The sequence below is a fragment of the Sesamum indicum genome, linkage group LG13 (genome assembly GCF_026168435.1).
Source record: "Sesamum indicum cultivar Baizhima isolate 11 linkage group LG13, ASM2616843v1, whole genome shotgun sequence".
In the NCBI taxonomy this organism is placed as follows: Eukaryota; Viridiplantae; Streptophyta; class Magnoliopsida; order Lamiales; family Pedaliaceae; genus Sesamum; species Sesamum indicum.
In genome coordinates this window covers 2,112,528-2,184,616 of record NC_142669.1, presented here as the reverse complement: position 1 = coordinate 2,184,616, position 72,089 = coordinate 2,112,528, and the positions used below count along the sequence as shown (strand labels likewise).

The 72,089-nt window shown below is 37.1% G+C and overlaps 1 protein-coding gene and 1 pseudogene across 1 annotated transcript; one reads left to right on the top strand and one right to left on the bottom strand.

Moving 5' to 3' along the window:
• Positions 1–28,145: 28,145 nt before the first annotated feature.
• On the top strand, positions 28,146–28,838 carry LOC148784362 (secreted RxLR effector protein 161 pseudogene; annotated as a pseudogene).
• A 21,763-nt stretch (positions 28,839–50,601) lies between these two features.
• On the bottom strand, positions 50,602–54,291 carry LOC105162660 (cytochrome b6-f complex iron-sulfur subunit 1, chloroplastic). Its single transcript, XM_011080744.3, has 5 exons — positions 54,125–54,291; positions 53,796–54,022; positions 52,520–52,637; positions 51,904–52,086; positions 50,602–51,033 (listed from the first exon to the last, which is right to left on the bottom strand). The coding sequence occupies exons 1-5, from the start codon at positions 54,167–54,169 to the stop codon at positions 50,932–50,934; spliced, it is 675 nt and encodes a 224-aa protein (XP_011079046.1). The 5' UTR covers positions 54,170–54,291; the 3' UTR covers positions 50,602–50,931.
• Between the last annotated feature and the right edge of the window lie 17,798 nt (positions 54,292–72,089).

Sequence of the window (72,089 nt, the reverse complement as noted above, 5' to 3'; positions counted from 1 at the left end):
ACTCTAGTGCGTACACGTTTCCTCCTCCTTATGAGCAGTGGGAGTTTGCTCCTCCTGCGAAGGGAGTGCGGTGACAATCTCAAAATACCCCTGCACCCTCTATCGCCATGAGAAGTCCAATTATGATACTCCGATATAAAACATTTCATATACAAATTAAAATTTAGTTTTGAAAACTTGGTTTTTGCACTTCTGACAAGGACACTTAATTTTTTCGCCATCCATATATGTAAGTTGAGACTTGACCCATTCTATAAATGCAGTAACACCATCCTCAAACTCTGGAGTAAGACCCGCTCTCCTTAGTAGGTTCTTCTCATACATCCATCTCCTTAACTGTTTTAACATGATGAGTCATACACACACATACAGATATATATATATATATATATTATTATTATAACATTAAATTTATCCCCAAGAGTACAACAAATATAATCAATTGACAAAAATAAAGGGTTAGAGTTGTTATCTATTAAAATAACTTCAAACATCAATCAAAAATTGAGAGCGATTAACGAACGAGAGTATAAAAATATTAATGAGATAGTGAGAGATCAAAAAAATTTTAGAAGGATTGAGGAAATAGAGAGAATATAAGAAGAATGGAAGAAAATAGTGAGATTAAATGGAAAGAGATGAATATATATATAGAATAATTTAGAAGGGTCGTTGAAACGGTCCTTGGAACACATAAATAGCCATTATTTTACAATGGTCTTTCGGTCTCTGTAATGTAGGACCACATATAGGAACTATTTTATACCCGTTAAATTACAACCATTGTACTGTCTTTGGAATGGATTTAGTAAGACAATATTAATAATACATTAAAATTGTTCCAACTTGTAGTTTATTTAGTCACGGTCATTGTAACAGATCCCATTTTAAGTGAAACTCATACTTAGGAATGATTTTGGTAATAGTTGACCAGTTGTGTGCCTAAACCATTACAAATTGTACATCATTTTGAAATATTTATCAACTATCATTTTTTGGACTCTAATTTTCTCATATATAGGAATGGTCAACTCAAGACCGTTCCTAATTTTAATAATATGTCCAAAAAGAGTTTCAATTATTTATTGTTACAAGTTTGGACCGTTTTAGGAACAGAGAACACCTTTGGTAACGGTTTTACCGTTCCAAAACCACAACACATAAAAAATGAGGATTAGGACGTCATCAACCACTTAAAAAATGCCAATAATCGTTCCAAAAATGAAACAGACTTTGGAACGGCCATCGTGTCTGTGCCAAATCTCTTTTTTTTTTTTGTAGTGGTCCCACGATAGAAGGGGGCGATGCAATGTAGATCCAGAAGTCGTCGCCATCGCCAAGAACCCAGACAAAGAATTGAAATTAATTAAATTTAAGATAATTTATTTATTCATTTTCAAAAGTTTAAAAATAATAGAAAAGTATCAAATTTTTATTTTCAATACTTTAGTAAAACTAACGTTTAATACTTTTTAATTTAATAATAATTTAAAATTAGTTAATAATGTATATTTTATTTGTAAGTAATTAATACTCATATTTGTAAACATATTTAAAATTTGCATTGTGATTTTAATTTTATTTTTTAGTTTAATTATAAAACATTAAAAATTTTATATACTTTTTCATTTTTTTAAATAAATATATTTGAAAGTAATTATTTATTTTTTTAGAGACATGAAAATATTAAAAAAAATAAAAAACTAACAAACTCAAAACAAGCTAAAAGCAAGTAAAAAAAGCCAAGCACTATTATATAGCCATAGTCGGCGCATTCCAATTATAAAGGCCCCAAAAAACCATGCAATGATGCCAAAACACTCCCCAAATCGCACCACTAGAGCGTTTCTTACACCTTTAACTAGTTTGTAAGGAAAAGGGGATTTCACGCTGAGTTTTACAAAAATACGGAGAGTTTTCTGCTTATTTTAAAGATATAAAAAGGTTTTTAATTTTTATAGAGGAATAAATTGAAGTTCAGCCTATATAAAGTGGAGTCTGGAATGTTCGGTCAGTTGTTAATATAATAAAAAGTGTATGGATGGCATTGTTGTAAAGGTGCATGTAGTACCAATTCAGATATTAATTCTGCCAATATCAAGCCCCTATCTAGTTTTCCTATAGAGCCACCCTCGTGTCCATCAGCATGAAATCCTATACTTGGAAAGTAACAGTTAGAATATTCTACTAAATGTGAAATTATTCTAGGATATATATATATACACACACTAGTATTCAATTATAATGAGATAGCATTGGGAATATATACACTTAGCATTATAACATCCGATAGTAGGATTCTATAGAGTCCCTTAATTGAGAGAGGCAACCAAGAAATTAAAGGGTAAATTCGGTTTACATCTATTGGTGTTTAGTTCTAAATAATTAAATACTTCTTTTTTTTTTAGAGGAATACATATCTAAATACTTTTGGATTTTTGTAAAATGATAGTTACATACACCTTTTAAGGTTGTATTTTTAACTATAAGTACTCCTCTTATTCAGTGATAAAAGTTTACACAAACATCGTTTCAGTAATATATTTCCACTACAAAAAAAGCAGGATTTGGTAAGGATCTCCTGACCGTTCCAAAGTCCGTGCCATGTACGAATTATTTTTGGCACTCAAGAAGAACGGTAGGTGGTCAATGACGTTATGATCCTCATTTTTTAAGTGTTATTTTTTTGGAACAAGAAAACCGTTATTAGAAGTGTTCCAAAACAACTATTACAATTTTCGTTCCAAATATCTATCCAAACTTGGAATGGAAAAATATTGAAACTCTATTTCAAACACTTTACTATTTAGTGACCGTCTTGAGATGACCACTCCTATATGTGATACAATGAATGTTAAAAAAATGACAGTTAGTAAATACATGTGGACTAGTATTACAAAAGCCGTTCCTAAGTATGATTTCTATTTAAAAACTATTGTGTTACAACGACAATGACAAAATTAGTTCCAATTGGGAATAGTATTTGTGTAATATTAATAATGTATTACTAGAGCCGTTCCAAATACAGTATGAATGAATATATTTCAACGGATATAAAATAGTTCCAATATGTGATCCTAAGACCGTTACAAAATTTAAATTAATGGCTCTTTTTTAACAGCTATTTATGTGTTCCAGGAACCGTTCTAAAGACAGTTCCAAATTTTTCTTTATATATATATTTCTCTCTTTTCACTTAATCTCACTATCTTATTCCATTCTTCTTATATTCTCTCTATTTTCTCAATCTCTATCGAATTTTCTTAATCTCTCACTATCTTACTAATATTTTTATACTCTCGTACGTTAATCTGTCTCTAATTTTTATTGATATTTGAAGTTATTTCAGTCAGATAACAACTTTAACCCTTTATTTATCAGTTGATTATATTTGTTATACTTTTGTCTATTAAATTTAATGTTATAATATATATATATATATATGTGTGTGTGTGTGTGTGTGTAGGACTCATCGTGTTAAGACAGTTGAGGAGATGGATGTATGAGATGAACCTGCTGAGGAGGGGGTCTTACTCCGGAGTTTGAGAATGGTGTTACTGCATTGTAGAATGGGCCAAGTCTCAACATGCATATACAGACGATAAGAAAATTAAGTGTCCTTGTTTGGAAGTGAAAAAATAAAGTTTTCAAAACCTTGAAAGAGGTAATTTTTAACTTGTATATGAAAGGTTTTATGCCGGAGTGTTATAATTGGACTTCACATTGTGAGGAGAGGGCGCAAGAGTACTTTGAGGCCTTCACTGCGCCCCTTTTCCAGGAGGAACAAACTCCCATTGCTCCTGAGAATGACGGTATCAATACACACTAGGGTGATGCGGCGAAGATGGATTGGGCGCAGAGGATGGTTTTCAATACTGCCCACCAACTTTCTAGTCTTCTAATTATAACCAGAATGATGCGCCTGATGATGGTACAAAGTCCTGTCCTACTGATGCTGGGCCTAGTCCATATTACGACGGGGGCTCCTATGGTTATGTGTTTGCACTGGTAGATTGGTTTCACAATGTAGTGCATGCTTACGAGCAGTCGTTGTGGAATAGTTGCACCCAATCTCAATTGGCATTTGTTGCTGTGTTGATGAATATCAAGGTCAAGGGTCATATTTCTGAGCGATATATGGTCGAATATCCCAGTGGGCTGATCATATATTGCCCCTCGACCACACCCTGCCCCTGGATTACTATAGTACGAAAAAGTTGATAAGAGACTTGTGTTTACCTATTGAGAAGATTGATGCATGTAAGAATGGTTGCATATTGTACTAGAAGGACGACATTGCTCTAGACTACTACAAGTTTTATGGAGAAGCTCGTATAAACCTACAAGGGAGCGAAATCCTAACCACAAGAAGACCTCGTATGTCATTCTTAGGTACCTACCGATTACCCCTTGCCTGCAAAGGTTGTATGCTACAGAAGCGGCTGGCGACCATATGACGTGGCATGCCAACCAACAAACGGAGGAGGGATCCATGTGCCATCCATCTGATATAGAGGGATGGAGGCATTTTGACCGGACATATCCTGATTTTGTAGCAGAGCTTGTAATACTGGACTTGGTTTGTGCACGGATGGGTTCGCACCACACGGGCAGGACGGTCGTATGTATTCATGTTGGCCCGTTATACTTACACCGTACAATCTCCCATGAGGAATGTACATGAGTTTTGAGTATATGTCCTTGATGATGGTGAACCCTGGTCTTTCGAATCCGAAATCTCTCATCAATGTTTAGCTAGAGCCGCTGATCGAGGAGTTGTAGAATTTGTGGCATGTGGGTGTACTGACGCACGACAATTCGAAGAGCAAGACATTCACAACACGCGCTGCTTTGATGTGGACCGTGAACGACCTACCCGCTTATGGGATGGTATATGAATGCAGTATCACTGGTGTTATGGAGTGTCTAGTTTGTCCGAAAGAAACACATACGTTCTATCTGTAGAACGATAGGAAGACATACAACTTTGACTGCCACAAACAGTTCCTTCCCCCAGACCATCCATACCGTAGGAACAAGAAGGCATTCACTAAGAATTGAGAAGAAAGGAAGGTTGCACATCCAAGATTGATAGAAGAATAGATCTGCAATGGGGATGAAAAGTTTAGTCCTGCGGTTGAAGTGTCGTTGTCTTTGCCAAAAGGCTACAATAGCGAGTATAAGTGGACAAAGAAAAGCATCTTCTGCGAGCTCGAGTACTGGTTGACTCATTTAATATGATACAATCTTGATGTGATACACATTGAGAAGAATGTGTTTGACAATATATTCAATACTGTGATGGATATAAAGGAAAAAACAAAGGACAATCTGAATGCATAGAAGGACCTGAAGATCATATGTAATGTACTGGAGCTTGAGGTTAATGAAAGGAGGCCGAACGTCAATGCCCAAATCCGTATATACCCTGACCAACGAGCAAAAGAGGAGAATATGTGAATTGATTAGTCATCTGAATCTTGATGGTTACGCATCTAATTTGGCCTGTTATGTCGATAGAAAAGAGTTGAGGCTTCACGGCATGACGAGTCATGATTATCATGTATTCATACAGAAGTTGATCCCGATTGCCTTCCGTGAAATACTTCATGAGCCGGTGTGAGTGCATTGACTAAGGTTAGCTTTCTATTCCAGATTCTATATTTAGCGACGCTCGATTTGAATAAGGTACAAGAATTGGAGGCTACTGTCGCGACCATCTTGTGCAAACTTGAGAAAGTATTTCCGCCAGCTTTTTTCGACTCAATGGAGGACCTAATTGTTTCTCTGTAATATGAAGCGCGCGTGGGAGGGCTTGTGCAATACAAGTAGATGTACCCATTTGAGAGGTAATTATTGCACGAGTTATTCTATTTTTTTCAAATAGTTCTAGTGTCATTATGTTTCTAATAAATATTCGGTTATTAGATGTCTTCGAAGCTTCAAAATGAAGGTGAAAAATAAAGCGCACATCGAGGTGTCAATTTTAGAGACTTACCTTGTAGAAGAAATCGGTCTATTCACTTCTCTATACTCTAAGCTGTATATTCTTTGCTAACAGAACAGGCCTTGTAGAAATGACAACCTCTGTATAAATGACACTCGTATCCAACGGTCTATTTAAAACTACCCTGGCCGAGTAAGTGGTGCCTCAAAGAAGAGGTGGTTTAGCAGATCAGAGTGTCACATAATTCAGACGTACATCTTGTCTAATTGTGAAGTAGTCATGCCATACTAAGAGTAAGTGTTAAGATACCAACAATTTATTGACGCTCTTATTTTAGACTTTTAACCTATGTGTTGATATGTATCTAATTTTTTTTTGCATAGAGGTCCTTTTTGAATGAACTCTACGAGCACCACCACTCGAAGGACCTCTAATATTGAGGAGCTAGTTGCTACACAATACAAGGATTGGTCAAACATCTTGTAAGTTGTGCCTTCTGAAATGTGCCTTATGAATTGTGCCATAACTGTTAGTCGTTAATATATGGTTTCTCTAATATATGCAATACAGGTCAAATCCGACTTGAATTATATGGATAACAATTTGTTCAAGTTGCATTATTAGGGTACTACTGTTGAGGTCACAACATCCGTGTTACTTTGTGAATGGTTAGAATTTCCACACTGAACGTTACAGAGTAGGCAAATCAACTATGACTATGGGGTGTGTGTCAAAAGCTCATCATATACAGACACGGACATTGTCTTCTATGGGATTCTCGAAGAGATAATTCGTTAGATTACCCACTTATTCCAAACATGCAGATCATATTGTTTAAATGTCGTTGGCTCGATCCCGTGAAAGGTATTAATATACATCCTCGTTATCACCTTGTTGATTTAACTTCAAGAAGGTATACCAAAAGAACGAACCATTCATCCTGGCACGACAAACAGTGCAAGTATACTACATGGAGTACTATAGCATGAAGAGAGACAAGTGGACTAGATGACTGTCTGCAATATAGCCGTCCCCAAATTGGTTGTAAACAGGTGCGGGTTAAAATTTCAAAAATCTAAAAATTTTGGGACAGCTTTTGGGATGATGGTTGGGACAGTTGTTCCATAGTTGTCCCAAATTCCATCCCAAACGTTGCGTCCTTCTCGTCCTTTAATAATAGTCTAATTTTTCAAATATGATATATCGATATTCATAATCTAGATTTGGTTTGCAACTTGATGTAAAGTAACATATGTTAATATGATCATATCTAATGGGATTTAAAATTGAATTGCTCCATCCTACAATTTAATGTAATGATGATTGATTACAACATTAGTCTCATAAGTATAACATTTAATTATCACATTCCTTCTTAGTAAATATATGTTTCTTTAATTCTTAGGCAATTCAATTGGGTTTTTAATTATACCCTTATACAATTAGGTGTCGTAGACATATTTTTTCTAATTTTCTTCAAATTGATAAATAATTGAACTTTTTCTCATTTGACTTTTGATCCCATTCGTTACGAGATTAATACTTTTAGACTTGTAACGTATAAAAATTAACACATTTGATTCTCATTTACTTTATTGTCTGTAAATTTACGGTGTAGAGCACGTGCCTAGCATGTGTGTTAAGTACTTTTTGTTGGAGAAAAAAACAGTTTGCTTTCCAACTTGGGACCATTTTTAGAAAAAAAAATATAACTATGTTTGAGGTGAAAAATAAATAAATTTCAAGAAAATTAAGGCAAAAAACATAACAATCTCTCTTCTCTCACAAAATTGAATCTTATACCCTTCCCATGTTTTTATAAGTTGAAACCAAGTAGAAGTAAGATAAAGAATCATGTCTTTCACACGTGAATCAAGTAGGTTAAATGAAACATTCAAATGCTACTATTGAAAAAAGGGCCAATTTTTCCTCCAAACAAAAATACTTAAGGGCAACTTGTTAGGCACAAGACCTACATCATTCAATAGTAGATAAAAAGTGCATGAGGACCAAAAATGTTAATTTTTATAAGTTATAGGACTAAAAGTGCTGATCCTATAATGAATGGGATCAAAGTGATATTTGCTAACATATAGAACTAAAAATACTATTTTTCTTAATTTTAATAATAGCCTAATTTTGCGACTGGATATCTCGACATTTGTTCCCACCATTATAATTAATTATCACTTTGATCAACTTCCATTTGAAAGAATAAAGATTTAATTGATCAGAAGGATTTGTCCCATCTTTTGTCCTTTTGTTCTCAACCATCAAAACTAATCTAAAACTATGAATAAATTATGGGCATATTTGGTGTTTATAAATATAGTTTTAAGTCTTCCACTTTGAACAATTGTTGGGATCAATTTGACTAAGAAATAAGTCACATATTTTCATAAACAAGAAAATAGTAGTTATAAGAGAAATAATTTTATTCTTTCTATATCTTGCGAGTGACTTACAAGTAAAAATATAGAGCAAGCTTACTAGTGACTTTTAAGTAATTAACTTGTCAATTCTTTCCTATTATTTTTTGCAGTTTCTATTGCTTTTGTTGTTGATGTAATTGTTTGAATATATTTGGTGTATATGCATTACTTGAATATATTTTGCATTAGGCTTTTAGCTTCTAGATGCACGAGGGTTTGCTCCACTGCCCCAGGGATGTGGCAGGGGAGCACGATGTACCCCTGATGTTTTTTATGCTCCAGAAGCATCAACACACCCTATTGTGCCACCTCCAGCCCCTCCTTCAATTCCCACTGCGGCACAGAGCCCGTCAATGGACTCAACATAGTTCACCAAATCCTCAGTAGCAACGCCAGCTACAGCACCTCCAACGGTAGCACCTCCATGTGCTTGTAGGGACATTAGTGGCGATAACGTACTATAAGTGGTTTTCCATTTTGCTGCCTGCTACAAGAAGAAAGTCGATGGAAGCTGGAGTGGGTAGAAGAGGTGACGGTAAGTTACAATTCTTTTTCTCCTTTAAATAAAAAATTTAATTATTTACTTACGTATTATCTTACTTATTTTTACGAGACATCTCAGAAAATGCTCGAGGAGCGTGCCTCGCAGCCAATGCTAATGTAGGAGTGGCTCACCAGCTGCCAGTGTCACACCTTTAGAGGAGGAACAACTTCGGACCAAGGCGGATGAAGAAGCTGCAGACCCTGAGCCAACAGACCAACATTCGCCTCAGCCTTTAGATTAAGATTATCTATATTTTTGTTAAGAATTTGAATCTTGAACAATATATTTTGTTTAATTATTTTGGCTAATTTAAATTTCTTTTGTATGAAAAATATTATTTTTAATTATAAATTTAATACAATAAAATTTCGCCCAACAAAATATATAAAAATCAAAAAAGAAAACTATTTTAAAAAAATAACTAAAAATATGGACGTAATTTGAGACAAAATAAAAAAAAGAAAACATGTCGTAAAGGTTGTCCCAAATGCCGTTCCAAAAATCGTTCGAAAAAATAATACGTCCGATCTAAAAATTATGTTCGAAACCGTTCGTAAGGTTGCCCCAAACTTATATTTTAATTATCCATCCTTTGAATTTGCTTTCGGATGGCTTTGGTGGATTGTCCCAAATACCGTCCCAAATTGTGGGACGACTTCGGCAAACCATCCCAAAACTGTTTGAAATATTTTTGGATAGGGTATTTTAGATGGGCATTGTTTCATCCCAAAGTCATCCCAACAATGAAATGAGACGATGAGTCGTCTCAACATCCGTCCCAATAAGCCCCTTTTTTTATAGTGATATGTTGATGAGCAAACCTAGCTATTCCGATTAGACCAAAATGGCTAGTTGATCTCTAGTGAAGGACCATAAGTCTCGAGAGAGAGAGAAATTTAGGTACCATAATGTAGGGGGTCTTGCAAGTCACATACCATATTTTATCAAAATTCTAAATTTAAAATAATACGAAAGGGTTGATTGCATTATTGATACCTTACTTTACAATATTTGCACGTTAAGTACCTATCTTCACTTTTAGTTCGTTACTGTTAAAATAGTAGTAGTTTTGATATTATTATTTTTTAAACCTAGTAGAAATAATACCATTACTATCGTCATTGATTAGATCCAACATACTTTCAAAATAAATTACACTTCTCTAAATTCATATCTTGTTTTGACATTCTTACCACCATATATTCTAAGCAATCAATTTTACGAACTTTCTTCAACCCAACTACCACAACAGATGATTTTTAGGCACTTAGCTCCTTTAACAACATATAGCTCAATCTTATTTTGTTCCTACCTTGAACCATATGAAGCACTCTAGAGTAAAAGCAAAAATAAATTTTTTTAACAAATAGATTGAACAAATGTCTAAACTTTTATTGAAGAAATATTTAACATATTACATAAATATTCTCTTCGTCTGTCAACCGAGATAACTGTTTACCCTCTCATGGGTATTTGGTTTACACTCTTTGGGTAATCCCCATATATAGAGACAACGTTACACTAAAAAACTTTTAATGACTACTTATTTTTCGAAGAGTTGGAGAAAACTTTTTTATGATCTCCATCTGCTTCCTAACTCCTTATTTATAATAGTTCATAGACTTCAAACTTGGACTTAAAGCTTGTTTTAGATTACGTTATTGTATTTGTCATATACTTTGGCTCCTACTTTCCAACTATGGCTGCTATGACTTGTCAACTATAGCTTTTTCCGTTGTTGCCATCTTACTTTTCAACTACTGCTTTGGACTTTGGTTTTTTCAAAATTATCCAGATCTTTGGTCCAGACAAATGCTTCTCTTGCAACTCAGAATAAGGGAATATACAATTGTACAACATGCATTATATTGTATGTCTTCTTTTTTGTAACCTTTGTTGCAGGTAGCTTATTCTCTCGGACGAAAATCCTCTTTTTCATTTTAGTTTTACAAAAAATTGGTGATTTTCTCTATCATAGAATTTAACAGGAATAACCCATTTGATTTATTCAACATTTCATTTTACCACATAGGCTATTCAACAACATCAAGGGGTATTCATGTCACAGTTATATTTAATTTCTATCACTCCCTCATTTCTACATATTACCGTAAGCAACTAGTAATGTAAACCACATATTGAGAATTTTTATTTGCAGGAACCAACAATACATCACTCAACAAATGTAATATGTCTATGCAGTTCCTCATTTCACTTTCACAACATAATCTTTCAAACTAAACCATCAACCAATCATACAATTCAATATAAATTAGTTCCATCATGAATTACAAACTTACGTAAAAGTCCGTAGTATCGCAAGAAAAAAGAAAAATATATAAATAATATAATTATTTACTTATCTCGATCTTACAATGTTGTATTAACAAATAGAGAGTTGTTCGATCCTCTATTTTATCCCTGTACCCTATGATAAGTTATAATACATATTATCGATATCAAGACTATCATAATTTTAAATAAAATATAAAATATTATTCGTATAATTTTTCAAATAAAATTTTCTAACACTTCTAAATATAATTTTCAAGTATTTCTATAAAAAAAATTTATCAATTTCTCGATACAATAGAATTTGATTAAACATCAGTACGCATAATTAAGCCTTTGGTCACTAAGCCCAATGAAATCGAGTAAATTAATTATAGTAATAATTAAATCTAACAAACCTAGCAATTTAATTAACCATCTATAACATTCTTATGTCAAATGTGATATTTAATTACACATTAATTTAAATAGTCAAATTCATAATATTTTTTGCTTAGACACTACATTGGACTATAGAAATTATATTTCATAAATGGAATAATCAAATAATATAATTCAGAAATTATAGATAATCACACCTTGAGTGTGTCTAAATGTGTGTAAAATGGAGTGAGTTATGTTTGATTTTAGATTGTTAGTTAATAATATATATATGTATGTAAATTATAAGTAATATATCTGTATAAAATGGGCTGCTCACCTATTTCTTTTATTTATTTTTATTTATTTAAAATTTTTAAAAATTCTCATTACATCCCCTAATGTTTTTAATTTATATAATTTGCTCTCAAATATTTTATAAAGCTCCAACTTACTCCGTTTAGGTTTTAATATATTCAAATTTTGATTTGTAATTTATTTGTAATTAAATTTATTTTTTTTAATAATTACTAATTAGTCTCTTAATTATGTATAAAATGATGTGGATGTCAAAATCTCTGTGTCAGTGTTCTCTTTAATGGTCCCATACCAATGTTTTGGACCTCATAACACAATGCGAAGATGCAACCTTTGTTCCGGCCGCCAAAAGCGGAGATCCATAGGTCCTGCTTGGTAATGGTCATCGAGCCTGTTGAAGAAGGTGGAGGATCTTCCTTATGGGCACCAGCTTGGATCTATCGATCCTCCAGTATCTTCTGAAAGATCTCCTGTAAAAAAAAAGTAATTAGTTAATGAAGAGCAATGAATTAAAATCAAAAAGAGTTTTCTATTTACTTACTGCCATCTGCGCTTCCACCTAGTATGGAAGATTTCAAAAGATGCTTTTGCTCGTCTACTTGTGGTCAGTACCGTAGTGTCAATGGTTCTCAATTCCAGTACCAACCGTTGCCAACAAATCACTGATCTCCTCTCTAGTGAGCCTCAGCCGTGCAATCTCCCTTTCCACTCGGGTTTTGGTAAAGGTTTCTTGTTCCTCTGTTGAGGATGGTCAGGGGAGAGAAACTATCTATGATAGTTGATCAGGACAATTATATGATACATTTTGGTGTTGATATCCGTATATCCTTGTGATATGATGATTGTTCTTGAGTTTATTTGTGACATTTTATATGCTTTTATGGAAAAAGAGAAAGTTGCAACAAAACATCTCAAGTGGGAGGAAAGTAAAAAAATGCAGCCAAAAGCGTATCATTAATAACTTGTGACCCATGGGATCATAAATTTAGCAGATAGAATATCAAAGTTAGTTTAACCTGTGACCCATGGGCTATCAGGAATCCACTTAATAGAAAACCAAATCTAATTTTACCCATGACCTATCGATTATCAGACATGCGCTAGGCGGAAATTGAAGTGTCTCCATCATAATTGTTATGTCAAAATATTATGTGGAGCAGCTCATTTTCTTGTAATTATGTTGAGAAGTTTGGTAGGAACAGAATTAAGAAGAAAAGAAGGAGAATTAGACTAAACTAAGGCCTCTCTTCCTCTATTACCACATCTAGGGAACTAATATAAATAAGAAAGAGGAAGAAGGTTGTTGGAGGTTCTTTTTGCTGGAGAATAAAGGGAGAAAATCACTGAGCACGGAGAAGAAAGCAACGAAACAAGTGGAGAAGTTGATCCGGCACTAGAGTAACATACCATTCACACCCGACTTTCAACTCCATGATTTTCTTTATACTTCTCTGTTGTATTTTATTTAGTTAAGATGAATTAATTTACTTTTTGCTAGGCTTTTCAAAAACCTAATTGAGGCTATTTTTAAGTATTTTATTGAATTAATCTAAAGCTTTCTTTCGTATATCCATGCGTTACTCTGTTCGTTTTTATAATTTGATAGCCTGATCAACTCTTAGATCCAATTGATTATGTTGATGAACTAAGAGGGAATTCGACACAGTGGATAGGGTAATCCATGGTGTTAATTGAATGATATGTAGATATACACGTGATTCATCTGGTTACACAAAGTTTTTAACAAATCTTAAAGCATTATTTTCACGAGTTTTAGATTGGAGAAATCCACTATTCCTTTATCATAATAGGTTTGATATAGCTCGAGATAGTATATTAAATTACTTTGAGAAAAACCTCAATATATGAAAGCATTCTCTGCTAGATTAATTTGTGAAATATGCTTTCATTAAATCAATTATGTGGACCAATAGCTTTAGCATCGCTCACACTCCCAAATCTTTTCCAACACATGATTTATTTTCGTTTTTAGTTATTTTTTCATAATAGTACTCTACCACCTATTTTACGATCATCCAGTTAAATATAGATTAGTTATGATTTTGGTATTTTTTTCTTTTAAATCCTCGTGGCAGCGATATTTCTTATGCTACTTGATAGCTATTGTACTTGCTATGACCTATATATATTTTGGCAATAAAGTTTTTGGCACCATTGTCGAGCAGGTCATTTGAGATAATAGCAGAACACTCTAATATTGGTTAATTTGGATTTCTTTTTATTTATTTTTACTTTACATGTTCTCGTCTTTGGTTAACAACCTTATGACATGAAGCTGTGGTGAGAGTTGTCACAATTTGACCCAAAAATTGAGAGGATATTCTACCGATAGAAAAGCACCCTCAAAAGAGGCGAAAATAGTGTAAACTCTGATGTAGAAGAACAACTTGCAATCTTTGAGACAAATTTGAAAAACATGGGAAGCGTAGAAGACCAATGATGGAGTATTCGTTTCCAACAGGTTACAAGACAATCTCCAGCATTGCCAAGCCTACTCTCCAAGCTTATAACTTTGAAATCAAACCGGCCATCATTCAAATTATCCGATCTACTTTGCAGTTCTCTGATTTGCGTGATGAGGATCCTAATAAACATCTTGCTAATTTTCTTGATATTTGTAATTCTTTTAAGTTTAATAGTGTTAGTGATGATGTTGTTAGACTTATAACATTTTCATTCTCATTATGTGATAATGCCAAGGATTGACTTCAGTCCTTACCTATTGGTAGTATCACTACATGGGCTGGGTTAACACAAAAATTCCTAGTGAAATACTCTCCTCCCACTAAAACTGCTAAGATGCTAAATGACATTACTTCCTTTGTGCAGTTAGACAGGGAATCATTGTACAATGTATGGGAACATTTCAACAATATGCTTAGAAATGCCCTCATCATGACCTACCCATGTGACAACAGGTACAACTTTTTACAATGGGTCACTTTAGCTAACCGAACTACCATTGATGCAGCTGCAGATGGCACATCATGAAGAAGTTGTCCTAAGAAGCATTCAACATTATTCATGAAATAGAGATCAATTTGTATTCGTATGGGTAGGAGAGGACCGATAAAAGAGTAGCTTTCGCAACATCAATGCAGTAACCACCTTCTCTATTCAGATGGCTGCACTAACACAAATGAGGAAAGAGAAAAATGGCTTGTGGAAGTTAATAAAAAAAAAAGAGAAAAAGAAAATAGAAAATTCAGAAAACTCCAAAAAAATAAAAAGAAAAGATGGAGAAAAGTTGGTGATGTAAGCAAAAAGAAAAAAAAAAGAAGGTTGAGAAAACAAGAAAAAGAAAGAGTATGTAGTCAATAAAGTATACACTTGAACTAAAAGAATTCATACAGTGGCAGACCATGCAAACAAAGTTACCTAATTCCTATAACCTAAAATAACCGTTCGTGTTCCTATACTTTTTTTCTCTTCCAATCCATACCTAAAGCCCCATTAGGATCGGAAAAGACCATTTGATTTTCGCACCTAATTTACTATTGGACAGTGGAGATGTGTTATAAGAGCAAACATACCGTAAAGTCTTGACATAACATGGCTTGAGAGTTGTTGAATCATCATTAAAAATTTTTGAGCTTATTGAGTGCATCTTAAGCGAGGATGTTAACTTACATTACATTTTGATTCCAAAATGATTGTTGATGCAATTGATTCATTGTGTGGCTTGCGTGAGTTTGTACTATGAAGTCTGTTGTTACTTGTGCCTTGACAGTAAGTTTATTTTGAAATGTTGAAATGAGACGAAATGGGGTAGAATGAATGGGATTGTCTTTGAAAGACGGATGATCGAATAAAATTGTTACATGCTTGAGGACAAGCATGGATTAAGTGTGGGGGAGTTTGATTTGTGAAAATTATATGATACATTTTATTGTTTGATATCCCTATAATCTTATGATATGATGCTTGTTCTTAGGTTTATTTGTGCATTTTAGGTGATTCCATGGAAAAAGAGCAAGTTGCAAGAAAACATCTGAAGTGCGAGAAAAGTCTAAAAAAGTAGAAAGATTATCTAGAATAACCCATGATCCACGGGTTATCAGAAAGTTAGTAAAAAAAAAAATCAAAGTCAGTTTAACCCATGACCTACGGGTTTTTAGGAATTCATGTAACAGAGAACCAAATCTAATTTACCCGGGATCATGGGTTATCAAACATGTGCTAGGTGGAAATTCAAGAGTCCCCAACATAATTGTTGAGTCAAAATATTGTGTGGATTACAGTCAGAGTATGTAGCGAGGACGGTGAGTTCCAAAAAGAGGATCCATCCCCTGTTAGTGTGATAAAGGTATCTCCTATGCACTTGGAGATGCGTTCGCGCTCTATGAATCTGTAGCCACAGACAGTGATCGAATAGGAAAAGAAGCTCCTATGTCAAAAAATTTGGCGTAATCCGATCTCAATTATTAAGCATAGATGCCTAGTTCAAGATGGGAACGGACACCTAATTCCATGTCCCATACTAAGGCTGGGAGATGGTACACGAAAGGACCGTACCCGTATAGACTCGAGAGCCTAAATGTTCTCGCAAAAATTCACCTAGTCTCTAGTGCCATGGACCATTGCAAGACGACCACCCACGGTCATAGGATTTCTTGATTGAGGGTTAATCAAGAATTATTAATTAAATTAGATTTAATTAATTATAGTATTAGATACTAGCCCAAGTCTAGCTGAAAGGTAAACCTAAAGAGTCACAGAAAAATCATCGCAAAGGAACAAGGAATTAATTTGAAATTAATTCAACAAGCAATTGGATTACTTACAAAGAGAGACCCATTGGATCAAAAAGACCCAAGAATAAATTAATGGTATTAATTTATATTGGTCTTGTCCTTATTATTTAATAAGTTGGATCTTATTAATTAATAAAGACAATATGGGCTTATGTATTTAATTATATTCAATACAAGTTGGGCTCAATAAATGGATTAGAGCCATAAAATCCGCTATGGAGTTCAAATTGGGTTTGAACGTCCTAGAAGACAAGAATGTTTGTTTTGACAAGTTCATGAGGTACATGACTCGATCACGAACAAGGTGGAAGGCTAGTGGAAGCTCAATTGTCTTCCTAGTGCTTTAGATGTTAAAAACATCTTTATGAAAAGTTGTTGCCTGACTCTAAAACACGAATATTGTTCATAAAATTATCCATAAAGGAATTGGATTCCTGTCTAGTGATAAGCTATCCATGATTCAGTAGTGGTAGATTGATGAGGAGCTTAGATGTTTGACATCTCCTACGTCTTTATTGTAAGCAGCATGGAATGTTGTTCGATGCACTAAGCCCGGTGTTGCTTTTGCTTTTTAAAGCATAACAATGGATATCGAGTGTGCATTGACAAGGCAACAACATTTGTTGAAGAGCCATCTTTAATATCTGATAAAGATTAAAGAAGAGCTCTTGACGCACATTAATTAGGAGTTGATGTGGGATGGTTATAGTGATAGTAGCTTCCAGCATCATATGGATAATGTTTAATCTCAAAACGAGCTTACATGCAAACTTTAATGATAATGTGGTAATATTGGAAAGGTTCCAAGTGGAATAGGACAAAGAACTTCATCATGAAAATTAAAGATATGGCAACTTTAGAAGTTATATTGAAAAACAATTAGGATTGAAAAACAACACATGATCGTTGGGAGTGCTGCTACCTACCATAGCCGCACCAATAGTCACCTTGAAAGTTGACAACTAGGCTATGGCACAAGGTAAAAAAGCCCGAGATCTCATCACAAGTCCAAGAAAAATCTTCGACACCATCATCTACTTGGAGCGACGAGGAAGATGTAACGTGCGGTTGGACGTAGGACATCGGTAGAAACTACAGTAGACCCATAAGACCTAGCAGGTATTGCAAATTGCTCATGATCAGAATAATTTGAAAACATGAATAATTGGCTTTAAGGTCAAGTGGGAGATTGTTGGAATAGGTGACCAAAAGTTAATTAGATTAGCGATTTTGAAAACCATTCAAGCAATCTTTATTTCAGAAATATTGTCCCGACGAATATAGTAAGTATTCGTCTTTGGCGCATGTGTTTGTTGTGCTTGCCAAATTACGTTAAGAACTTCTTTGACGTGATAACAGATGCCCACAGACCACTTACTAACCCATGTAGTTGAACTGCGGATTAGATGGTGGCTATGAAATTAACTTCTGAGGGTTGGTCTGAAATGTTCCAAGTCAAGGACTTGGAGACTGGGCATCGAGAGTCCTACTAAGATTTGCACTAAGTATTGCATCATTGGATGAGTGCTACATTTCATTGGCAACAGACGTCGGACATCTATGTAATTTCAGTGGGTTAGTTGACAAGGTGGTCAACTAACTGAATTGACTCGTGGGGATCATCATATGGAAGCCACAGAGGTTTGGTCGGTATGACTTGAGTCCCTGACTCTGATAGTATAGGAGTAGTCCTCGGACTCGAGGAATCACGACAATCATGTGGCTGAGAGCCCACCGAGCCCAAGGACAACGAAGCAATTATCAGGGGCGTGCTCTGCTACTGAGCTAATAGCCCATTGTGCAGACACATTTGGTTGTGAATTCCAATGTGGCAGACATATATCCCAAGATCCCAACATCACAATTTCATTTTTCAGGGTTTTGGCTTGTCAGATGGGTTTGAATCTCATATTAGGTGTTACTATCTATTCCGGCTTGCAGCCTCTTATGGATGGGTCCATTTTGCATATGGGGTTAGCGCTATCTTTAAGAAGATGGTGGTATTGTTATTCCCTTGGGTGCTTGGGATGGTAATGCCAATCAATATGGGTTTACTTTTGTTGGTCACCTTCTCATGTCTCGAAATATTAATTTTTGAGGCGTTTTATTTCGAGGCTTTTCACTAACGTTTACAACACTTATTCGGCCTATGCGAGGTATATTGATGAAGAGTATGAGTCAACATCGGTTTTTTTTTTTGTCTTCTCCCATACTGTGCACTTATGACCTACTTTGGAGTAGCTCCTATGGCCTTTTGGTCGAGACTTGCTAATTCTTCTACCCCTGGGTACGGGAGAATCTCCTAAACAACTGGATTGAGACTGGTGCCCGAATGTGCATGATATTCTGTATGGTTTGCGAACTACTCATGTTGCTATCTAGATTGGGTCTAAGATTAATGGAGTGTGAGACGAGCATGCCCTAATGTGGAAACTAATTAGTTAGCATGAGTACTTGTGACTATGTTGTTGAAAATATGTTTGTGCCTACATCGGGAAAATGGGAACATCATCATTGTTCGTTTCACATATGAACGCATTTCATGTTTTTGCTATCTATGTGGCTGCTTCATTCATATAAGTCGTTTTTGTAATCTCCATTTCACAGACGATTTAATTGAAACCAGATTGAAGTCACCTTATGGTCCATGGCTCTAGGCTGCCAATTTTGCTGGCGGCTCTCTACAATCATTAAGAGTAGCACCTACAACTTTAATTCATGCTTCTTGTGGTTCAGTATCGAGCAAGGGAGGCTTGTGGGGCCACAGTGGAACTTTGATTTTTGGAGAGTTTGGTGGCGATTTCGGGGGATGGTAATTAGTTCTCCAGCGAAGGAAGTTAGCCCGAATTTTATGCAATGGTTATGCACATTTTAGTTACATATGAATCTCCTAATTTTGTGTCTAAAATTGTTGTTGATGTGGACACAAAAGCTATTGTATGTGAGGCCCCTTCAATCTATCTACTTAGGAACCTGGCTCATCTGTCGCCTAGCCGAAAATCTTTATTTCCTCTTGAGGGTGTTGGGCCTTCAAGTGTGGATGTTACTAAACCCAATGTTTAGATAGTCCAACCTGCTATCTCTAGTGTCCCGTCTCCTCAAAGCAGTGTCACTTGTTAGCCCATTCTACTGGCCCAGAGTTTCCAATCTTCTACTACTTCGGGCCAACGTACTATTTATTTGAATTTGGGGTCACTTCCTCGTAGAGGGTCTCCCACTGATACCCAAGTGGTTCTGACTATTATATTTCCTTTACCTAAGGAAACAATTAAGGTAAGTGAAGCACATCTTTTAAAGTCAAATGTCCGAAGTTCTTTAGAGGTCTTTACTATTTTCTTGGGGTTTTCTATGGCAGGGAGCCCTCTTCGGGTGGAGTCGAGCTCACAGTCTAATGGAGTTTTATTTGACACACTCCTTGCCTAGTCACTGGTTACTTCTGCTCAGGAGGAACCATCTATTTCTCATCGTCAATGTGGCACTTAAAAGGGGATGATAGCAACATGTAAGTGCATGGGGGCTCCAATTGACAAACAAAAATTACCTAATTCTTTCAATTTGGGGTCTATCAGTTGGATAGAGAAGCATCGTCTTTAGAGCAAATTGTGGATATTCTTCAGAGTTAACACTAGTAGACACTACGACATACTCTCACCGAGCATTTATAAAATTGTTTAGTATGGAACTGCATGGGTTAGAGGGACTCGGGATCGTTTGAAATTTTTGTGAGTGAATCAGAACGCACGACCCTGCTATTGTATTTATCATTGAAACAAAACATTGGAAGGTTAGCGCTGATCGATTGAAATATTGCTTTAATATATTTGGGGCTCAGGTTGATGCTGTGGGTAGAAGTGGAGGTTTCGTCCTGTTAAGGAAGAAAGATGTTGGGGTATTTCTTCTCAATTTTTCAAAGTTTCACATGGATGTATTAGTCAATCAGGGTGAAGTCTATTGGCATGTTACTGGATTCTATGCTGATCTTGTTGCTCCATAAAGAGGGTTTCATCGAATTTATTGCATAGATTCTATCAAACTTCGAAGGAGTCCTGGCTAGTTACGTGGTGATTTCAACACTATCTTGTTCTCACATGAAAAGGACAGCCTTACTCTACTTCCTAATTATCTCATGAGAGATTCTAATCAGAAGATTGATCGGTTAAATTTGCGTGATCTTGGCTTTGAGGGTTCAAAATTTATCTGGTGTATCTATCATGCATGAACACCCCCCATACAGTGAGTTCCCAGCCCAATCATACGTTTGCTGATGCTCAATAGTGATCAATCTTTTCGATGGATCCAGGGGCTTATCTTCAGTCAAATCACTTCCATCATTGCCTTATTTTAATACACACCAAACGTAATGAAAATAAGGACAAAGAAGAGTTAATAGACCATGGCGATTGGAGGCGCTCTAAATAAAGAAGTCAAAATGTGAGGAAATGATCTGAAATTCATGGCAGCGGCACCTTGAATCTAATTTTGGATTTCTTTAGAATCATGTGAATGGGACTGATGAGTTGGAGCAAACAACGCTTTGGTAGGTGACTATGTGTATTAATTCACCGAAGTAGGAATGGTATGATTTAAAAGGGCAAATGTTACCTGGGGTTGTCAAGAGGAAATGTTTTGATCTTCAATTAAGATGCTCTTCTTAGTGATGCAGAAGTTAAATGCAGAGAGAGGTCAAAAGTGGAGTGGCTTCAAGAGGGAGAACGCAAAACTCCGTTCTTCAATGCTCGGGCTAATTATGCAAAAGTGAAATTCGATCCAAAAACTAAAAGATAGCACTGGGTTTGACAGGATACGCAGGGAGATATTGAAGCAATTGTCAGTGATTATTTCCGTGATTTGTTCCTTACTCAGCCACTTTCTAAGATGAACTGGAGGAATTTTTAATGGCTATACAACCACACATTACACGTCAGTTGAACCGAAGTCTATTGATGTCGTTTACTGCAAATGAAGTTCAATCTTCTATTTTTGGTATGAATCCTCTTTCCCCGCCAGGGCCAGACGAATTCCCTCCTATATTCTATGAGAATATTGGAATGTCATAGGCATATATGTTACTAATTGTGTTTTAAATTGTCTGAATCACCACATTCTTTCTTTGACGGTGAATTATCTTCAGACTGAGGTGCTGATATCTCCCACTCTTTAAGGAGATTGAAGGCCACTGCAGCAAAATACTCTCACTGGTCCAGCAGTATCACTCTTGACCTGTCTCCTCCAACTTTGTATGACTCTCTCACTCTGGAAAAGTAGTAGAATCTAAAGTTCCACTAAAATGATCACTTTCCTACAAACTCTCTCTTATAGGGTAATTCCATGAAGTATATATATATATTTGTCTATCAAGACAAACATAATGATGCCCCCTTTTTTAGGTATAGAAATCATCCACTATTTTAATATGAATTAGTGGACAATTATATGATGAGTTACAAGAGATAGTGGGGATAAATGGCTACTAAATTGGTATAATATTGTGCATGCATATGGTGTAGTGGGAAGATAGAATTGAAGTAGAAACATTACAAATATTATGGCCATAAACATCCACCAAGACCACCAACCTCAACATCAATAGATGGAATATGAAGAGGCATATGTTTTAATTTAAATATTAAATTGCAATGTATATTAACAATCCCTCGCTCATTTTAATATTAAAGAGAGTATACTAGTTGAAGGGAGACTGTTATGCATAATAAAGGTGTGGTTATGCATTGAACCTTCACTTATTGAAACAATAACCTATACTCTAGAGTCGGTAGTGGTCTAAAACTTGAACTATGACTACTTCAGGGAAAGAAGTGGGAAGAAATTCACAGACAGAGAGTTCGTGAGCTAAAATAGGTTTGTAGTAACCTATCAAAACTTATCATACATCAAGACAAGGATGAATTGGTAGTCTGAGGACGCCAATGACTATAGATGGCAGCAGTGTTCATGAAAAAAACTACTATAGGAGAAGAACCTTGTAGATATACAGGAGGTTTGTTTTCAAAACAACAAGTCCATGTCTGGGACATCAACAAAAAAGAGTTCTTTGCAGTATAGAAGGCTTTTAAGAAATGACCTTTTTATTTGTATTTGCTAAAGAAGTCACATTACAGGTTGATAATACTAATGTTAATGGTTTCTTGAAAAACAAACTAGAATGTAAAATTGAGAAAGCTGGTATTATCAGATGACAAGCAGAACTCCAATATTATTCTTATAATATTATCGTTAGAAAATCTCACAAAAATGTTCTTGCAGATTTTCTGACAAGGGATAAAGGCATCTGAAACAAACTCCATCACTGTGAGGTTTAGACACCTCAAAGAAAATCTTAAGGAGCTTGGAAAGAAATTTGGACAACTAGAGGTGAGAGCCCAAGTAGATGACCAAGTTCAAAGAGATAATCTTGACACTGTCCAGATCGCGATAAGGAGTTCCGTGTTAGCTTCTATGGAACGACTTGATAGAACCAATTCGGAAAGCAATGCCCTTGGTGATGGCTCGCTAGTTGAGAGATCAGGCTCAAAACCTGCAATTAGAGTACATGACTCTAGACCTATAGCGGCGGATTCAAGTACGCTTGTTGCACGAGGCCATCAACAAACTCTATTGAAACGGAAACAATTGGATAACAGGAAGAGCAAACTCCAAATGATCCAAGTCAACCCAACACCTCTAAGGTTAAAGAGGGACGGATTAACCTTAGGCTAATGACGAGCACCTCTACGATTAATACTAACGAATTGATATCCTCTTCTTCTTATTGGCAGGTTTATAAGAACGTGTGGGAAAAATTAAATTCTCGCAGAGTGAACCCAAGAAAAACCATGATTGAAACATCCAAAAAATATAACAGAGTCTAGATATTAGAAAGATCCAAACCAAAAAATTTCCGAGAATGGTATGATTTTGGAGCTATGGCCTCAATTCATACCATGTCACCAAATTTTTTAGAAATTTCAAAGCTTTCGGAGTGGATCAGTGGGACAGTCTATGATTTATGGAAAAATAATCCCCACTTAAAACAAAGCAACATGCTGGAGTTAAAGTTCATATCAACTGCTCCAGAAACTGCAGAAAAATGGTCCCATGCAGCATTCCATTTTATCAAGCTGCAGAGACCAGATATAGTAACTTTCAACAAAAACAAAGCTGCCACTGGAGAAGCTGCGCTGTTATCAACCGTAAGTAAGGATGATATTTATATCAGCAGAGCTTGAGAACTATGTGCCTGTCTCATCGAGATGGACAAAGTGAAGTATCCATTTAAAATCTTCTCAAACAAGTCAAATCGACTAAACTGATTCACAGGCATCGTCATATGGAAACCTTGGAGGCTTGGTTGGTATGGCTAGAATCCCCGACTCCGATAATACAGAAGTAGTCCTCAGACTTGAGGAATCAGAACAATCATGTGCATACGATGATTGTATCTTGGATTTGTGCGAGAGGTGATCGTATCACAGATATGGTCATCATAATCCTTGTCCAGTTGAGTCAAAGCATGTAGCGAGGACGATGAGTTTCAAGAAGAGGATCCATCCCCTGTCAATACGTGACTGAAGTATCTCCTATGTACTTGGAGGTGCGTTTATGCTCTATGAAGCTGTGGCCATAGTCATTGGTCGAATAGGAAAAGAGATTCCTATGTCGAGCAATTTGACGTAATGCGATCTCAAGTATTAAGCATAGATGCCTAGTCCAGGATGGGAGCCGACAGCAAATTTCATGCACTAGACTAAGGCCGGGAGACAGTAGATGGAAGAGCCGGACCCATATGGACTCCAAGGGTACACCCCTTGAAACCATTGTCTTATTGTATTCGATTTTTAATTAATGTATTTTAAGCACAGCTTCCGCTTGCGCGTTCCCAGGCCGTTCCACTTGCCGCTACTTTTAAGTGGTATCATAGTTCGGTTCTATGTGGGGCTATGATTTTATGTGAATAAGCATGATGACATGAGTTTTACTACTTTTGAAGCATGTTGTTTATTTTGCTTATTCTTGGATAATTATATGAGAAAATTAACTTGTTTAACTTTTTTAATATTAGGATGATTTAAGTATTTTAAGAAAAAGTTTCTTATAAAATATTTGTTTTTGCTTTCAGTTTATTGTGTAGAAATAAATAAATAATAATTTTGGTACTGTAGCAATGCACTGCCAATAGGAAGTGCACGACGTGCGCGTGCGGGTGAGAGCTTGCGTGCAGCCTGGCGAGCGCGCGCTATGCGCATGCTGGAAGGCAGTCTGCCTGTGCGCACGGCCTCATGCGTGCACGCTGTGCAGGCCCTGCACGCAGGCACACGCATGCTAGTGCAGGAGCAAGCGCGAGCGTGTGCACGACCGGCTATGCGGCCGCTGGGCGGCTGCTGTGACTGATGGCCAACGGCTATGTCGTTTTTTGTAGTTTCTTTCAAAAAATTGAATTTTCTGATTTCTGCACATTTTTTGAAAGATATTAACTTTGTTGATCTCATTTTGGATAAAATTTGATTTTTTCTAGAATTAAATTACTTTAAATTGCAAACTTTAAGCTTGTTGTTTTCGGCATATAGTTGTATGTCGTGATATTGGATATCACATTGTCTTTTCTTGGGATATTAATTTTCTTATCTAGCATGACTAATCGATATTATGTGCTAGTTGAATGTGGATGGATGATCATGGATCCCTAGACCACATGCATGTCTTTTAATTTTGTTGGGTGGGCCTGTGTGCCCTTGTGGTTTATTTTTCTCCTCTCTCTCATTTTTATCTTGGAATAATAAGTCTTGCTCTCCTCCCCACTATGTACTCCCCCGGACTTCTGATCGGGGTTTCTTATACCAATTCTAATGAGTAGCATAAGGTTATTTTTGGGTGAGGTTTTATAATTTCTATATAAAAGCAAGCCCATGGAGATGAAGGCCTACAAAGGAGGAAGGAGTTTCAATGCCCATTTATATGTTGATGGGTAAATCACTTTCGTAATAGCGTAGGACTACCTTAGACAGTCCTTAGACTCACTACGGGCTTAGTGAGTTGCATAAATTTGGCTCGTGATCAATCCACAGGGGTATGCTATCTTACATTGCATGCGACGCATTTACTTAATGCTTTAAATGTTTGATACTTATGCATAAAATGCTATTATGTGATGAGGTCTCCGTCTAAAACTCAATATTAACTCTCACTTGGTTGGGCCAACTTAAATATTAGGCCCATAATTGACTTGGATCGAAATGGTTTTGATCCGTCAAAGCCTTCCATCCACAGAAATGTGGTGAAAAGCTACCGATCAGTATGGTCTCATGAGCCGTGGCACATTTGGAATAGATGAAAGCTGCACTGTTGTTGCAAAGAAAGGAACGTGTTCACCGTTTTACTGTCTCACGAGTCGTGGGGGCAACGATTGAAATATGATTTGATTGATGGATTAGGCCTAACACCCAGTAACATGATTCACTTGGAGTCATCGGAATCATGTGAAGAGGTAAGGTGAAAGATCTTGTGAATCTCATGGAATGAGATTGGTATTGGATACCTCCTATGAAGCTTTTGCTATGTGAATCATAAAATCGGGGCATGACAAATTCGCCTGTGAATCCCAAGTTCACAAGGAAACGTTATTTTCGAAACCCCACTTGAGAGTGGTGGGCTTTCATATAAATAGTGAGAGAGTTAAAGACTAAAGACCAAGTCTTTAAGCTTATTCATAATATTACAATCATTTGTTGATTTCTACTTATTTTCTATTTTCTATAAAATGTCTACGAACCCTTTAACCATGATTATGGAGACTAACAAATTCAATGGCACAAACTATAATGACTGGCTGCGAAATCTGAGGATTGTCCTAGATTTCAAGAACTAAAGCTATGTGTTGGACAAGGCGCTCCCAACGACCTTGCCAGAAAGGTCCTTACCCGAAGAGCGTGTCGCATTTCGAGAAGCGGCTTGAGGACAACGCCAAGATCTGCAGTATCATATTGGCTTCGATGTCCAATGACATCCGAAAGCAATATGATAGACTTGATGATGTTCACTCGATAATGCTCCACATGAAGGAAGTTCATGTGGTTCCTAATAGGCATTTTAGATATGCCCCCACAAAAGTATTTTTTGGGACCAACATGGCCGAAGGATTGTTTGTAGAAAGTCACAGGATTAAGATCCTATCCCTAATGGAGAAGCTTAAAGACCTCAAAGTTGGGCTTCACAATGACACGTACATTGGGCTTCACAAAGTTTGTGTAGTCCTACATATGTCAAGAGGCTAGTAGGAGACAAACTAGATTCAAGGTCAACTCTGTGTAGGTTTGTCGTATATCCGAATCAAACTGCGGGATACTACTTCTTTGATCCATCTAAGCAAAAGGTTTTTGTGTTCAGAAATGCAATGTTCTTGGAAAAGGGGTTTCCTGCTGATAGCTGACGCGATGAAGTGCTACATGAGGAAACAAGTGAGGCACCTTATCAGAATGATGGAACATCATTTGAACCTATAGTTTCCACTAATAGTGTCCCAGTCCTCCGTAGATCGACCAGCGAATCACAACCACCTGATAGGTACGGATTCTCGGGATGGATTAGTCAATTGGGAAATGATCCGAAGACATACGGAGAAGCGATGTTAGACATCGATTCGGATAAGTAGTTTGAGGCCATGAGATCCAAAATGGACTCGATGGGTTCAAATCAAGTTTGGACCCTTGTAGACCCACTACAGGTGTTTAACCTGTTGAATGCAAATGGGTTTACAAACGTAAGCTTGGAGTTAATGGGGAGGTTACAACTATCAAGAATAGGCTCGTGGCAAAACGATACACTCAACGACCCGAGGTTGATTTTGAGGAAACCTATTTGCCCGTAGCAATGGCCAAGTCCATTCGAATTCTGCTTGCCATAGCAGTATTGTATGACGATGAGATATGATAGACGGATGTGAAAACACGCTTCCTCAACAGTTTTGTTGAGGAAGAGATCTACATAGATTAACCGAAGGGTTTCACTTTCATTGGAGAATAACAGAAGGTCTGTCATCTCCGAAGGTCCATCTACAGGCTTAGACAAGGTTTCCAAAGTTGGAACACGCGTTTTCATGAAGTTATACGGGGTTATAATTTTATCAAAAACGACTTCAATCTTTACGTATACAAGAGGATCAGTGGGAGCACGGTTGCGTACCATGTAATTTATGTGGATGACATCTTGCTCATTGGGAATGATGTGAAGATGTTGGGTGATATTAAACCATGGTTGTCCACACAATTTTTATGAATGACATGGGTGAGGCCTCTTACATCCTTGGCATCTAGATCGATAGGGATAGATCTAGAAGGATGTTAGAATTGATCGGATCCTCGTATATTCATAAAGTCCTGAGGAGATTCAAGATGGAGAACTCAAAACGAGGATTTCTTCCAATGACACATGGGATTAAGATGTCCAACAAGCAGTCTCCCAAGATTGATGAGAAACTTAAAAGAATGTCGGACATCCCCTATGCTTCAACTGTAAGAAGCATTCAATATGTTGTCCCGTACACCAAGCTCGATGTCGCGTACGCTTTGAACATGACAAGCAGATATCAGGCATGCACTAGTGAAGCGCATTGGAGCGCAGTCAAGACCATACTTAAGTACCTGAAGAGGACTAAAGATATGTTCTCAATTTACGGTGCTGGAGAATTGATACTGGAAGGCTATAGAGACATTAGCTTCCAATCGGACAATGATGATGCCAAATCTCAGTCAGGTTTGTTATTCAAGCTAAATGGTGGTGTGGTTGCTTGGAAAACTTCCAAGCAGGGTACTACAACAGATTCCACCATGGAAGCTGAATACATAGCAGCTTTTGAAGCAGCTAAGAAAGTGGTTTGGATGAAAAACTACATCCAAGAGTTCGGTGTGGTAACTAGCATTGCTGAGCCAGTAGATATCTTCTACAATAACAACGGGGCGATAGCACAAGCAAAGGAACCGAGATCTCATCACTATTCTAAACACATTCTTAGATGCTACCATATGCTTAGAGAGATGGTGAGCAGAGGTGATGTTAGGATGGACCGAGTCAGCTCAGCAGAAAACATAGCGGATCCACTTACCAAGCCGATGTGGCAAATTTCCCATACTCAGCATCTAGATAACATGGTTTTGAGGTCAATGGGTAATTGGCTTTAGGTCAAGTGGGAGATTGTTAGAATAGGTGACCTGGAAGCCAATTAGATTCACATACTTGTAATCCATTCTGACAATAACTCGAATCCATGTAATATTATTTAGTGAATAAAATGAATATTCACTATTGGCATTTTCTTTGTTGTGCTCATTGTATATGTTTACATTTCTTTTAGACATCACAATAAAGTCCATAGACCACTTTGACAACCGTGCAACGTTGGACTGCGCATTGGATGGCGGTCATGAAATCAACTGCCAAGGATTGGATCTAAAATGTTCCAAGTCGAGGACCTTGAGAATGGGCATCGAGTGTCCTATGGAGACTTGTATTAAGAATCACATTCATTTGATGAGTGCCGCATTTCATCAGTAATAGACGTGGGACGTCTATGCGATCTTAGTGGGTCGATCGGCTAGATGTCGAATCGACTGAACTGACTCGTGGGGATCATCATATAGAAATGTTGGAGGCTTGGTAGGTATTACTCGAATCCCCAGATTCGATTCTACAGGAGTAATCCTCAGACTTGAGGAATCACGCAGTCACGTGCATATGATGACTATATCTTGAATTTGTGTGAGAGGTGATCGTGTCACAAATATGGTCATCATAAGCCTTGTCCATTACAGTCAAAGCAACTAGTGAGGATGGTGAGGTTCAAGAAGAGCATCCGTCCCCTGTCAATACATGACAGGGATATCTCCTATGCACTTGGAGATGCGTTTACACTCTACGAACCTGATGCTATAGTTATTGGTCGAATAGGAAAAGAGGTTCCTACACCGAGCAATTTGGCGTAACGCGATCTCAATATTAAGCATAGATGTCTAATCCATGATAGGAACTGATACCAAATTTCATGCCCTAGACTAAAGCCAAAGACAGTAGACAGAAGGACCGTACCTGTATGGATTCAAGAGCCTAATAGTTCACATGGATATTCGCCTAGTCTCTAGTGCCATGGACCGTTGCTAGATGGCCACCCATGGTGATGGGCTTTCTTGATCAAGGGTTGATCAAGAACTATTAATTAAATTTAATTTAATTAATAATAGTGTTTGACAATAGCCCAAGTCTAGCTGAGAGGTGAACCTAAAGAGTCAGACACAAATCACTGAGAAAGGATGAGGAATTAATTCCATAAGTAATTGGATTACTTACACATGAGAGAGATCCATCGGATGGAGGAGTCCAAGGATAAATTGGTAGGATTAATACTGGACTTGTCTTTATTATAATAAGTTAGACTTATTAATTAATAAGACTTATTCGTCCTATGTATTTAATTGGATTAAATATATGATGGGCTTAATTAGGTAGATTTTAAGTAAATTGAACTTAATTAAAATTAGTTGGGCATTGTATTTTTATCCCATTAAAATCGGCCAAACACCCCCTAAATTAAACACATTGGATAATTCTAGGGAAGGAAATAATTGACTAGCAATTCTCACTTTTGGAAAGTTCTATGTTGGTTATTCTTTATTTGGAATAAAGAATATATAGCCTTATGGATAATGGAATGAGCCTCGACACATTCTAATACATCCATACAAGGGATATATGTATTCTAATTAGTTATTTGAAATAATTAATTATTACACAACACAAAAAAATCCTCCTACCGTAGAACAACTCCAATCGGCCGCCTCCTCTCTCTCGAATTACACTTGGTGTGTCTTCTCCCTTATTTTCTTCTAGCAAAGGGAATTAAGGGATCCCTATTCGGCCGCCTCCTTTCTCTCCCAACACACTTGTTTTCTCCCTTATTTTCTCCCTTAATCAACGCTTTCGCTTGCGCGTTCCCGGGCCAATCCACTCACTGCTCCTTTTAAGTGGTATCAGAGCCCGGTCCGATGTGGGGCTATGGTTTTTATGTGAATAAGCATGTTGACGTGATTTTTATTCTTTTGAAGCATGTTGTTTATTTTGCTTATTCTTAGATAATTATATGAGAAATTAACTTGTTTAATTTTGTAATTTTAGGATGATTTAAGTATTTTTAAGAAAATTGGATTTCTCGTAAAATGCTTGTTTTTGCTTTCAGTTTATTATGTAGAAATAAAAAAATAATTTTGGTACTGCAACACTGCACTGCCGACCGGCAGTGCACGGCATGCGCGCGCAATGAGAGCCTGCGCGTAGCCTGGCCAACGCGCGCTGTGTGCGCATGCTGGAAGGTAGTGCGCACACGAGGTTGCACGCACAGGCAGTGCGCGGCTGTGCGCACATCCTGCGTAGATCCTGTGCGCCCGCGCGTGCTGGTAGAGGAGCCAGCCCTTGCACGCGTACGGCTGCTGGGCTGCTGCTGTGACTAAAGGCCAATGGCTGGGTCATTTTTCACCGTTTCTTCCAGAAAATTGGATATTTTAATTTCTGCATATTTTCTGAAAGATATTAATAATTTCAGATAAAAATGGATTTTTTCTAGAATTAAATTGGTTAAATTAATTTGGTTTGTTTGTGTGCATTGGATGCACGGGACTTTGTCATCCTTTTAACTGCAAATTTTAAGCTTGTTATTTTCTGCATATAATTGTATGTCATGATTTGGATATCATGTTGTCTTTTCTTGTGATATTAATTTTCCTATCTAGCACGATTAAATAATATTATATGCTAGTTGAATGTGGATGGATGATCACGGAGCACTAGACCGTATGTATGTCTTTTAATTTTAATTTTGTTGGGTTGGCCCATGTGCTTTTGTGCATGATTAATTGTATTCATTTTTTAATTAATGTATTTTAATCACTGCTTCCGCTTGCGGGTTCTGCGGCTGATCCACTCACCGCTCCTTTCTAACAAGCAGCCTACAACTAGGCCACGAGGATGAAGACATGCAATATGCTGCATGTTGGACAATGGCATAACAATGTATGCCCTTGCTGTCAAAAGCAGGAAAAATCCTTGTTCCGGACTAAAATTCATAACAAAAAAAAAAACCAGAATCGAAACAAGATAAGGGTAAAAGAAAGGATTTTTACAAGGCGAATTAAAATCCTCATAATGTAAATATTCAAAAGACTGTCGGCAGAAAATGACAAGGGCCAACAATTAGAAAGCAGGGAAGCCAACTAGAGAGCACATGTCGACAAGCTAGAAAGGACGCAAGGATGATGAATGCAATGACGTCATTCGAAAAAAATAAAGAGATAACGAACGCAATGACATCATCAAAAACAAAATTTAAAGTCCATGGAAGGTTATAAATAAGAAGGGAATGAAGCAGATGGGGATCATCGGAAATTTCTCTAACTCTTTAAAGCATAATATCTTGAATTTTCGAATCTTTGTAGTTTTAAATTTTTAATTTTATGGTGATTTCCCCAAAAAGTGTAGTCCTCTATATGAGAGTCTAAGCAGATGTCTCTTCCTATAGAGGAAGAAATATCTATATAATATTTCAAATTTTCTTCAATAAAGAAAGGTTTCTGTTCAATTTAATCACCCAAGATTTTATTAAGTCTCCATTTGGGAGTATCTTTTACGCCCTAAGGTAGGAAATAAAATAGGGTTGTTCTGTTTTGTTGCTGAAGGAACCAAGTATCTACGAACCATCTACTGCGGTAGTATTATTGGAGGAAGTCCGTAAAATCGAGGACATAGAATATTCGAAAACAAACCCGTCAAAGCAAGGTATGACTTTGCGGAGGTTTAATTTTATTTCGTAACCATGTTAGGTGAAACTAAGAGCATGTGTATGGACTAGAAGAGATTTTTCTATGGAAGGACAAAATGGACATTAATTTAGCTTAATTCACATAAAACCAAAATCGCAAACATTTAAGAAGATATAGGACCAATTCGCCATACCAAAAAAACTACAAAAAAAAGGCCTCATTGGGATGAATTTTGGAACGTCTAACATCTGCCCTAAAATTCGTCACAAATTGGACGATTTTAGGACGATTTAGGACGGATTTAGGATGGAACATCTCGCTCTAGCACGCACCATCCTGCAATAAAAGGGTCGTCCCAACATCCATTCTAAAAATGGATAAAAAATAGTAATCATTTGAAACCGTCCCAAATGATGTCCCAAAGTTTTGGTGGGTAATAGTTGGGACGACGGAAAAGCCATCCCAAATTTGGAACAACATTTGCGATGACCTGAAATTTAATTAGCACAATCAGGAAGATGTCCAATTTTCTAAAGGAATGTTTCCCAAATGTCGTCCCAACAAGCCGGCCTTAATTCTGTCCCACAATTTCAACTACTAAATTCTAACGGCTATTTTTTGTCGTCCCAAACTCCATCCCACACTCAAATTCCTGCAACAGCCTAAAAATGACAAAAAAATGGATTCAAATTAAATTCAATATCCGTCCCAAAATTGTTCTAAAGTGTGTCACAAATTTAAATTATGTAGGGTTAAAATTTCAAAAATCTCAAAAACTTGGGGCTGTGTTTGGGACGAAGTTTGGGATAGTTTTTCCTCTTCCGTCCTAAAATCCATCCCAACGTGGTGTCCCGTTTTTTCCTCTAATAATACTTCTAATTTTCAAAATACGATATATTAATATCCGTAATTTGGATTGGCTTGAAACTTCAAGTACAATAATATAACATCAATGTGATCATATCTAACTGTCATATCTAAAATTAGTTGCTTTCGTCGAAGATTTATAGTGTAATGATGGTTGATTACAAAAATAGTTTCATAAGTATGAACATTTAATTATCGTAATACTTCTTAGTAAACATATGATATAATTTTTTTTAATTTTTATGTAATTTAATTGAGTTGTAATACAACTATAATAATTGATTTACATAATTTGGTGCTACAGACGTATTTTTTATAATTTTTTTAATTGATAAATAATTTTAATAAATTATTTTGGGACGGAATTTGGGATAATTCTATTATAATTGGGACGGCTATTGTTAAATACGATATCCTTCTATTAAGCTACTATACTTGGGACGACAAATTGGAACTAGTAATATCGTCCTAAAATACTAATATACAATTAGGACTTAGCCTCAAATCCCTAATCCCCTTTCCCTTTCACCACATCTTTCTCTCTCTCCCCACCCGAGTCTCTCACTCTCTCTCTCACGCGCCGACCAACGAACATGGTTTACTCTCCCTCCCACCGTCGACCACCAACAATCTCATAACTGAGAAAGAGAATGTGGCCAATGTACAGATACTTCTGCTCGGATATCCTTCCTGGGAGTGACTCACTTGTACACTTTATGCAAAATTTACTTCATCATATGGTATTGCTTGTATTTGAATTGCATCTAGTTTGTTCTTCTAATATATCCAGACAGAGAGGAGTCTTGAAGAATCAAAGCTAGCTATAGAAAAGATGGAAGCTCCTGTAAAAAATGCTGAAGATGATGCTGCAGATCTCAAGAAAAGTTTCAGGATCTTTCAAAGAGTCTAGACGACCATGAGAAGGAGTACCAAGTAAAGTATTCAAAATTTATGGATTAATGTCTAATTTATACCAATTGTAGGTTTCTCATTTGTGGCAGTTATTTCACGGATATAATAGTTTGTTGATTTATGCCTTTATCCTATTTGCCTTTAATATAAACATGAGTGGTCAAAATGCTTTCTCCTTGGTCCAATGTTGGCCTGAATTTTGATTCGATCTCATACTTTTCAAAATGTGAAAGTTCAAACATTTGTAATCTACAAGCTACTGAGATATATTACGGCTGTGCAGAGTGCCATGGAATATGTGTTTGGATCAACCTTTGCTTGCAAAATTTTTCTCTTGAGAGCAACTCGACCTACTGAGACTGTTGTTTCCAAACCTATTACTTTTAGACCATTCATAAATTGTTTGGATTGATTGAGTAAGAAATAAATTGTATATTTTTATAAACAAGAAAATATTAGTTATGAGAGAAATAATTTTGTTCGTTTTTTATCTTGCTAGTGACTTCTAAGAAAAAATATAGAGCAAGCTTACCAGTGACATCTAAGTAATTAACTTGCCAATTCTCTTCCTATTATTTCTTGTCAATTTACTAACATGTTATATCTTATTTATTTTCAGGAGACATATCGAAGGATGCTCGAGAAGTGAGCCTCGCAGCCAACGGCACTATAGGAGGGTGGCTCATCTATTGTTAGTATTAAACCCTTAGGAGGAGCAACTATGGGTTGAGGTGGCCAGAGAGAGAAAGTAGGTTCAAGTCTTTGGCATGGGATTCGAGGCATTGACGTCAGATGCCTTTCGCTCGTGGACCACGATGGAGCATTGACTTCCAATTACACCTCGCCGCCAAAACCTCATGTCCCAACACAGCTTCACGAAATCAAACTTACGTTGGGTATGCTCTTTGACAAGATGGTGATCTAGATGTTGTGCCCGCACCAGCCACCAGTTGTCGATGCCCCAGCAGAGGATTCCACACAACAATAGGACGAAGAAGTTGCAGACCCTCAGCCAACCGACCGACATTCTCCCTGGCCGTTAGATCAGAATTTTAAATTTTAATGTTTTTGTTTTGAAATTCAAATTGCGAACTATAAATTGAATTTAAATTATTTTGTCTAATTTTAATTTCTCTCGTATAAAAAATATTGTCTTCAATTATAAATTTATACAATCAAATTTCTCTCAAATAGGGAAAATTCCGTCCCAAAGCCCATCCCAAAAATCATTCAAAACAAAAATATTGGATTTTAAAGTTATGTCCCGAACCGTCCGTAAGTCTATCCAAGACTTATATTTTACTTTGATTATTCGTCCCAAAATGGGATTTCAGACAAAATTCCATCCCAAATAAAAAGAATAACACGTCCCAAATGTTGTGCCAAACGTCGTCCCAAATCATTAATAAGGTTGTCCCAAACTTATATTTCAATTATTCGTCTGTTGGACGGATTTTAGGACGACTTTTATAGACTATCCTAATTTTCATCCTAAAGTTTTCAGGATCTTTCAAAGAGTCTAGACGAGCATGAGAAGGAGTACCAAGTAAACTATTCAAAATTTCTGGATTAATGTCTAATTTATACCAATTGAAAACTTTCTTGTCAGTGGCAGTTATTTCACTTATATAAATAATTGTTTGTTGCTTTATGTTGAGAGTTTATCTCCTCCCAGCCTCGTCATCTTGAAGCCGAAGACCAAGTCGCACATATTAAGGTTGTAGTCCACTCCAGTCATCGTGAGCTCACACTCGAACTCACGGAACTTCAGAACATAGTCCCAACTGTAGCTCAGATCGCTAACATTGAGGTCGCTCATCAGGTCGCACGTGCCACGTCAGCAATTTTCTTAGATACTTCATAGATATTCTCTAACTGCCTTCTTTTGTATTTTATGTAGCAAAGCTCGTTAGTTTGTTTGGGCTGTTACGCCCATTGTATATTTAATTTCCTTGTACACCTTCATTTGTGAGAATGAACATTTTTACATAAATTAGAGAAGATCCATTTCTCTCTAGAATGGCTCCTTGCATTTTTTCCCTTTTAATTATATGAAATTTAACACAGTATCAGAGCCTTACTTGTGAAGACTCTGAATACGACGTCGGAACTACCACCGATACACCGTTCGCTGCTGTGACAGATTTAAACCGTGGACCTGAAGCAGACCAACTTGAGAAGGATGCTCTGTACCTACATCCTTCGGAGCACTCCGGAATAGTTTTGTCCTCCTCATCTTCGGATGGAACCAATTTTTTATCTTGGAGCCGCGCAGTGTATGTCGTGCTCGAAACGATGAAACTTGATTTCATTGATGGGACCCTTCCCAGGCTAATGATGGGCTCTGTTAATTTTGAGTAGTGGAGGCGTGTGGACTTAATGGTCACCTCGTGGATTTGGAACTCCATCTCCAAGGAAATTGTGGAGGGTTTTATGTATGTCTCTTCCTCACGAGAACTATGGCTGAGATCCAAGGAAGGTATGGGCGCAACAATGGCACGATGGTTTACCAGATTCAATGGGAAATAGCTTCTATTGCCCAACAGGATATGTCGCTAACAGCATGTATGACGAGGATCAAAAAGCTCTGGAATGAGGTCCAGTGTTTATCCCCTACACCGAGCTGCACCCGCGAGGCCTGTACCTGTGGGGTTAACAAGGCAATTACAGCAAGGGATGAAGCTACACAATTGTTACGGTTTCTCATGGGGCTACATGAAAGTTATGATACCGAAAGGAGTTAGTTGTTGATGCAAGATCCCCTACCCAACATTGAACGAGCTTTCTCAATGCTCTTCACGGTAGAAAACCAGCGAACCATTCACAGAAACATAGGTGACTCCTCCAGCCACCTGGCTTACCAGATCGCATCCGAGGATGGTAGACGGGACAGTGCAAGCAGATTCCGAAACCAGAGGGGACCCCCTCTCGATAAGTGCGCCACGATATGCTCACGCTGTCATAAATCTGGACACACTTGAGAGACCTGCTTCCATCTTCACGAGATCCAGATTGGTATAAGGCTCTTAGCGACAACAGAAAAGGCAAGGGATCAGGTTTCAAAGGTTTTGCTGCCACAGCAGCGGATGTGAAGGAAGTCGCTGGTAGCTCAGCCCCCACAAAGTAGATCACTGAATTGATGAGCGATCTCATCAAACTCATGCAAAAGGCGGACATGCCATCAGATCCACTCACCAGCTCTGCCAATTTTGAGCGCCACACCGAAGATGATTTTGTTGGTAATGTATCTGAAACCTCTATTGACTTGGGTTCCTGGATAATTGACACCGGGGCCACCCATCACATATGTGCTAATCTGCTTGTTTCTCATACTCTAAACCTCCACGCCCACACCCTATAATTTTACATTATGGCACCAAGAAGATCGCACCGTATATTGGTGAGGTGCACTTAATTAAGACAGTCACACTCACCCATGTCCTCTACATTCCTTTCTTTTCTATTAATCTGCTTTAGTCTCTCAGCTTTGTCGCAATGATTCTTGTGCCTTCCAATTTCACTAAAACGAGCTGTGTCTTGCAGGACCTGGTAATTAAGAGAAACCTGCTTATGGGATCCCTTCTCAAGAACTTCTATGTTGTTAAGCAATATGATGCTGCCTCTGTTCCCTAGCCTGCGACCTACTGCCACTCTGCTTCCTTTTTTCATTCTAATGAATGTGATGCCGCCTCTTGGCACCATAGATTAGGTCACGCACCTTTACATATTTTGAAACAAATTTCAGTATTGAATTTAAACAGTGAACCATTAAATCTATCGTGTGAAACATGTCATAAGGCAAAACAAACGCCAGCTCCCTTTCTTGGCAGTGAAACACAGTCAATCGCTCTTTTCAACCTCACTCATATAGATCTTTGGGGACCATACAAAAGCCCCCACACTATCAAATTGCAATTACATCTTAACCATTTTAGATGATCATAGTCGCAGTCTATAGACTTACCTTTTTCATCACAACTCCCAGGTCACTGCTACCTTAAAAACCTTTCTCAACCTCATCCTTAACCATTTTAACAAGTCTGCCAAATCTTGCGATCTAACAATGGGTCTGAATTCCTTAATAATAGTTGTCGTGCCCTTTTTAGTAACCTAGGAATAATCCACCAAACTTCCTGTGTCTATACCCCTCAACAAAATGGAAGGGTTGAGCGCAAACATCGTCACTTGCTCGATGTTGCATGAGCTCTGTTATTTCAAGCATCCCTGCCCATTAAATTCTGGGGGGAGTCTCTCCTGACAGCAACCTACCTCATAAATCGAATCGCTTCAAAATTACTCCATTGGAAGACCCCTTATGAACTCCTTTACAATCTTTCTCCTTCCTATACCTATCTCCGCACATTTGGGTGTCTTTGCTATGTGACCAACACTAATCCCCACAAACACAAATTCGAGTCTAAAGCCCTGAAGTGTATCATGATAGGTTATGCCGCGACGTAAAAAGGGGTATAAACTCTATGATCTTGAGAATAAATGCACCTTCACCTCTAGAGATGTCCAATTCTATGAAGACCAATTCCCTTACTCCACCACAGAATCTACCACAACGACCTGTCCTCTTCCTATAGTTCCCTCACATGCCGATCTCAATATCCACATTCCTTAATCCCTACCTCCTACCTCCTTACACCAGTCACTCGCTCTCCCACTCCACTATTCCTCATCCTTCCCTGTACCTCCTCTTTGCCGGTGTGCCAAGAATATACAGTGACCTGGTTGGCTCGATGACTTTGTTTGCAACACCCGATCTCCCTCATCCCTTCTCTCCACTAGCTCCGCAATATGTCCTTTGTGGCCTCATTGTCTGTTTTGCAGGAGCCCAGGTCATTCACAGAGGCTGTTCAGCATCAAGAATGGAGGGATGTGATGCGATGTGAGCTGGATGCCTTGAAGAAGAACGAAACTTGGTCCTTATCTCCGCTACCTGAAGGAAAATGGGCAATTGGTTGCAAATGGGTCTACAAGACCAAACTTCGAGCCGATGGTACAGTGGAAAGACATAAAGATCGTTTGGGGTGGCCAAGGGTTTTACACAGGTCGAAGGGGTCGATTACACGGACAACTTCTCTCCGGTCGCTAAGACTGTCACGGTCCGACTGTTCCTTACTGCAACTGCAGCTCGTGGATGGCCTTTGCAGCAACTTGACATCAATAATGCCTTTCTACACGGGCATTCGGATGGGGACATTTATATGACTACACCTGAGGGTTACATTATGGCCTATCACTTAGTCTGTATGTTGTAGAGGTCGCTGAACGGGCTTAAGCAAGCTTCTCACCAATGGAATGTGAAAGTTACCCTTCGATTTACCACCGATTTTCATCAATCGGCCCATAATCACTGTCTCTTTGTCAAGCATACTGCTACTGGCCTGATGGCGCTGCTAGTTTACGTAGATGACATATTACTCACTCGCCCCTCTCTGTCTAGGATTTAGGAGGTGAAAGACTACCTCCACGACCTGTTCACCATCAAGGATATTGGCGATGCTCACTACTTTCTTGGGCTCGAGATTGCTCGCAATGGTGATGGTCTGTATGTGTTACAAACCAAGTATGTTATGGACATTATCCGCGACACAGGTCTTAGTCAGGCTAAGTCAGCACCTACACCTTTCCCTCAAGGCCTGAAGCTACACTCCCTCTCTGATGAAATGCTTCCTAACCCTGATTGTTGTCGTTGACTTGTGGGACGTTTATTATACCTGGGATTTACTCGCCCGAACATCTCCTACTCAGTCCAACAACTCAGTCAATTTCTCACGAATCCTTGTGCTTCTCACTGGTGTGCTGCTCTTCATGTAGTTCGCTACCTTAAAGGTTGTCAGTCTAAGGGACTGTTCCTTCCTTCACACAACTCTCTAAAATTGTAGGCTTACTACGATGCAGATTGGGCCTCTTGTCTGGACTCCAGGCATTCGCTTACAGGTTTTTGTATATTCCTTGGATCTGCTTTAGTATCCTAGAAGACTAAGAAGCAGCCTACTGCCTCCAGGTCGACCGCTGAGGCCGAGTATCATAGCCTCACTGCCACTGTTTGCGAACTGCGTTGGCTGTCGTACATCTTAGCTGATCTCGGCATTTTCGCTTCTTTGCCCATTGACCTTTTCTGTGATAACAAGGCAGCTCTACACATTTTGGCCAATCATATATTTCATGAGCGAACTAAGCACATCGAGCAGACTGTTATTTAGTTCGAGATGCCTATAAAAGCCTTCATTTCACCTTCGTTTGTGTGCAGCTCGCTGATTTGTTTACTAAGATCCTACCTGTCTCAACCTTCACCCCCATGCTTTCCAAGTTGTCCCTGTTCCATTTGAGCCACGTCCAACTTATAGGGGGGCTGTTGAGAATTTGGCGTCCTCCCAGCCTCATCATCTTGAAGCCGAAAACCAGGTTGAACATGTTGAGGTCGCAGTCCAGTCTAGTCATCGTGAGGTCGCACTCGAACTCACAGAACATCATAATATAGTACCAATTGTAGCTCAGATCGCTGACATTGAGGTCACTTATCAAGTCGCACGTGCCATGTCAGCGGTTTTCTTAGATACGGGATAGATATTCTCTAACTGCCTTTTCTCGTCTTTTATGTAACAAAGTTTGTTAGTTTGTTGGGGAGGTTACGCTCATTGTATGTTTAATCTCCTTGTACAGCTTCATTTGTGAGAATGAATATTTTTACAAAAATTAGAGAAGATCCATTTCTCTCTAGAATAGCTTCCCCCTTGCATATTTGCCCATTTTATTATATGAAATTTAACACTTTATGCCTTTATCCTATTTGTCTTGAATATAAACATGAGTGGTCAAAAGCTTTCTCCTTGGTCCAATGTTGGCCTGGATTTTGATTCGAACTCATACTTTTCAAAATGTGAAAGTTCAAACTTTTGTAATCTACAACCTCCTAAGATATATTACGGCTGTGCAGAGTGCCATGGAATATGTGTTTGGATCAACCTTTGTTTGCAAAACAACTGAAGATGCGAGAGAGGTATTACTTTCAAGTGGTTTTTGCTAATGGCTTATGTCATCATTCTGGTATGCAACACTTCATAACTTCTAGACATAAAAACTTTTAGGTTAGTTCTCCTTACAATTAAAGCATTACGTGCTGCTAAAATCTTAAGCAATTAGAGATTGAAACTAGTTATGAGATATATACTAATTGCTTACAGAGGACTAGATGTTTCGATTGCTTATTGGTTCACTTGTACTAAACTCCTTCTGCTGCCATTAAGCAATTGTTTCGAAGGTGGCTTCTAGGATAACTGTTAATGTGAAATACTGGTGATTGATTCTGAAACCACATTTCAGATGTGGAATTGATTTTTCTCTTAAGAGCAACTCGACCTAAAGAGATTGTTGTTGCCGTACCTATTACTTTTCGACCATTCATTAATTGTTTGGATTGATTGAGTAAGAAATAAATTGTATATTTTTATAAACAAGAAAATATAAGTTATGAGAGAAATAATTTTGTTCATTTTTTATCTTGTTAGTGATTCTAAGAAAAAATATAGAGCAAGCTTACCAGTGACTTTTAAGTAATTAACTTGTCAATTTTCTTCCTATCATTTCTTGTCAATTTACTAACGTATTATATCTTACTTATTTTCAGGAGACATATTGAAAGATGCTCGAGGAGCGTGCCTCGCAGCCGACGCCACCGGAGGAGGGTGGCTCATCTGTTGTTAGTGTCACACCTTTAGGAGGAACAACTTTGGGTTGAAAGCAGGTTCGAGTCTTTAGCATGGGTTCAAGGTATTAGCGTCAGATTCTGCTCACCCGTGGACCACGATAGAGCATTGACTTCCAATTGCACTTTGCCGCCAAAAGTTCCTGTCTAAACACAGCTTCAGAAAATCAAACATACGTTGGGTATGCTCTTTGACAAGATGGGGATCCAGATGCTATGCCCCGACCAGCCACCAACTACTGATGCCCCAACAGTGGATTCCACACAACAGTTGGACGAAGAAGTTGCAGACCCTCAGCCAACCGACCGACATTCGCCCTAGCCGTTAGACTAGAATTTTAAATTTAATTGTTTCTATTTTGAAATTCAAATTATGAACTATAAATTGAATTTAAATTATTTTGGCTAATTTTAATTTCTCTCGTATAAAAAATAGTCTTCAATTATAAATTTATACAATCAAATTCTCCCAAATAAGGACAATTCCGTCCTAAAGGTCGTCCCAAAAATCATTCAAAAATAAAATATTGGATTTTAAAGTTATGTCCCAAACCGTCCGTAAGTCTATCCTAGACTTATATTTTAATTTAATTATTCATCCCAAAAATGAGATTTCAGACGACATTCGATCCCAAATAAAAATAAAAACACGTCCCGAAGGTTGTGCCAAACGGCGTCCCAAATAATCAATAAGGCTGTCCCAAACTTATATTTCAATTATTCGTCTCTTGGACGGATTTTGGGACGACTTTTATAGACTGTCCTAATTTCTGTCCTAAATTGTGGAACGGCTTCGGCAAACCGTCTAAAATATATGGACATTGTTTTGTTCAAAAATCATCCCAAACATCATCTCAAAAATAAAATGGGACATCAAGCCATCCTAAAATCCGTCCTAATAAGCCCTTTTTTCGTAGTGAAAGTTAGAGGACCAATTTCCCAAAATCGCATAGATACATAACTAAAAATGCATTAAACCCTTTATTATATTACTCTTTACACACTTCTTCGATTCCAATGTTGTGGATCATGCATAAGATGAAAATCCAACTACAACATATAGTTGCTTTATCTAACACAGAGGCCGAATATATTGCTACGACAGAAGCCTTTAAGGAGGCTATTTTGTTAGACAGTTTGATAAAGGAAATTGGTTTCTCCAAGAAAAAACTCACGGTATAATCTAATAGCCGATATTCTATACAGCTGTGTAAGAATCCTGTTTTCCATGATAGAACAATACACGTTGATGTGAGGTACCACTTCATGCGAGGTATCGTTAGTAAAGAAGTTATAAAATTGGAGAAAATCAAAACTGAAAAAAAAATCCTACGGATATGGATACAAAAAGCTTGCCTCTTGAAAAATTCATTACCTACTTAAAAATTCTAAATTTATTTCCAGACTAACATGTGCTTCCAAGCACTTCCATTTTATTTTTTCATGTACACCCAAGGAGAATTTCTTATGGCAATGATGCAAGACCCAGATTCAGTCAGGAACTCCAAGACCTTTTCCCTAAATTGGGTTTGGTTCAAGGTGGAGTACGTTGTGATTTATGGCCCAGGATCCATTTACTAAAGCCCACATAAAGCCGACCCACTTGGAGGCCCTTACTCGACCCGGTCCAACCCATAACCCGACCCAGATACACTTATATAAATACCTACCTAACCCTAAACCTAACCCATTTTCCCTCTCCCCTCTTACCTTCTTGCGCCGATTGTAAATCTCTCTCTCTCAAACCTACCTGCCTTCTATGGCTGCTCTTTCCTTACCTCTTAACAGCCATTAATGGTGGTGGCTTTCCTAAGCCAACTTAATGGCTTTAGGAAAGCCACCCCAATCTGCCTCTTTTCATCGATTCTTTTCTCTATAAAATTGGAGCTTTGCCCCTCATTCAAACACCATTAAAAATCGAGCAATATTTCTGAGATCTCTTCTTAAAGTTCTAAGTGAACTGTGGGTCTAGTGTGACCGGTTTTTTCTGTGTTGATCTCTGTGATCTCGTCTTTATGAGGAGCAACCGCGGGTCGGCTTTTGTGGGTGCGATGCCAAGTGACCATGTCCCTTCTATGATTGAATCTGGCTAAGTTCTTGAGCCACTTTCAAAATATTGTTTTATTCGTTCATTCCTTTTGATATTCTGTTATTCATTATTTGGTTTGTAATATTTTGGTTTGTATTATTAAGGAGTTTCGTACACCAAAATCATTGTAATAGTTGAATAAGTATTCAGTTGACAAAGAGATACCACTCGGGTTTGTACCCTACAGTGGTATCAGAGCCTCGTTCTGATATGCTTCTTGTCGTGGTGGTGGTAACTCTTTAAACCCTCCTCTTTAAATTTCTGAATTTTTATTTTCTACCGATTAACCGAGGATTTTTCCCCCTATTATCCCACTTGGCCGGACCCTTGAGGTCGCCGGGTATCTGGTTGAGATTTAGGCTGGAAAGGCCGTAGATCTGTAGGTTATTATCTTGATCTGTTGTAATATGATATTTTCTTTGGTTATTCTCTCGATCTGTTGTGATCTGAAATTATTTCTGGTTATTATCCTGATCTGTTGTGACCTAATATTATCTTTGGTTATTATCTCGATCTGTTCTGATTTTATATTATTTCTGGTTGTTATTTTGATCTCTCGTGATCTGGTATGATCTCTACTTATTTTTCTCGATATGCTGTGATTTGATATTATTTCTGGTGATTATCTTAATCTGAAGTTATTTCTAAACTCTATTGAACTTTGCTTCGAATCTGTTGTGATTTTTCTTGCTGCTAATAATTATTTTAGTGAAATCTGTGATATATTCAATAATTTTCTTAAAAAATTGAAAACTTTTTTTTTAAAACTTGCTACAAAATTTTCTTGAAAAACTTGTGATTTCTTAAATTCCTCTTTAATAATATTCTTAAAATCTTTTTTAAATGGTCGGTTATAATCTACAACCTTTTGACGGTAAAAGTGACTTTTCAATCTTACAACAAAAAATGAAAGGGATTTTGATTCAACAAAAGGTGTTTAAAGCTATAGACGGTAAATACACTGAAAACATTTTTGAAGAAAAGAAAATGGAAAATGATGAATTTGCCTATTCCTCTATTATTTTAAATCTTTCAGACACTGCCCTTAGAAAAATAGGAAAACAAAATTCCTCTAAAGATCTTTGGAAAAAATCAGAAGACCTATACACTGAAACATCCTTGCCCAATAAGCTTTTTCTCTTAGAAAAATTTTTTCGATATAAAGTTGACTTATCCAAAAATATTGATGAAAACCTTGATGACTTTACTGAGTTGATACAAGATATAAAACTTACTTGTGACAAAAATATTGATGAATACTCTCCTATTGTGTTATTTAATTCTATTCCTGAATCTTACTCTCGCATAAAAGCAGCTATAAAATTTGGTAGGGATACTGTAAATCTAGATACGGTTATTAATGGTCTTAAGAGTAAGGAAATGGACTTAAAAACAAAAAAACCTAGTCAAAATTATAATGAGGTCAATCTTGCTAGGGGTAGACCTAAATTTAGAAATTCTGGATTTAGAAACAATAGTAGAATTCGAAGTAGGAGTAAAAGTAGAAGTGGTAGCGGGAGTAAATCTAGGACTAGGGAAAACTTCTATAAAGAAGATAAAAGTAGAGAAAGGCGTTGTTACAATTGCGGTATTAAGGGTCATTATATTAAAGACTGTAGGAAACCCAAACGTGAAAACAGAGATAGACATTATGAAAAAAAAAGAAAAAGTGAATAATGTTTCTAACGATAATTCTGGAGAAGTTTTTGTGGTGTGTGAAGCAAACTTTGTGCACTCTGTGAACAAATATGAATGGCTTATTAATTTTGGTTGTACTTTTCATATGCGTTCTTTTAAAGAAATTTTTTCAAACTTTAGATATGAAAACTCTTGATTTATTTCTATGGAAAACGAAAAGAAATGCGAAATTATGGGTCTTGGTGAAGTTTCCTTAAATTTTAAAGAAGGTTATAAGTTAACCTTAAGAAATGTTAGATATGTCCCTGATTTGACTCATAACCTTATCTCTTGTGCTGCTGTTGAAGAAGAGGGTTTAGAAGGTAGGTGGGGAAAGGGACAAAAAAATCATGAAAGGTTCACCTGTTGTTTTCAAAGCTGAAAAGAAATGAAACTTGTATTTATGCTCTGTTACTTATGATTCCATGGTTGCATCTGTGAATGAATGTGATACGACTGCATTATGGCATAAAAGACTTGGCCATATAAGTCTTAAAGGACTAGAATTTCTGAAAAAGGAAGGGATCTTAAATGATAAAATAGAAAAACTAGAATTCTGTGACGAATGCGTAATGGGTGAACACCATAAAGTGCATTTTCCTATTTCATCTTCCTTAAACCCTTCTATGTTTACATTCATTCTGGATTATGTACATGCTGATGTGTAGGTCCTTCTAGGTTTCCAACGCATGGTGGTAATCGTTATTTTTTATCCTAATTGATAACTTTTCTAGAAAGGGTATTTGTTTTCCTAATGAAACAGAAGTCTGAAACTTTTGAAAAATGGAAAGTCTTTATGGAAAATCAAACTGAAAAAAAGTTGAAATCTCTTAGAACTGATAATGGGATTGAGTTTTGTAATAAAGATTTTTCAAACCTATGTGAAAATTTTGAATAAAAAGGCACAAAACAAACCCCTATACCCCTCAACAAAACGGCGTGGCTGAACATATGAATCGCACTTTGCTTGACAAATTAGATGCTTATTGATAAGCTCAGGTTTACCTAAATCTTTTTGGGGTGAAGCTATTCTTACTGCTGCTTATTTAATAAATTTGTCTCCTTCTATGCCTCTATCTGGTAAAACTCTTGATTTGTTTGGACTGGTAAAAAATCTGATATCTCATCCCTGTCTGTTTTTTGATGTTCTGCTTTTGTTCATCAGAACATAGACAAATTAGAACCTAGATCGGTTAAATGTGTTTTTATTGGTTATTATGAGGAAATAAAATGTTACAGACTTTGGGTTCGTAGTCAACCTGACTTTAAGGTACTAATAAGTAGGAATGTTGCCTTTAATGAAAATGAATTGCCATATTTAGATAAAACTCAAATTAGGCAAAAAGAATCTGTTTTTAATGAGGTGGAGGAACATCTAGAGGATAACCAAGAAGGGGAAGGGAATAATGATAACATAGTAGAACAAAAAGCTGAAAATGATAACATTAATATTGAAAATACAGAAATTCCCTTTATAATTACCAATTTGCCAGGGATAAGAGTAGAAGACAAACTAGAGTCCCCCTTAAAGATTTTCACACAGCCTTTAGTGCTGAATTATCTGAACCAACTAGTGCTGAAGAAGCTATGAAATTTAAAAAATTGCTAAGTGCTATGAACGAAGAAATGAGATCTTTAAAACTTAACGAAACTTGGACTTTAGTTTCTAAACCTAAGAACTCATCAGCAGTAGACTGCAAATGGATCTTTAAGATCAAACAAGAAAATCCTATTAAGTATAAAGCTAGACTAGTAATAAAAGGATTTACCCAAAAAGAAGGAATAGACTATAATGAAATATTCTCTCCTGTAGTAACATACACCACTGTTCATATCATTCGTACTCTCACTGCACACTACAATTAAATGGACGTGAAAACTGTATTTTACATGGTGACTTAGATGAACACATTTACATGAGTCAACCTGTTGGTTTTATTGACAATACCAAACCAGATTATGTGTGCCTTCTTAAAAAATCCTTGTATGATCTAAAACAGTCTCCTAGACAATGGAACAAGAAATTTGATCCTTTCATGCATACTTTAGATTTTAAAAGAAGTCATTATGATCACTGTTTATATTTTAAGCATGTTGACAGTGCTCCTATCTTTCTTGTCCTATATGTGGATGATATGCTCATTGCTAGTCCATGTTTACATCTCATTAATCATTTGCAAAAGGATTTACACAAAACTTTTGAAATCAAGAACCTAGGTGATGCAAAATGAATTCTTGGTATGGATATTGTTAGACATAGAGAAAAATCGACTATTTTCCTAAACCAAAAATCTTACATTCTATCTATTTTAAACAAATTCTCTATGGGAAATTCTAAACCAACTTTTGTACCTCTTGCTGCCCATTTTCAACTGAGTAAAAATTAAAGTCCTAAAACTGATATTTAAAAAGTAAAAATGGAAAAAGTACCTTGTTCAAATGTTATTGAATCCATTATGTTTCTCATGGTATGTACAAGACCGGACATTGCTTATGCTATTAATTGCTTAAGTAGATATATGTCGAATCCCGGCCCTCCTCATTGGGAAATCTTAAAATAGCTTTTAAGATATTTGCATGGTTCTAAAGATGTTGGTATTTCCTTTTCTAAAATAGCTAAAAATACCCAACTTGTTGGTTATGTTGATTCAAATTATGCTAATGATAGGGACAGTAGAAAATCCACTACCTCTTATGTCTTTACGTTTTGTGGATCATGCATAAGTTGGAAATCCCAACTACAACATATAGTTGCTTTATCTACCAGAGAGACAGAATATATTGCTATGATAGAAGCCTTTAAGGAGGCTATTTGGTTAGACGGTTTGATAAAGGAAATTGGTTTCTCCAAGGAAAAAACTCACGATATACTCTGATAGCACAATCTTCTATACAGCTGTGTAAGAATCCCGTTTTCCACGATAGAACGATACACATTGATGTGAAGTACCACTTCATTCGAGATACCGTTAATAAAGAAGTTATAAAATTAGAGAAAATCAAAACTGAAGAAAATCCTGCGGATATGGGTACACAAAGCTTGCCTCTTGATAAATTAATTACCTGCTTAAAAATTCTTAATTTATTTCCAGACTAACATGTGTTTCCAAGTACTTTTGTTTTATTTTTGCAGGTACACCCAAGGAGAATTTTTTATGGCAATGATGCAACAACCAGATTCAGTCAAGAACTCCAGGACCTTTTCCCTAAATTGGGTCTTGGTCCAAAGTGGAGTATGTTGTGATTTATGGCCTAGGACCCATTTACTGGTAGGCCCATTTACTAAAGCCCACATAAAGCCGACCCACCTGGAGGCCCTTACCCAACCCGGTCCAACCCACGACCCGACTCAGTTACATTTATATAAATACCTACCTAACCCTAAACCTAACCCATTTTCCCTGTCCCCTCTTACCTTCTTGCGCCGACTGTAAATCTCTCTCTCTCTCTCAAACCTACCTGCCTTCTATGGCTGCTCTTTCCTTACCTCTTCACCACCGTTAATGGTGGTGGCTTTCCTAAGCCAACTTAATGGCTTTAGTAAAGCCACTCCAATCTGCCTCTTTTCACCGGTTCTTTTCTCTATAAAATGGGGGCTTTACCCCTCATCCAAAACCATTAAAAACCGATCAATATTTCTAAGATCCCTTAAAGTTCTAAGTGAACTGTGGGTCTAGTGTGGCCAGTTTTCTCCGTGTTGATCTCTGTGATCTCGTCTTTGTGAGAAGCAACCGTGGGTCAGCTTTTGTGTGCGCGGTGCCAAGTGACCGTGTCCCTTCTGTGATTAAATGTGGCTAAGTTCCTGAGCCACTTTCAAAATATGGTTTTATTCGTTCATTCCTTTTAATATTCTGTTATTTATTATTTGGTCTGTAATATTTTGTTTGTATTATTAAGTAGTTTCGTACTCCAAAATTATTGTAATAGTTGAATAAGTATTCAGTTGATAAAGAGATACCACTCAGGTTTTGTACTCTACACATTCTCTAAGTGGTTAGAGCAATTAGGACTTAAATAGTTCTTTTATACAGAATTTTATTATTTTATAAACTAATTTTTATAATATTATTAAAAGGACTATTCAAGTAAGAGTATAGTCGTCCTTCCACAATGCAGAATAAATATTTATGAATTCTAACTTTTATATATAATATAGATTAACAGTCATCCACGAGTTTAAAAACATCACAATATAATATAGATCAAAATAACAAGAACATATAATGTTGTATAATAAATAAAATAGCTTTTGGGCCCTGAATAGTCTTGACAATTTTTATTTGGGGAACTGTTATAGACTTGACCTTGAAGAAGGTCTCCTTAACCAAATTTAATATATCACACACATAACACTCTCTATTATCGTTCAATGAATTCTGATGGCAAATGCTTCATCCTACCATGTAGTACAAATAGCAGTTCTACGCCTCTACAACGAACACCATGTTTTCTGTTTTATGTTTTTGTTTTTTCCAAGACAAGATAAAACACACTTAATGTTTGTTTTTGTGTTTTTACATCTTATTTATGTGTTTTTTATTTTTCAACTTTATATATATAATATATATACACTTATATATATAATATAAAAGAGTCTTGATTTAACAATAAATAGTGATTTTCGTTCCAAAAAAATACAACATTAAACATAAAATATTAATATATAAAAAAGATATGATTTGACAATGAACAGTAATTTTTGTCTCGCAAATCCCAAAATATTTTAAATTACCTCAAAACACAAATCCAAACATATAATCTATTTTCAACACACAAGGATTTATCTCAATTTTTCTCTTTCTATCTCAAAAACACAAAACAAAACACTCAAACTACGAATCCAAATACTATTGATATGTTGTCATGATAAAGTATCATAATCAAAAGCTCAAAACTGTAGTGAACATTAATTAACCACAGCTATACAACGATTACCAGTCATTGTTTCAGTGACTACGGCATTGTCGGTACTAAACCGTTGGTGCAGTATGCACATGCACATTTTCCACAGTTGCACTCAAATTTACAACAATCCCTTCTCATTCATAAGAACTTGGCTTGATGTATGTAAATAATAGGATCAACTTAAAATGTATCTGAATGGCAAGCTATTTTGCTATAATGTCTGTAACTTCAAGTATTTTGTTGAAGGGCATGTCCATATATAAAGATAAGGTACAGTATAAGGAAAAGAACTCTTAAGAGTTTTAAGCCCACCATGGATTTTCACCAGTTCTGAAATCTGTTTCAACCCATGGAACAAATACTACCTTCCCATCATCAATATCGGCATGAGCTAAGGCCAACGACTGTAGCAAAACATTATGTCAAGTATTAGAACAAGTATAAACAACTATAGGTTATCATATAATTCTTGAGCTCTTAAGGGATAAGCACTTGGCTGATGAAATCACATAGAGTTATCTATGGTAGTGAAACTTAGAATCGAGTAGTTTGGCATGGCTAAGTCATACGCTGCGTAAAACTATATAATTTTCAGGCCTGTAATTATGCAGGGTGGCATTTTCAGGACGTTCAAATACTTTAAAGCCTGTAGTGTTTTTTATTTTGTGCAATTTTAATTCATTGCCAATCAAAAGATTTTTAATTTTGTCCGAACTTGATTACATGAGGTTCACCTGACTAAAGATTTGGGATTTTGCCATTATGGAAGGAGAATTTGCATGCATTTTGGACATAAGAATCGAAATTGCTACTCATCGAACTTATAGGACTACTATTGTCACCAGTTCTTAATTTATAGGACTAAAATTTAAAAAACTGGGATTTATGTAGTTGGGAAAGTTTTAATTTTGAGGCCTATAAATTACGTGGTGTTCTTAGTTTTAGTCCTACAAGTTCGAGTAGTAGCAATATCAGTCCTCACATACGAAGACATGCAAACTTTCCCTCCAAAATTGTCAATTCCCAATGTTTAGCAGGTGAGCAACACATGACTGGATTCCGATCAAATTGAGAACCTCTGGTTGGCAATGTACTAAAATTGCACAAAATCGAAATTAACCGCTTCGATACTTGGGTGTCCCAACAATCCCAACCCCCTTAAGTTATAGAACCAAAACTGAAGTGTTGGCCCTAAAACTTTGATCTTCAAATTATTAACTGAGCTAGATTCAAGAAAGAAAATTGCTTCGAGATTATAGCTTTGTCCTACTTACCAGAGGAGCAGGTCCTCTAACAACTCTCCCTTGATTGTTGTATTGGGATCCATGGCACGGGCAGATGAACTTGTTCTCAGCAGCATTCCATGGGACGACACAACCAAGGTGGGTGCAGACAGCATTGATCCCATATGTAGCAAGTGTTCTGTCGTTCTCCACAACAAGGTATGTAGGATCACCCTAGAGTTCATCAAGCATTTTATGGTCAAGATGAGCTCATGTATTACATTACAAATCATGCTTTGAGCATTCACTACACTATAAAATGACTACACTTTAAAAACTATGACGAATCAATAATATTACTACGGTCAAATAAAATCAATGCAAAAACATAAGTTTTAACCGCTGTTAATCAACATTTGTCATGGTTTTAACGATTGACATAACATTTGCTATGATTTTTAGTTATGATTAATGTTTTGACCTTGTCAGAATAAACAATGGCTAATAGTCGTTATGTCATCCTGGATAATTATTATTCGACACAACATTTTACTTTTGACCATGTTAATTAACCATAACAAAAGGTTGTATCTTATCATTCTACTACTTCAAGCAAGAATGTCATAAAAGTTATTCCAATTTGTAACACTATACTAACAGCTATTACCTTCAGTCCTTGTGTAAGAGTCCGGTCACCAGGCCCATGGTTTTGTAGCCATACTTCTGCAATAACATCATTGCCTAATGCATCCTTGGCCACAGTTCCGCCACCAGCTCCGCGGCCACTGATTTGGCCAAATTGGCGAATTAGATCATCATGCGGAGGAACAAACAAGTGAAAATGATAGCAAAAATGTCCAAAAACCAGATAGAAGAATGTAAAATTACATAGAGACAAAGGAGCATACAACAGTCTACATGACACAGTTAGGGACTAATGAATGAGACGATGAGAGGAAGAGAAACCTTTGCTCAATCAAACAAATAACACGGATGTCTATATAAATCTTATGTTATGTTTGAAATGACGGATTTGAATCTATGGATTTCAAGTTCATAATAACAAATACTTCAAACTTGTTTGGATAAATTCATACCACAAAAGATTTCAAATTCTTAAACTTTCATTTTGAACTACATTTATTAACCATTGTAATGGATTCCAAATCCATTTAAAACGAAGTCATTTGAAATCCTTACTTCAAATCCAAAATCATTCCGACCAACTGTAGCCTTATGATATATTTTACAAAATTTAAAAGCTCACACAAATATCATCTAAATCAAATAAAATTTAATATTTTGCACCCTTCAAATGTAAATTGCCTTCTACACTAAGATTTTTGGCTCAGTCCTTTTCCAAGCTGTATAAAATTCCCATTATCAATTCCTGAATCTGGTAACCAAGGAAAACAAACAGGAAAAATGCTAACTACCTCTGTGATATGCCAATGAGTAAATTACTCCCTTATTAAAAAAAAAAAGCAATTTACCCTTTGTGTATTTTAAAATATAATAATTTACCCTTTTGTATTTTCAAAATAAAGCAATTTACCTGCTCATCTATTTTCTAAAATGAAGCAACTTACCTCCCTAAAACATTTAAGGACTTCTCTACCAAATGAATTTTAACATTGAAGAAAAGAGACCCTACCAAAAAACAAATGAATTATTCCCTACATTGTAAATGTGCAAGGTTTAAAAATGACGAAAAATCAATATTATCCACCATAGTCAAATAAAATCAATATAAAAACTTAATTTTGGCCATAATAAATTTATAATATGCACCATAATTTTATCAATAGCCAAAACATTTGGAATGCTCTTTTGCTATGGCTAATAGCCGTTGCGCAAACATGGTTAATTAGTATTTGCCTCATTTTTCTATTTTAACTATTGTAATTAACCATTATTACAGAGAAATATAATAGAAAACTGACCCAGGTGGAACGAAGAAGTAAGTATACGGCAGCAACATTCCGCCAGAAGGAAGGGAAATAGCACCCAACAGCAGCAAATTCATAAGCTGCCTCTTTCCCATGTCGGGCACCCGATCATCAGCAGGGACGCTCGTCGCCATGCACGAAACCTTCATCCGCTTGTTGTTCACGCATTTCGCAAGCGCGACATGCGACGTAGAGTTCATCCCATTCTTCCCCGAGCACAACTACAGAACACAAAGGGGGAAAAACAACTGTTACTTTTGTAAATTGAGGATGATTTTGCAAATGGGCTTTGTCTCCTTTCGCTTTGTATAACAATTGATTACCTGAGAAGGAGTGATGGCGGGTGAAAGTGCGGTTGAAGAAGCCATTGGAGGGGAATTTTGCTGTGTTTCAGAGAATTGAGTGTCTGGAGTTCGAAAACACGATATTTAGTGAAGGGCGTGTGAGGGCGCTAATACCACAGGCGACGGGAGATAAGGCTGCGTGGAGTGTAGCCACATGTTCGGATAAAACTTCTTCAAGCTTGTAGTTTTAATTCTAAGAGAAAATTGTTTTATTATGTGATTGTACTAATTATGTCGGGATTTACTTTGATAATTAGGTCCCTATCATTGTGTTTAGATTTGTATTTTAGTTGTTTTGTTTTGTGTTTTGAAAATAAAAAGAAAAAAATAGATATAAGTAAGTGTGTGTTGAAAATAGATGATGTGTTTAATTTGTGTTTTGGAGTAATTTAAAATATTTTAAAATAAGTGGTGTAGGTTTGATGTTGGGATTTGGGAGATAAAAATCATTGTTCATTGTCAAATCATATATTTTTATATATAAATATGCATATATATAAATATTTTATGTTTAATGTTGTATTTTTTGGAGACAAAAATTACTGTTTATTGTCAAATCATGTCTATTTTATATTATGTAAATAAATATTATATATAGAAAGTTGAAAAATAGAAAAACACGCAAATAAGGTGTAAAAACACAAAAACAAATATTGAGTGTGTTTTATCTTGTCTCGGAAAATGGAAAGCCACAAATCCAAACATAGCCTATATTTTTTCTTTTTTTAGAAAAATGGTACATTTAGAATAAAATGTGTCATCTTTTATTATATCTATACTATATATTAAGGGAGGACACCTCTTCATTGTCTATCTTATTTTTTGTATGCTATTTTTCTTCCATCCACAGACTTTCACTTTTTTTCACTTTTTCCCTACTATCTACAAGTAATAAAACTTATTTTTTAAAGTAGTTATTTATTTTTTTTCTCTTTCTCCTACTCCAAATAAAACTTTTTCAAGCTATTTATTTATTTTTGTCATAATCATTTTCACATTATCATTTTTCCTAAAACAAAAGAATCAATAAATGATGTTCAATTATTTTAAATTTTTTGTGCACATGTATCAATGTGCCACAAACAACTAGTAAATGTGAAAAGAAGAGAGGATGTGCAAGATTTTAGAGGGTAAAATGCAAATTACCCTCGTGCGTTAACTTAAAAGAGCAAAAACAGACCCCGTGAAAAATAAGAGTAGCAATTTACACCCCCTCCCCCCCCCCCCCAACGCCCACCTTATATTTTAAAAGATAGAGCAAAAAAAAAACCCATGTTTACTTCACGCATCTTTCCTAATTTTTTTTAATTTTTATTTTTAATAATAAAATTATACTTAAAATCCTATTTATAAACCTTTTGATTTGACTTGAATCTAATGTCAAAATTTAACTAGTCAATCAACAATGTAGATTTTACTTAATATAAAACTATATATATACATAAAAGATATAGACTGCGTGGTAGAGGCTGCGGCGATGGGAGAGGGGGGGGGGGCGAGGTGGTGAGGCGGCGACGGTGACAGCTGAGGGCAATGGGAGAGAGATTGACAAGGGGGAGGGAGGGGGCAAGGCGAAAACTTGGGGAAAGTGGGTTGGGGAGGGGGCGGATCTAGGCTATGGGGCTGGGAAGGGGGCGGGATCTGGGTTGCAGGGCTTGGCACGGGATCTAGGAAGAGGGGCTAGTCGTAGAGAGGTGGTGGATATGGGCAATGGGAATAGGCGGGGGGAAGACGTCAGGCTGGGGAGGTGGGCGGCACGAGGAGGACGTGTGGAGGGAGAGGTGCTCAGCGGTCAATGTTTGGGAGAGAGTTAGGGGCGGCGACGGGCAGCGAAGAATGTGTATATGTATATATATATATATATACTATTTTGAATAATAATATATTTAATATATTAATATTGATGGGTATGGGTCCAACGAGTTACGGCCCAAGAGTGATCTAAAAAGCCCAATACTACATCCCCTGGGCACGACCATGATGGTGGAAAAGGCCCACTTCATGCAGCCCTACGAATTCAACCCAAACACCTACAGGTGGCCTAGTTCTCATGCACATGTCACTCTCTGAAGCATATGTGGCACACACTTGGACCCTCCACATATGCCCTTCTGACCAGCATGGAGTACGCTTGGTAGGAATGTCTCCCTCAAGAATCCGGACTCTTGCATTCAGCAGACTCCTTGCGGACGAGTCCTCCTCTGCCTCGGACTCTCTCCCTCACTTAAATAATAATTTCAATAGCATGATCCCTAAAAATAGAACTTGATCATGTTTTATCTCAACTAATTTTATCTATTCATTGCAGGAATAGGAGGCACTATCAGTTCTATGATTAGAGAAAAAGGAGGACACTCCTCTATAAATATAGAATTCAACCCCAGTGGGGAGGACATCTTCATCAGTCGGAACTTAGACAATCACTCTACTGTGTTTCTACTACTTCAGCAAACGCGATTTATTTCTATTTTCCATCATTACACTTCATTCTTTCAATATTTTTTATTATTTCGAATTATCATTCTTCAAATCCAATACTAACTTGGGCGTCGGAGTGCTAATATTTTATTTTGCAGGTCTCTTCTCTTCGAATTCTTTTCTAAGCAATCTAAGCCCAGCGCCCAAGTTTGAACCCACTAGACCCATACTAAAATTGCACGCATCAATTAGCGACATCTGTGGAAAAGTTTGAGTTGAAGACTTGAGTTACCATGGAAAACCTCAACAATTCTGCTAACAAAAAGAAAGTCGTGGAGGCACCTGACAGCAATGAACCTTTGTAGGTTGTTATGGGAACCTTCCTAGCCCGATAGTAGGATCCGCCCAGCTCTGCCTATGCTAATGCCACCCCCAGGGTGACAAACTTCCTATTTGGTTCTCCAAGGCGATGCACCGCTTGGACACCACATCAGAGGAATTCTCCCCAAGCTTACTAAGAGCAACTCAACAGGTAGTTATCGTGGCCATTCGAGAGCAAATGGCGATACTAGTGCCCGCCCGCTCAGCTGTTGCACGAAAGCAATCATCCCTTAAGGAGGAATAGGAGGAGGCCCACAAGAACAAGACATCGCTGTAGTCGAGTCCAACTAGTGGGGATGCAGGGACTCCCTCTAACGGCTCCCCAAGAGGTTCCCAGATAATGGAAGGCTTAACTGGAATGCCTTCAGAAATATCTGTTGGATGTACAACAAATAGCTGGAACCTCGAAAGATAGGCAGCACGGTGTCCCCTTCACAAAAACAATGATGGTACACGAACTCCTAGCGAACTACCGCACTCCCGCCATTGTTGAATATGATGGAACAACGGACCCTCAAGTGCATCTTTCGCGTTTTGAGAAAGAGGCCCTTTTGCACCGGTACACGAATGGAATCAAATGTCGCGTTTTCTTCACCACCCTCACCAGGGTTGCACAACAATGGTTCGATCAATAGCCTAATGGAGCAATAGAAAGTTTGTTGACTCTTCTCCAATCATGGACAAAGCAACCTCAACGCCCCAAGTCTGATAAATTGTGTTGTTTTCGTAATGATTATGGCCACATCACCAAAGAATGTCGGAACTTAAAGAACAAAATTGAAACACTTATCGAAAATGGCTATCTGCTAGAATACATCAGTTGGGAAAATGCCCGAGGAATAGGACTATACGTCAAACAAGAAGTAAACAAAGGGAAAGAACTAAAAGCTTCCACTTCAGAATCCTCACCAAATGAAGAACGGAAGAATACATATGAAGAAAAAACTGAAGTGAGTGATCCTCCTCAACCATAATAACCATGCTATCACCTTATCCCTTTGCACAATGGGGATAGACATTGTGGGACCATTTCCCCTAACACCTGGTCAAAGAAAATTCCTGCTAGTAGCTATTGATTACTTTACCAAGTGGGTAGAAGCTGAGCCGCTCGCCCGCATTATAGAAACGGAGGTGATGAAGTTCATATGGAAGAACATCATTTGCTGCTTTGGGCTCCCTCCCCAAATAATCTCAAACAATGGTCGGCATTCCAAGGCCACAAAATACAAGACTAGTGTAAGGATCTGCGCATCAAGTAGGGATTCACATCTATAGCACACCCCTAAGCCAACGTACAAGTGGAGGTCGTCAACCGAATCCTTATTCAAGGGATCAAAAGACAATTAGAATGAATCGGTGGAAATTGAACAAAAGAATTGACGAGTGTCCTATGGGCATATCGGACAACCCCTCATGGATCCACAGGAGAAAGTCCCTTCACCATGGTATATGGGACTGAGGAAATCATTCCAGCTGAGTTGGAAGTACCCTCCCACAGAATACTACGTTTCTCCGTAGAAAACAATACGGATTTGTTGAAGGAAAATGTAAACCTTATTGAAGAATTGAGGGAAAAAGCCTGCATTCGTATCCAAAGAGACAAGAATATCATGACCAATACCCAATAGGAGGGTGAAGATACGGAATTTTCAAGTAGGTGACCTTGTATTACGAAAGTGGACACACTAAAACCAATGGGAAAGCTAGACTCCACTGTGGAAGGACCCTTCAAGGTTACAGCAGTAATAGACGAGGGACTTATGAGCTTGAAGACTTTGAAGGACGTACACTATCAAGTCCTTGGGACATTCACAACCTCAAGAAGTACTATTCATAAAGAAGGGTGCCTCCATCACACACAAGGCACCCTCTAGCAAATCGTCCTGAAGGACTCCCTCTAAAAATGTCTTCCCACAGGACATCCTCCAATAAGTCCTCTGAAGGATTGCCTTTAAAAATGTCCACCTGCAAGGCATTTTCAATAAGTCCTCCTAAAAAACACCCCTTCAAAATGTCCTTAGGAGGACACTCCTCAATAAGTCCTCCCGAAGAATTCCTCCTACGAGGCCTACACCTACAAACATTAAAAGATCTCCATTTCCCCTTTGAAAAGGTATGGTATATTTCATTTCTTCAAACGAGGCATATATAATATAGGAGTAAGCCCTGCTAAAGCTCATGCAGGCCTCCACTACCAAAGGGACCTCCGAGAGTCCCCTCTTAAGCCCTTGGGCATTTTTCATTCATTGTTACTTATATGGATATGTTTTCATGATGAAATATTTGATTACCTAGGCACAAAAAGATATTAAGAAGGCATCCTTGATGATAAGTGAAGGGGGTCCCCTAAAAGTTTGTGGAAGTATCCTTCTGAAAATCTAAGGGGGGGCCCTCACGTCAACAATATCTGAAGATTCCATCATATCAAGAAAATAATATCGATTTTCATATCGAGTATAGAAGAAAGGATTGAAAACATCACATCTCAAGCTTCTACCACAAAACCATGGCCAGAAGTAAATCAGAAATAGCAGTCATAACAAAATACAAAGCAGGACATCTTCACTTGCAGAAAAACAGGAGAATATATTGCAAGCATGTCAAAAAGAGCCCGGCATTCATCAAATTGTTTCATCTCCCTATTGTAGGAAGGAAAGAGCAGAACAATGAAATTAAAATGTATTATTAAAAAGGAGGGGATCTAGTTACAGTTTTTTTTTTCTACCTTACAGGCGGGGTCTTCATTTTTCTCTTCGTCGGTGGCAACAACAATAGAAGCTTCATAGGGGTAGCGTTAGCATCCTTGGGGAAGTCCTTCTCTTTTGTCTTTGGGGCTCCATCTCCCAAAAGTCCCCCGCTAGAGAGTCAATTACTGCTTCAGGGGAGGGGGGTGATCCCTCGCTTTGGCTTCGACATTCCCCAATATATTGTTTAAGTCTTCATCTGCAGAAGGAGAATAGCTCCTTAGGTGGAATCAAGGCAAATGAACAATGTCAGACTAAGTGTGGATTAATTTAGAAAACAAACCTGATTCGGGAGGGACGTCTCTGCCCACAGGACTAGGAGTGTCAGAAAAGGGATCTGGAGCATTTTCCATGGCAGTGGCAAGATCCAAGAATGAAGGTTCCTCCCGTGCCGAAGGATACACGTGTGCTTTGAACTGCACCTTGCATGCCACAAAGCTGTGCAACATATTGCATGTTGGGCAATGACATAATCATTTATGCCCTTACTATGTAAAATAAGAAAAGCCCTGTTCGGGACAAAAGTTCGGGTCACGCAAAATAAACTCAAACCAAACCAGGACAAGGAAAAAAGAAAAAAAATTACGAAAAGAAGTAAAATAAAGGATGTAAAAGATCAAAGATAAGACTATCGGTAGAAAATGACAAAAGCCAACAGTCAGCAAAGTAGGAAAGACAGCTGGAAATTACATGGCCATCAAGCCATTTGCCCAACAGCTGGAAAGGACGAGGCAATGATGAAAGCAGTGACATCATTCAAAAGAGACAAGAGATGAAGAATGCAATGACGTCATTAAAAAACAAGTTTGGAGTCCGAATTTGAAGTCTGCGGACATCTATAATAAGGATGCAATGAAGCAGAAGGGGCTTCCATTGTATTTCCATGGAGAAACCCTCCCAATCAAATTAAATAAGTCCCATAATCTTATATTCCATATATCATCCAACACAATTAGGTATCTCTGCGAACGTAATCTCAACAGCTCAGAGTCTAAGGATTCCTCATCTTGTAATGTTCCCTACCTAAGGCCCATCAAAGTGACCTACCTGGAAAACCCACTACCAAACTCGATCCGGCCCATGAAGCCTACTTACTTATGTCTAACCTTAACCCTTTATCTCTCATTTTCTTACGCTGTTTGCTGCTCTCTCTCTCTCTGATTTCTTACCGTCGCTCTCCTTACCTTATACCACCACCGTCGATGGTGGTGGCTTTCCAATGCTAAGTCGATGGCTTTTGGAAAGCCACCCTGGACTTCCATTTTTCCACTGATCCCCCTCCTTTAAAAGGGGGCTTGGTCTTCAGCCTTGAAAAAACATAGTATCCTTCTTTCTCTCTGTGTATTATCCCCTTCTCTCCTAAAGTTCTTTGTGAGCTAAGTCGGGTCACAGTGACCGAGTGCGTGGATCTTTGTGATATGAAAAATTGAGGTGTTGTTGAGGTTTACGAATTTATAATTTTTGTTTTATAATAATTTTGTTACGAATTTGGATATATTACTTTTTAAATTAAAGTGACATTGAAGCTATAACTAAAAATTTATAAAATTCAAAGATAGCAAAATTTATTCAAAAATAAAATATAGAAAGATAATTCAATACATGTCCACAAAATAAAAATTTAAAACTTCAAATATGCAATACATTTTCACAATCATCTACACGTAGTTGGCCAGATCGGCATGACGGCATGACGTATCATTGTCACTCTTTTGTTTAGTTTGAGTTACCTAAGTTGAAAAGGTTTAGTTTAAGTTGTTAAGTTCACAATTAACTTGGTTAAATTGTTTAGTAGAAAACTATAACTTCATAGTTAAATTGGTATACTTGAAGCTGTTAAGTTTGAGTTAACTAAATTAAAATAAATTAATTGAAGTTTTTAAGTTAATAGTTAACTTAATTAAATTAGTTTAGTTGAAACTTTTAACTTCATAGTTAAATTAGTCCATTAGAACTTTTTAAGGCCATAGTTAAATTAGTTTAGTTGAAACTTTTAGCTTTGAATCAACTAAGTTGAAAAAGTTTAGTTGAAGTTTTTTAAGTTCATAATTAACTTAGTTAAATTAGTTTAGTTGAAACTTTTAAATTTGAGCTAACTAAGTTGAAATAGTTTAGTTCAAGTTTTTACATTCATAGTTATCTTATTTAAATTATTTTAGAAGAAACTTTTAAGTCCATAGTTAACTAAGTTGAAGTAGTTTAGTTGAAGTTTTTAAGTTCATTGTTAACTTAGTTAAGTAAATCTTTTTGTGATGCGTGCGATTTAGCACGGATCCAATAGATTTGGACTTCAAGCGATGAGCCTAGACCGAGCAACAAAGGATTCGAAGAAAAGGACCTGCAAAACAAAACGTTATCACTTTGATGCCCGAGCTAGTATTGGATTTCAAAAATAATAATTCGAAATATTGAAGGACATAATGAAGTGTAATGATGCAAAATAGAAGTAAAACTCGTGTTTGATAGTGCAGAATGAATGCAGCAGAGCAGTAGCTAGAATTTAGGCATTAAGGGTATCCCCCCACCTGGAGATAGAGCATTTATTCATAGCGGAGTGTCCCTCTTCGTCGAAGAACCCAACGTGCTTCCTTTTTCTGGGGTAAATGGATAGAGTTGCTTGAGATGAGCCATGATCTGTCCCTATCTTTTAGTAATCTTGCAATTAGGATCATCATTCAAAAGATGGAGAGAGAACTTGGCTGAGGAGGACTCCTGGTCTGCAGAGAGTTTAGCTGACTCAAGAGTCCGAGCTCTTGAGGGAACCTCCCCCAATACGCATCGTCCACGTTGGACAAAAGTGACACGCTGAGTGACTAGGTACAGGCCATGTGTGCTCTGCAGAAGGACATCGACCCGGGAGTTGGGCCGATTATTTAGTGTTTGGGCCATTATATTGGGCAATGCTAAGATGGCCTCCTCCACCTGAGTTGTTGTATTTATGGAAGTGCGTCATAAGCCTTCTCGCTCGTTCTTGGACCCATCAAGTTGAAATTTTTAAGTTTGAGTAAATTAAGTTGAAATAGTTTAGTTTAAGTTTTTAAGTTCATGGTTAACTTGGTTAAATTAATTTAAAGAAACCTTTTAAGTTTATAATTTACTTAGTTAAATTAATTTACTTGAAACTTTTAAATTTGAGTTAACTAATCTACAATCATGAACGACAACAGTCATTCACCTCAAGAAAACAATCATCCCATTCATCTCATCACACAATCATCCCGTTATAGAAGCTAAAGATTTTATCAAATAATAGCAAAAAAAATTATACCATTTTAGGCGAGCATTAGCAGATACAAAATAAATCGACGTATATGGACTAAAATTGCTCTTGAAAAGCTGTATAGAGTTAAAATTGTTCGTAATTGAGTCACATGACTAAAATCAAGCAGTTTTGAAAGTTACCGTACTAAAACTAAAAACGATAAATTTCAAGAATTAAAATCAATAGCATGCAAACATAAAGTACTCAACAAATAATTTTTTCCAAATAATATATAAGGCAACATCTCATTTAACTCAATATATCAAACAATAAACCGAACAATATATTTATCACATCCGGTTCACCTCAATATACTAAACAATATATCCATCCACCATTACAATATAGACAATATATTCATAAACCATCACATAACAATATATTCTCACCATTATGATATATACCAAACAATATAGACAATAATATACACACCATTACATAAATCAAAATAGAAACTTTTAACACCATTGTCTAAATATGAAATTTCAAAAAACAAAAAAAAAACAAAAAAGAACTTTTTAATATCATTACACACACCATTATATACACCACCAAAATAAATTATCTTTAACATCTACACCAACACAATATAAAATATATTATTATTTTTTAACATCAATACCTAAAAACTATATTTCTCGCTCAAATTTGTTAAAGAAAGAAACAAAAATATTAGAGCCCGTTTGGTTGTGTTTTCAATGAAATTTTTTCTACTTTTCACTATTTGGGTAGTTGGGATTTTGTTTGGTCAAGCCATTTTCATCAAGAATGCATTCCTATTTTAATTCTCAATTTCTTGAAATTATAGGTCACATGGATTTGTCATACTTGTCTTATCTTGTCAGAATGTCTTTTCTTGTTTCAAATTAATTAAAATTGTTTCAAATGGCAAGACTCATTTTGATTATTTTATAATTTCACATATTCAATCAATTTGGTCATCTGTCACATCAAAAATACATATACCTATATTCAACATTCTCACACCTATATACCTATATTTGAAAAACAACTAATCCAAACATATTCTCAATTTTCACACAAAAACCAATAAAGTATTTCTACACATTTTCGATTGTTGAAAACTGAAAATGAAAATGAAAACACAAACAACGGGATCTTAATAACCCATCTACACAATAGAAAACAAGATATAGCTTAGAAAAATATAAAAAGAATAAGAGAGGAAGTAAGTTAATTATAAACTTAAAAGGTTTGTTTAAATTATAAGAGAGGGATAGAGAAATGAGAGAAGATGAAGAGAAAAATAAGAGAGAAATGAGAGATATTGCTGCAAAAGAAGGGGGAAAAGGGAAAGAAAAATAAAAACAAAATTTATAAAATACAATGCAACACTCGTTGAAAATTATTAGCAACGGATAAAATTTTAAAATCTATTGCAAATTGTATCACGGACATTAATTGTTGCATAAATCGTTGCAAATTTGCAACTGATGTGTTCCATGACAATTTTGCCGTTACTTTTGCAAAGATTTGTAACGAAATTGGGTCACTCAAAAGTTGATCGATTTTTCCAGTGGATTTTGCAAAGGAAAGTCTATTGTAACATTCATTATTCTTTTGCCACAAAATTTGCCATGAAAATCTAAATTTTGGAATTCCGTTGCAAAGTCGTGGAATAGTCCGCGACAAATTAATTTTTGTTACAAAAAATCTGTTGCTATAGCATTTTGTTTGTAGTCAAATATTAAACTATTAATAAGAAATATGATAGATGTCGAGTAAATAGGAAATAATTAATAATTTTATCGATAAAATCCAAAAATTTCATGAAACAATAAGAGAATTCTACTTATTTAATCGTATTCTTATATACCTTTTGTATTTTCATTGAATAGAAAGTTTTTACAATAATTTTTAAAACATTAAATTCATTAAAATTAATGAATAAAAGCTTTTCATATATAAAGTACGAGTTATTAAATTTTGAAATAATACTTATTAATTTATAAAATACTTTGCTACAATCAATTCAAATGCACGTTTTACATGGAAGTGGTCCTTTAAAGCTATCATTCAAGTTTTGGACATTTTGGGAAAAATACAAACACATTTTTCTCACCTCACTAAAAAGGATTTCTCACCACAATACATGATGACATTCTTTCTTATATAATTCTAATTGATAATAATTAAATTGTAATGAGATTAAAATTATGTTCATTTAATTATATATCTTCGTATTAATTCTAAAATTTTCATTTAATATTTTAAATAATATTAATTTTTGTCTTAGTGATGGTTACAGACTGATCAAATTCGTGTCATCTAAATTTTATTTGACCATTTATCTACGCTGATTAATTAATTTCTCTTATTTACTACTCACTTCTATAAAATATGATCATACATGGAAGCCCAATGAAATGGGCTTGTTGCTAGACGGACGTTAAAATAAGAATGATATTTATAATTTTTTAAACAACGAAAAGATATTTATAACTATATCAAACTTTAAAAGATGTGACTGTAAATTAAACTTTATTTTATATTTGGGAGTTCAAAATATGACGCTCATTGGTTGCTATCTCAACATTATAAATTCGAAATTATATTTACGACAATAAATTGAAAGCTAAAGTTGGGCGAATGATAAATTAATTGATAGAACAAATGAAATAGAATCTAAAAATAGGACAAAGCAATTCATTTTCTGACCAACGTAAATATTCTCGCACATTTAATGTGTCAAAAAAAAGAAAAATCACACAAATCTCATTACCCCCAAGAATGAAAAACACAAACACAACTACAAGAATTCTCCTATAAATACCCCATTCTGCAGAACTCTGAGAAACCACACAGACATTTACTCAATCAAAGATTACTACAAGAGCAAAGGAGCAAAAGCTAAGGATGGAATTCTTTTGTGAAGGTACTGAACTGACAATGTTTTTGAGTTAATTGTGAACATGTTTCAATCTTTACTTCATGCAGCTTAATTTGTTTGGGTAAATTTTAGCGAAAAGTATTATTTTAATCCGTTAAGTATGCCTAATTTTAATTTTAGTACGATAATTATGTCCATTTTTATTTAGGTCCAGTAACTTATGAAATTGCTTAGTTTTAGTCCTTTGGCAGATTTTCGGATAATTTTACCCCTATACAACTTTTGAAAGACAGTTTTAGTCCATATGCACTCATAGGGGCAAAATTGTCCTAAAATCTGTCAGAGGACTAAAAGTTGTTAGGAAATGGATCGGGTTAAGATGGATAACAGGCGGAATATGAAGGCGATAAAAGACACATGAATTTGTTAACACAGTTTGGATATAAATCCTACGTCTGGGGGCGATACCAAGCCAGGAGAAAACACTCAAAGAGGGGGAAAATTGAGGAGTACAACACATACACACTTGTATGCAAGTCTTCACCACACGTGAAAGACAACACTCACCCTCGTCTCAACTCTTTCTTTTTTTCTCTACTCTATTCTATTCTACTCTACTGTGTAAAACAATGCTAATAAGAGTAGTATATATAGCCATGACTTATCCTTTTTCCAACTCAACTTGGGATTTCTAAGTTGAATCGGGTTATCCTTCTCCAACTTAACTTTGAATCGGGTTATCCTTGTCCAACTCAACTTGGGATTTCTAAGTTGAATCAGGTTATCCTTTTCTTCTTCAAATCAGTCTTCACAACTTAACAATCTCCCACTTGAAGATTGATTAGCTTTTCTCCACTTCTTTCTTGGTACCGCCGGGTTTGTCCACTCTAGTCATCAAGGTCAGTCGAAGCCGTACACAGCTTCAATTTCTCCATCGCAACCGCCTTGGTCAGCATGTCCGTAGGATTCTTTTCTCCTTGGATCTTCTCCAGCTGCAGTGCCTTCTTCTCTAGAAGTTGTCGGATGAAATGGTACTTGATCTCGATGTGCTTTGTCCGCGAATGGAACGCGGGATTCTTTGCCAGATGGATCGCACTCTGGCTATCGCTATGAAGAATCACATCTGCCTGAGGTTTCCCTAATTCACCCAAGAAGTGTTGCAGCCAAATGAGCTCCTTAGCCGCCTCAGTAACTGCCACGTACTCAGCTTCCGTCGTGGACAGTGTGACAACCTTCTGCAGCTTTGAGACCCAGGATACGGCTGTACCGCCATATGTGAACACGTACCCTGTAGTGCTCCTCCTTTTGTCACAGTCACTCCCAGCAAAATCAGCGTCAACAAACCCAAACAAGGTAAGCTTGCCCTCACCAAACACCAATGCTCGGTCCTTAGTACCCCTTAGGTACCTAAGAATCCATTTCACAGCTTCCCAGTGCATCACTCCTGGATTGCTCATAAAACGGCTAACTACTCCCACTGCATGTGCTATATCCGGTCGAGTACAGATCATAGCATACATCAGGCTCCCAATTGCTGAGGCATACGGTGTGACTCTCATCTTTGCACGTTCGGAGTCAGTTTTGGGCCGAATCACTGTTGGATAGTTTGAACTGATTTTCCAATGGCATTCTAACCGGTTTCGCATTTTCCATCTTGAATCTGCATAATACCTTCTCAATATAATCAGATTGAGATAACCATAATTTACCAGTACCTTTGTCCCTTGTGATTTTCATGCCCAATATCTGCCTTGCTTCGCTAAGATCTTTCATGTCAAACTTCCTCGACAACTGATCCTTGAGCCTATTGATCTCCTTGACATTTGATCATGCTATCAACATGTCATCAACATACAAGAGTAGAATGATAAAAAACTCATCGAATCTCTTCACGTAGCAGCAATGATCAGCGTTGCATCTAGAGAAACCTATCTCTAGCATGAAGTTGTCAAACTTTCTGTACCACTGCCGCGGAGCCTGTTTCAATCCATACAGGCTTTTCTTCAGGCGACACACCTGCTGATCATCTCCATTATACCCCTCTGGCTGTACCATGTATATCTCCTCCTCAAGATCTTCGTGTAGGAAGGCTGTCTTCACATCCATCTGCTGTAACTCCAAGTTCTCTGCCGCTACCATGCTCAATACAAGACGAATAGTAGTTAACTTGACAATAGGTGTAAAAACTTTAGTAAAGTCAATACCGTATCTTTGTTGGAATCCGTTTACTACGAGTCTTGCCTTGTACCGCTTCTTCCCGTCTGATTCTTCCTTAATCCGATAGACCCATCTGTTCTGTAGGGCCTTCTTTCCTTTTGGGAGCTGACACAATTCTCGTGTGTCGTTTTTCTTCAACGAGTTCATCTCGTCGTTTATCGCAAGCTCCCACTTGCTCTTGTGGACATCATTGACTGCCTCTGCGTAACATTCGGGTTCTCCACAATCAAACAAAAGCAAGTAATAAAGAGAGGGGGAGTACCTATCTGGGGCCCTTCTCAGCCTCGGTTCTCGACCTAGTGCCAAGGGTGTGCTGCTTTCAGTAATCGGTTCCTCCGATACTGGTTCTGGCTCTGTCTCCGTCCATTCGGTTTCGTCCGTCTGAACTCCCACTGAATCCGTATCTGCTGGTCTCATGATCCCGGAATTTGAAATGTCGAGATCAACAAATTCCCTTTCCTTCTTGTCATCGTCCGGGCTTACCTTCCTGTCGTTGTACATTACATCCTCATTGAATATAACATTCTTGCTACGAATTATTTTTCGGTTTTGATCATCCCAGAATCTATACCCAAATTCGTCAGTCCCATACCCAAATGTACATTTAATCGACTTAGCATCCAGCTTAGTACGATCATCGTTCAAAATATAGGCTGAACAACCAAACGTACATAAGAAAGAAAGATCCACTTTCTTACCACTCCATACCTCTTCTGGTATCCTGTTGTTCAACGGGACAGAAGGCCCTCGATTGATCAAGAAAGCAGCCGTGTTGACTGCATCTGCCCAAAACATCTTTGGTAGTCCGCTCTTCAATCGCATGCATCTCGCACGCTCATTCAGTGTTCTGTTCATCCTCTCAGCAATGCCATTTTGCTGAGGTGTCCCCGGGATTGTTTTTTGCATTCGAATTCCATGGTCGGCGCAGTAATTCTTGATACCTTCACTGCTGTACTCGCCACCGTTATTCGATCTGAGACATTTCACTTGTAGACCTGCCTCATTTTCCGCTAGTGCCCTCCATCTCCTGAATGCATCAAAGGCATCAGATTTTCTTTTTAAGAAATACACCCATACCTTTCTAGTGGAGTCATCGACGAATGTCATGTAGTACGTTGATCCACCAAGAGATGACACTGGTGCTGGCCCCCACAAATCGGTGTGAACAAGCTCCAACTTTTCTTTCCTCGGAGTTCTTCCTGTGGTCAAGAAGCTCACCCGCTTCTGCTTTTCGAACACACAGTGTTCACAATGACCCACCTCCACCGATTTTAACTCGGGCAACCGTCCTTTCGACTTCAGCACGTTCATTCCTTTCTCGCTCATGTGGCCCAAGCGATTGTGCCACAGGTTAGCCTGCGATACAGTTCCTGCAAAGGAGATGTTTGAACTGGATCCTCCCGCCATGTAGAGCGTTCCCGACTTTAGTCCTCGTGCCAAAGTCATTGCTCCCCGACTGATCTTCTACTTCGCGTCTCCAAACGTCGTGTGGAATCCATCACTATCCAGCTGTCCGACTGACCCATTCGTGTCCGACTGTCTCATATCATGTAGGGTCCAGCATGACCCATTCGTTGATTTGATCCGCACATCTCCCTTTCCTACAATCTTGAGGGGTTTGTTATCTGCAAGATAAACTAAGCCAAAATCACCTGAGGTGTATGGCTCCATGATGTCTTTGTTGCTGCATGAGTGGAATGAGGCCCCTGAATCCACAACCCAATCATCGGAAGAACTGCTCACACTCAACAAGAGTGCATCCGTGATCTCTTCCGTCGCGGCATTCGCTGTCCGGCCCTCCTTTTCCTTCTTTGGCGCTCGACATTCGCTTTTCATGTGTCCGGGCTTCTCGCAGTTCCAGCACACCATCTCCTTCTTGCCCTTGTTCTTCCCCCTGGACCTTGACCTTCCACGGTATTTACCCCGTGTGTCAGGTCTCCCTCTGGACTCTGTATGTAGTGCAGAGCAGATGATCCACCTGTTTGCTTTCTACGGGTATCCTCGTTCAACATCATGTCCCTGATGTTGTCGAACTTCATCTTCTCCTTCCCAGACGAAGTGCTTACCGAAGTAACAACCACATCCCAACTGTCAGGTAAAGATGAGAGCAAACTTAATGCTTTTACCTCACAGTCAAACACGATATCCACAGATGCCAGCTGTGTCGTGAGTTGGTTGAAGTCATTGAGGTGATCGGCCACCGACTTCCTCTCCTCCATCTGCAACCTGAATAGTTTTTTCATCAGCATGACCTTGTTCATTGCTGAGGGTTTCTCGTACATATCGGCAAGAGTCTGTAGGACTTCCTTCGTGCTCTTCGCTCCCTTCACATGATAGGCGACATTCCGAGAGAGCGACAGGATTATTGCGCTCATCGCCTTTCGATCGATCACCTTCCATTCTTCGTCTTCTCGGACTTCTCTGCAAGTGGTTCGTATAGGTCCTTCCCGTACAGGTAGGCCTCCATCTGCATACGCCAAAATCCAAAGTCGGAACCATTGAACCGTTCGACTGGAAACTTTCCCTCCATCTTAACTCCTTGAACCAGGCTCTGATACCAGTTGTTAGGAAATGGATCGGGTTAAGATGGATAACAGGCGAAATATGAAGGCGATAAAAGACACACGAATTTGTTAACCCAGTTTGGATATAAATCCTACGTTTGGGGGCGATACCAAGCCAGGAGAAAATACTCAAAGAGGGGGAAAATTGAGGAGTACAACACATACACACTTGTATGCAAGTCTTCACCACACGTGAAAGACAACACTCACCCTCGTCTCAACTCTTTCTTTTTTTCTCTACTCTATTCTATTCTACTCTGTTGTGTAAAACAATGCTAATAAGAGTAGTATATATATAACCATGACTTATCCTTTTTCCAACTCAACTTGGGATTTCTAAGTTGAATCGGGTTATCCTTCTCCAACTCAACTTTGAATCGGGTTATCCTTCTCCAACTCAACTTGGGATTTCTAAGTTGAATCAGGTTATCTTTTTCTTCTTCAAATCAATCTTCACAACTTAACAAAAGTAAACAATTTCGTAAGTTACTGGACTTAAATAAAAATGGACATAGTTATCGGACTAAAATTAAATTAGGCATACTTAGCGGACTAAAATAATACTTTTCCCTAAACTTTATTGACTGCATAGATAGAATTTCTCCGGGAGTACATATCAAATTTTGCTCTTTATTGGGGAGTAGACCTATAAATAAAATTACAATTTTAAAGTGTCTATAGCCTTAGTAGCATGAAGTCGTTACTATTGAACCACATTTCCGAACTCAATAATAATAATTAAAAATAAAAATTCAGTACAGATTTGCACAGCAAAAACATAAATATTAAAATCATAACTCTAGCACCAAGTCCTAACAACCAAATGGAAGTAGAAGTAATTTTCAATAAATAAATTGTCTATAGAATTAATTATTCGACGCCACTTGCATCCTTTGATTAGCTACAAACCCCAATATAGCTCTTCCTCACCCTCCTCATACACCTCATCTGCAAGATATAGTAAGTGGCTTGAGTGACTAATCGTCCAGTAAATAGTTTCTGCCTCTTAGACTACACGAGCATAATCCGTTAATAGTACACAACCATCATTTACCAACACATGGGTTCGACATTCATAACCAACGGGAATAGTTGAATAAAATATGTAGCAGAGTGGGATTTTTTAGTTTCTTTTAACCCCAACTGAGAGGGTTCAAAACAACTCTAACTTTTACCCAGTTAACATTGGTTTAACGTTGAACATGTTTTGTCTATCAGTCGATAAACTTAAGCATGCTTTATTTATACTAAAAATTTTAATATAATATTTGTTACACGTATCTCAATTTTGAAAGATGTCAGAAACATATTAGACAATGTAAAATCCTCATTTAGGTAGTGAAAGACCAGAATAAACAACTTCGGCAAAATATCAGGCAAAAGCTAAAAGGCAAAAATGGATGTGAGAGAAGCCAAATTGAGGATCGTTTCAGACTGCGGCCTTATATTTGTGGAGGATGGGGGCAATTTTATCATTTAAGAGGCAAAAATAAGTTGGGGAAAAGGA

Excerpts from the sequence above, each read along its gene's own strand:
- LOC105162660 (XM_011080744.3), bottom strand. The coding sequence starts at position 54,169 with ATGGCTTCTTCAACCGCACTTTCACCCGCCATCACTCCTTCTCAG. Across the intron at positions 54,023-54,124 it reads CCGCCATCACTCCTTCTCAG|TTGTGCTCGGGGAAGAATGG; the intron begins GTAATCAATTGT and ends TGTGTTCTGTAG. Across the intron at positions 52,638-53,795 it reads TACTTCTTCGTTCCACCTGG|TGGCCGCGGAGCTGGTGGCG; the intron begins GTCAGTTTTCTA and ends TGGCCAAATCAG.